Source organism: Dromiciops gliroides, chromosome 1 (genome assembly GCF_019393635.1).
Source record: "Dromiciops gliroides isolate mDroGli1 chromosome 1, mDroGli1.pri, whole genome shotgun sequence".
Taxonomy (NCBI): Eukaryota; Metazoa; Chordata; class Mammalia; order Microbiotheria; family Microbiotheriidae; genus Dromiciops; species Dromiciops gliroides.
The window spans coordinates 496,779,858-496,844,757 of record NC_057861.1 but is presented as its reverse complement, the minus strand read 5'-3'; the positions used below and the strand labels follow the sequence as shown (position 1 = coordinate 496,844,757).

At 37.8% G+C, this 64,900-nt stretch overlaps 1 protein-coding gene across 2 annotated transcripts; it reads right to left on the bottom strand.

The window, feature by feature from the left end:
* Positions 1-7,188: 7,188 nt before the first annotated feature.
* SLC35D2 (solute carrier family 35 member D2) lies at positions 7,189-63,531 on the bottom strand. Of its 2 annotated transcripts, XM_043975310.1 has the most exons (12): positions 62,944-63,531; positions 51,349-51,382; positions 47,146-47,232; positions 44,772-44,839; positions 37,869-37,940; positions 36,953-37,021; positions 29,101-29,203; positions 22,530-22,622; positions 15,607-15,674; positions 11,714-11,792; positions 9,320-9,402; positions 7,189-8,780 (listed from the first exon to the last, which is right to left on the bottom strand). In XM_043975310.1, the coding sequence occupies exons 1-12, from the start codon at positions 63,084-63,086 to the stop codon at positions 8,663-8,665; spliced, it is 1,017 nt and encodes a 338-aa protein (XP_043831245.1). In that variant the 5' UTR covers positions 63,087-63,531; the 3' UTR covers positions 7,189-8,662. The 2 variants fall into 2 exon arrangements, with proteins under 2 accessions (XP_043831245.1, XP_043831246.1); XM_043975311.1 differs by lacking the exons at positions 44,772-44,839; positions 47,146-47,232; positions 51,349-51,382.
* Positions 63,532-64,900: the final 1,369 nt, after the last annotated feature.

The following is a 64,900-nucleotide window of genomic DNA, read 5'->3' as shown; positions in this document are numbered from 1 at the left end:
TAGGTGGTGCCGTGGATAGAGCACTGGCCCTGGAGTCAGGAGTACCTGAGTTCAAATCCGGCCTCAGACACTTGACACTTACTAGCTATGTGACCCTGGGCAAGTCACTTAACCTCAAATTGCGTCACCAAAAAAAAAAGGGGAAGGAACAAAAATTGATCTAGTGCCTATGTGTCAGGCACTGTGCCAAATGCTTTACAGATATTATCTTATTTGATCTTCACAACAATTCTGAGAGGTGGGTGCTATTATGATTTCCACTTTATGATTGAGGAAACTGAGGCAGAGGTTAAGTGACTTGTTCAAGGTCATACAACTAGCAAGTTTTTAAAGCTAGACTATAACTGAGATCTTCCTGGTTCCAGGCCCAGTGCTTTATCCACTGTGTCACTTAGGAAACATGACTGGAAACTGATGAAGGTTATAGTCAATTGCATATTCAATAGTAGCCAACAACAGGACAGCTTCCAATAAAGCTAATGTGGTATGAGCCTGTCTTTGTAGAAACAAAGCATCCAGAGCAAGAAAAGTGAAGGTCCAGTGCACTGGTAAGCCAATAGGTGGAATATTGGGATTGTTTTTTATATATTTTAAGAGGGACATTATTAAGTTGGAGCATGTCTAACCTGCGTAAGAGAAAAAGCACTGGATATAGGATCACAAGAAACCTGGGTTCAAGTTCTGGTTTTGACACTTATATGTGTAACTATGGACAAATCACTTAACCTCTTCAGGCCTCAGTTTCCCCATCTGTAAAATTAGGATGGTATTAATAGGGACTATCCCTCATGGTTTTTGTAAAGGACAAATGAGATAATAGATGTATAATAGTCTTTGCAAGTCTTATTCAGTCCTTTCAGTTGTGTCTGACTCTTTGTGACCCCATTTGGTGTTTTCTTGGCAAACAAACTAGTGTGGTTTGCCATTTTCTTCTCCAGATCATTTTGTAGATGAGGGAACTAAGGCTTAAAGAGGTAAAGTGAATTGCCCAGGGTCACATAGCTATTAAGTTTCTGAGGTTGAATTTGAACTCAATCCTCCTGGTTCCAGGATAGGCACTCTATCCACAGTGCTACCTAGCTGCCCCATTCTTTGCGACTCCATTAGGAGTTTTCTTGGCAAAGATACTAGAATGATTTTCCATTTCCTTCTCCAGCTCATTTTATAGATGAGGAAACTGAAGCAAACAGAGGTTAAATAACTTACTCAGGGTCACACAGCTACTAAGCATCTGAGGTCAGATTTGAACAGGAAAATGAGTCTTCCTGACTTCAGACCTAGTACATTATCCACAGTGCCACCTAGCTGCCCTTGCAAATAGTAACACTATATATTAATATCCACTGTTATTAAGATTATTATAAACCGAGGAGGCTGATCAGAATGGTAAAAAGACTCAAAAACATGATCAATGGTGAACATATGTTGAAATAACTGGAAACAGTGTAGAGAAGGGAAGACTTGGTGAGGATAGGATATGTTTAAAAGTATCTGAAGGGATCTTATATAGAAAAGGGATTAGACTTATTAGATTGAGACCTATGCATGGAAACTACAGGAAGGCAAATTTTGACTTACTGTTCATTTATGTTTGGTGATCTAAAACTAGAATAAGCTCTCACATAAGGTAATGAGCTATTTGGCACTAGGAGTATTTTACAGAACCACAGAATGTCAAAATTGAAACAAACTTCAGAGGACAGTTAGCTTTACCTATATCTAAACTAGAATACCCTGTATGATATACCCAATAAGCAATCCAGCAGTCTCTGATTGAAGACTTTAAGAGAAAGGGAATCCATTCCCTATATCACTTGACATATTCTATTTGGGGAGATAGTTTTGATTGACAGATTAGATTTTCCTTGCATCAAGCCTGTTTGTCCCCTTTGAAACTTCTACCCAGTGCACCCAGTTCAAATCAGAGCTGTTGGCATAGTACAGGCACCTCATGATGCAATGTACAGCATTCACCCTAGACTCAAGAAGGCCTGAGTTTAAATCTGGTTCAGACACTTACTAGCTGCATGACCCTATGCAAGTCGTTTAACCTCTGTTTGCCTGTTTTCTTGATTCCAAAATAGCACTTGCCTCACATGGTTGTTTGTAAAACACATAGTAGGTGGAGCAGCTAGGTGGTGTAGTGGATAAAGCATAGTCCCTGTATTGAGGAGGACCTGAGTTCAAATTCAGCTTCAGACACTTGACACTTACTAGCTGTGTGACCCTGGGCAAGTGACTTAACCCTCATTGCCCCACCAAAAAAAAAAAACACATAGTAGGTATTATATAAATGCTTATTCCCTTACACCTCCCTTTTCCCGTGTGACAGCTTTTAAAGTATTTGAAGACAGTCGTCATGTTTCCCCCACTAGCCTCCTCTTTTCCAAATGAAACATCCCCAAAATACTGAGCAAAGTCAGAAGTGATAGGAACATATAACAAACTGAGAATCAGGTTATCCGGTTGTAATTTGTAGTTTTTGTTCAGTCACATCCTACATTTCATAACCCCATTGGGGTTTTCTTGGCAGAGATACTAGAGTGGTTTGCCATTTCCTTCTCCAATTCATTTTCCAGATGAGGAAACTGAGGCAAACAGGGATAAATGACTTGCCCAAGTCACACACCTAGTAATGCCTGAGGCTAGATTTAAAATCAGGTCTTCCTAATTACAAAGAAGTCCAGGATTAGGAAGTCAAGGAGATGGTGCTGAATCTTGGTAGAGGAGAGTTCACTAGAAAGGGACTATTTCTATGAACTTTTGGAGGCTCTTACTGTTTCTAATAAACATAATTTGTTTACTAGTTTGTTAGAGTCAGTTGCTGCAGGAAAAGTTTGGAGTCTGAGACAAGATAAGCTGTACTGGGAGCAATATCCTAAGCTATCCCCACCCTGTCTCCTTTTCCTCACTCCCCAGCCAATGCACGTTGTGTCTGTTTCTCCTTAAAAGGTATTAGAAATGTCTTCAAGATTTAAGTGGTTCAGAGAACTATGGCTCAAGGATATTGACTTAGTTTCCTGGTCACCCAGAAACAAAGAAGCCAAGATAGGGGGCAAGGTAGGACTCCTCCCCTTGGTATATAACCAAAGACCAGATGCATGAACAACACTAGGAAATGATGTTCAAATGAATCCATGCTTTCTCCTGGATAAATATCCCTTCCTTGTTCCGAATAGTCTTTTCTTGCTATGTACGGGCTAAGTAAATATCCTTTTAACTGTTAAATGGATTATGAATGTCTCATTTCATTCCAATTCCAGAGTAGCAGGGGACCAGTCTTAGACCCAGTCCATAAGATAAACCAAATTCTGATGTTCACCAAGGACATACTAAGTTTTAACCCAGTCTATGGGTATGCTAATAGTGAAGATTCTTTTTTTTTTTTTAAATGGGGCAGTGGGGTTAAGTGACTTGCCCAGGGTCACACAGCCAGTAAGTGTCAAGTGTCTGAGGCCGGATTTGAACTCAGGAACTCCTGAATCCAGGGCTGGTGTTTTATCCACTGTGCCACCTAGCCGCCCCCAATAGTGAAGATTCTAAGCCATGGGTTACATTGTTATTCAGTTGTGTTTGACTCTGACCCCATTTGGGGTTTTCTTGTCAAAGATACTGGAATGGTTTGCCATTTCCTTCTCCAACTCATTTTATAAATGAGGAAACTGAGGCAAATAGGGCTAAGTATCTTACATTTACTAAGTGTCTGAAACGATATTTGAACTCAGAAAGATGAATCTTCCTCACTCCAGGCCTGGTACTTTATCCACAGCGCCACCTAGCTTCCCATACTATATGATAAAAATGCCATGGATAGGATTTACATATAAGCAAAGAGATTGGACTAAATTATTTCTCAAGAGTCATAGACTCATAGTACTGCTGCTAAGTGACCTTGAAAATCCTAGATCTTGGGGCAGCTAGGTGGCGCAGTGGATAGAGCACCAGCCCTGGATTCAGGAGGACCTGAGTTCAAATCTGGCCTCAGAACACTTACTAGCTGTGTGACCCTGGGCAAATCACTTAACCCTCATTGCCCCACAAAGAAAAGGGAAAAAGAAAAAAAAAGTCATCCAATTCAACCCTCTCATTTGACAGATGAGGCCCAGAGGGACCCAAAGTCACACACAGGTAACAAGTGGCAGAGATCTGCTTTGAAGGGTTTAGTCAGCCTTCCGATTTAGATTGTGTCGCCTCAAAAATAGCCAATGCAGCTTGACAGTAAATCTGAACTCTCTCCCCCTAAAAATTTGATTAAGACAATCCATGGGGGCAGCTAGGTGGCGCAGAGGATAGAGCACTGGCCCTGGAATCAGGAGTTCCTGAGTTCAAATCCAGCCTCAGATACTTGACACTTACTAGCTGTGTGACCTTGGGCAAGTCACTTAACCCGAATTGCCTCACTAAAAAAAAAAAAATTAAAAAAAAAAAAAAGACAATCCATGTTCCCCAAAGGCAAAACAGTAACAAAAAGGACACCGATCTCACAGGGTTGTGATGAGAATCAAATAAGATCACATATGTAAAGCGTTATAGAGATATAAATGCCATGATGATTTATACGTATATTTAATTTATTATATAGATTGTATTTGCACATTTATGTAATATATAACATTATATATTAACTTAGATGTTATAACACATTTCTGTAATGCAAGGGTGATTAAGAAATGTTTGGTCAAAATTAATCTGCAGAATTAAAACAATTACATTTTTAATGCCTAATACATGGGGGAGGATGAAAGAAATTGAATAATCTAGGAAATATGTGATCAGAAAAGGCAGTGGGCCAATCAGTATGAGATATAAGGAAAGGCTAGATAACCTGAGTGCTGTGCTAACATCTATAGAGTGTTGTAATGCTTTTTGCAAGCCTTGAAGCACTAAATAAATGCTCATTTTTTGTTATGATGATGTTCAAAGATGATCAAAATTAAGTCCCTTAGTGTCTTGGGCAGCTATTATTGAACCTTCCTAGACTGCACATTATCTCTTTATAGATTTCAGTTCCCCTTTAAACTATTGTTGTTTGTCCTTCATTATCAAAGAGGACCATGACATTGGGGTGATGTCATGTTTTGCACTGAATTGGATTTAAGTGAGGGAGCGCTGTGCAAAGTGACCAGCCTCACTCTCTCCTCCAGAGCCATCTGGGTCCAGTGGCAAGATACATATCAGGATGACTGGAGATGGCCCTGGATATTCAAGGCAATTGAGGTTAAGCTACTTGCCCAGGGTCACACAGTTAATAAGTGTCTGAGATGAGATTTGAACTCAGATCCTCCCAACTTCAGGGTCAGTGCTCTATCCACTGGGACACCTACCTGCCCCTCCCCTTTAAACTAACCAGCAACGAACGCCTGAACATGAATTTAGCAATATAAAAACAGATGGTGGGCAAGAAGAGGAGTAGGGTGTCCCTACACACAGTAGCACAAAGTCTTCAGTGATACCTTGTTTGACTTTCCCTAAAATAACTACACATCTCCTCTTTTTGTTTTTGGTTTTTTAGTGAGGCAATTGGGGTTAAGTGACTTACCCAGGATCACACAGCTAGTAAGTGTTAAGTGTCTGAGGCCGGATTTGAACTAAGGTACTCCTGACTCCAGGGCCAGTGCTCTATCCACTGCACCATCTAGCTGCCCCCACATCTCCTCTTTTTGATAGTGATAGAAAAAGATTCAGATTTGGGACTGTCTGGCCACATCTACTTCTCCATATTCCCTGAACTTAGCACAATGCCTGTGACCATAATAGGTGCTTAATAGATGCTTGTTGACAAACTGACTGATCTGCAGCTACTCTAACAATCTGCTTTCTTTGAGCTAAGTTCTCAGGACTCCAAGACTCAGGATCTATGTGCAAATATACTTCGATACTCAGAAGGAAAAATAAAAGAGGAAGAAATCCACAAAGTTAATAGACTGCATCATTTTTATTGGTAGAATATAATAATATTCAGAAAATATATGCAAAATATTAAATAAGCTAAAATTCACCATCAAGTAGATCAGTAGTGGTTGCTAGTTTTTAGTTAGAAAAAGGACCATTTCACTTGCTATTCATTTGTCTTCTTCTTCTTCTTCTTCTTCTTCTTCTTCTTCTTCTTCTTCTTCTTCTTCTTCTTCTTTTTGCTGGGCAATGAGGGTTAAGTGACTTGCCCAGGCTTACACAGTTAGTAAGTGTCAAGTGTCTGAGGCCGGATTTGAACTCAGGTACTCCTGGGGCAGCTAGGTGGTACAGTGGATAAAGCACTGGTCCTGGATTCAGGAGTACTTGAGTTCAAATCCAGCCTCAGACACTTGACACTTACTAGCTGTGTGACCTTGGGCAAGTCACTTAACCCTCATTGCGGAGCCAAAAAAATAAAAGGGGGGGTGGGCAGCTAGGTGGCGCAGTGGATAAAGCACCAGGCCTAGATTCAGGAGTACCTGAGTTCAAATCCGGCCTCAGACACTTAGTAGCTGTGTGATCCTGGGTAAGTCACTTAACCCCCATTGCCCCGCAAAAAAAAAAAAAAAGAGTGAACTCAGGTACTCCTGAATCCAAGGCCAGTGCTTTATCCACTGCACCACCTAGCTGCCCCCTGTGTCTGATTCTTTTTGACCCCATTTTTGGGTTTTTTTCTTTGCAAAGATACTGGAGTGGCTTGCCATTTCCTTCTCTACCTTATTTTACAGATGAGGCAACTGAGGCAAACAGGGTTAAGTGACTTGCTAGTATCTGAAGCTAGATTTGAACTCATAAAGATGAGTCTTCTGACTCCAAGCTCAAGTGCTCTAGCCACTGCACCACCTATACCATTTAATCAAACTGAACCTCTAATACTTGCTTCTCCAAACCCTCAGATTTTCCTCTCCTCCTCTACAGCAATCTTCCCATCCTCTCTCAATGGTGAGTACAATACTCACAGACATTCATGATCCCGCCTTCACCAGATATGCTGGAATTTCAAGGACCAGACATCATTCTGCTGAGATGCTCTGAAACTTGGTACGTTGCCTCCACCAACTGGACAAGTCAATGGTACTAAATAGAACTTTGACTAAGCAGGAGACAGCTATGATGCTCTTGGGGTGACCTCTGCTGGCCAATATGTAGAAGTAAAGAAAAATAACCCTGTTCCTGCCAAATAATAAACCACTAGAGAAATTAAAAAACAAAACAAAAAAACATCCATTAGGATCATTGAAGCAGACAAGGAATTTTAATTTATAAAGTCATCATGTTATAAGAGCTTTGGAATACAAAAATCATCCTGAATATTTTAAGAAACTTAATTAAAAATACTTTTATAAGATCAGAGAAATCTCAGAAGGTTAGCTTTACTGAGACACCTAAAAGTCCACTTAGTCCAAGGGTTTTTAACCTATTTTGTGTCATGGACACTATTGACAATCTAGTGAAGCCTAAGGGCCACTTTTCAGAGCAATATTTTTAAGTCCATAAAATAAAACACATAGGATTACAAAGGAAAACCATTATATTGAAATCTAATTATCAAAAAATTAAGAACAAACAAACAAGTTCCTGGAACCCAGGAACCAGGTCAAGAACCACTAATCTGTTCAAACTTATTTTCTCCTTTTCCTCTCTCTTCTCTCTCTTCCTCTCTTCTTTCTCTCTGAAACTGAAGCCCAGAGAGGTTAAGTGATTTTTTCAAAGATCACATAGTTAGTCAAAGACTATCACTCAGGTCTCCTAATTGGCAAATGTTTCAATAGGCTGCTATTCATTTGAATACTTATAGCATAGTCAGGAAAATCCAAAAGGATGAATATATTTGATAAAAAATCAAAATAATCTTATTTTTTAATTACTCTGGGAGGACCTTGGAGGAGATGAGTGGAGAGATAATGAGCTACTAAATCTGACAGTTCAGGTCTTGAGTATATTTTTCCACTGAGTCATTTTCTAATTAAAAAAAAAATCTTGGATAATGAGACAAAGTAGGATTACACATTCGGAGTATTTCCCACTGTAAATGGCTGTCTATGCCCTCTTTTTGTTTCTCTGCAATAGTATCATGATATGCAGCATTAAAATCTTTCCTTTCTTTCTATTTTAAAGAAAAGAAAAGGAACAATCCTGCCAGGTAGGTTCACACATACACAAAAACAAAGCAAAATTTATTGGACTCTAACAGGTAATTCATTTGCTAACTTTGGTGATCACTCTGAAAATATTTCTATTAAAACAGATTTCTTCTCATGGGCATCTTTCTCATGAATTCTTGGAATGAAAGACAAGTTGTCTGGTACAAAACCCTTACTGTCACAGCAGTCTCTTTTAATCTGCTTTTGGGTGAAATACAACCCCCTATATAAACAGATAGTGATGACAATGAAGTTTTACCAAAGATCAAAAGTTTTAGAATGAAGAAAACCTTTTAGGCAAAAAAAAAGAGAAAAAAAAGAAACACAACAGAGGCTCAGAAAACTAAAAATTTTCTTTGAGAAATACTCTCCCTTTGAAACCAAAACAATTTTGCTTTAAGTTCACTATTATTTTGGGAAAAAATCAACTATCATGCAGTTTTTCACACAATGGCAACTGAGGTAGATTTCCTTTTCATTCAATAAATGTTCTGTCCATGTGCTTAATATATAAAGGTTTATTTCCCACTTGTGTGAACTTCTATCCACTGCTCTCTGGCAATCTATCAGTCAACAGCAGATTCTAGTTTTGCATCAGAAGGTATATTTTCTTCACCCACTTGCTGTTTAGGATGCTCTGGGCCTTGTAATGTTAAAAATGTATACATCACTCCTCCTCCCATACTAGAAAGAAGAGGGAAAAGGATCAATAAGTATCTGAACAAATGTATTTTGCTTTGGTTCCCCACAGACATAATGTTATACTTGGTAGTAAGGTCCTATAGCACCAACATATAATCTAATACCATAAAATAATATAACTACTAGTTACATTATTATTGGTTAAATTATTGGTTATTGGTTAAATGGCAATTTGTGGGCTAGCCTAAGAACTAATCCAATTATAATGAGAGGGAAGAAGAAATTGTTCAAATTTCCTAACAACCATCTTTTATGAATCTTTATCTGTACATATGTTCTATATCTACCAGCAGAATGTAAACTCACTAAGGGCAAGAATTGTCTTACTTTTGTATTTATGTTCTCAGTGCCTAGCACAGTGCCTATAATATAATAAGTATAATTTGGCAAATGCCTTTTCATTCAATCATTTAGTCATACCCTATTCATGAGTGTCATATTTCTACATATCCCCGCTTGTTATTTCTCCTGCTCTACTCATATACTTTTACCAATATAAGTCCACTTAAAATTATACTCACCAAATATTTAGTCCAATAAAGTTTAACACAGAGAAAATATAATCTCCACCAAATAACATTCCAATGTAAGCAATGGATATATTCTGAAAGCAAGACAGAGGATTAATGTACATTAATAATGGAAACATGCACTTGCTAGGAAATAATGAATTTAATTAAAGGAAAATTCATTTATGGTGAATCCTGAAATTGAAATTACTTTGGTTATTTTATTCCTATCACTTATGGTTAATTACATTAAAACATGTATTAAACATGCAAGGCACTGGACTAGACAGGGGGCGATAAAAGACAAAACAGAAAATAATCCCTTCTCCCAAGGAGTATACATTATACTGGTGGAACCAAGGAGGGAAAAAAACTAAGCACTTTATTGCCAACTGGAAGAAAAATAAGTTGATAATGCTGAAAAATATTATTGAGGTTGGAGTAGAGAGGACTAAAGGATATCACAAATGATGATGTTCAATCTTCTCAGTGAAGTAAAAGGCTAGATCATCTTTTGAAAGTACAGAATACACGTGCACATGAATATGTGCATATGTATGTATGTGTATATATATGTATATGTACACACACACACACATATATATCAGCTCTTGTGGTGGCAAACAATTAGAAATTCAAGGAGTACTCATCAATTGGGGAATGGCTAAACAAGTTACAATGTGTATGTGATAAAATACTATTATGCTAAAAGAAATGATAAATAATAAATGATGATCCTGGGAAGACTTGTATGAGCTGATAAAGAGTGAAATAAGCAGAACCAGAAACCAATACTTCACACCTTATATCAAGATAAGCTCAAATGGATATGTGACCTACATATAAAAGGTCATATAAATATTTTTTTCATAAATAAATTTAAGAAACATGGAAAAGGGGGGGCAGTGGTGGCCCTGGATTCAGGAGGACCTGAGTTCAAATCTGACCTCAGACACTTGACACTTACTAGCTGTGTGATCCTGGGCAAGTCACTTAACTATCCTTGCCTCACACAAAAAAAGAAAAAAGAAAAAGAAAAGAAAAAAGAAAGAAAGAAACATGGGAAAATTACCTATTAGATCTTTGGATAGAGGAAAAGGTTATGATCAAAGAAGGGATGAGGGATCACAGAAGATGAAATCGATAGTTTTGATTATTAAAAGTTTAAAGTGACTTGCCCAGGGTCACACAGCTAGTAAGTGTCAAGGGTCTGAGGCTGGATTTGAACTCAGGTCCTCCTAAACTCAGGGCCGGTGCTCTATCCACTGCACCACCTAGCTGCCCCAAGGTCTCATTTCTAAAGTAAATAAGGAACTGATTCAAATTTATAAGAACAAGATGCATTTCTCGATGAATAAATAGTCTATGAATATGAACAAGCAGTCCTCAAAGAAAAAATATCCAGATTACCTATGGCCATATGAAAAAAATTCTCCATATCGCTACTAGAGAAATTCAAATTAATTATGAGATTCTATCTCATAAGAATTAGATTAGCAAAAATGCAACAACAACGACAACAACAACAACAACAAACATTTTTAAAACAAGGGAGGTTGGAGAATGCTACAGATGTGGAATGTTGTATACCCCTTTAAGTGAGGTCATTATATTTGGCTAGATCACTGTATCATTCTTTTTGCTTAATTGTTTTTCTTTGTTATAAGAGAGCTCTAACAGAGAGGGAATAATCTGGAATTGTTTGTAATATGAAAACAAAAACAATAAAACTTTTAAAATGCAGGTATTAAGGAGTTTTCCAAGAACCTCACAAAAAAAAATATAAAGTTCTTTAATCAGCTTGAGAGGTTTCTGGGGCCTTGACCTTTAGATAAAAGCAAATTATACCAGCCAGGAAACATCTAGTTAAAGTGTGAGAGAATCAGACCCTACTCCTTGGGAAACCTGCAGGATCTGTAGGCTCCACAAGAAGCACACACACAAAAAAAATAGTAATCTTAGATGGCTTCTTTTTATTTGTTTGCTTGATTTTTATTATAAGCACTAATGGTACAACTTGATTGATCTTCTCATTCAATCACTAGATTCCCTGTGAATAATAGTCTTCTAAAGCTGATTAAAGAACTTGTCCACATTTTGTTTTGGGAGTTATAGGAAAATTTCTCAACACTGTCTTTATCAACATATTTGTTAGTAATTCTTTCCCATCCCATCCACCATCTCATTTAATCCTTCTTGATCCAACCTAACCCAGTGGTCAAGAAAGTAAGACAATATCACCAAACTCCAATGGATAAAGCCAAGACTGTCTAAGCCCACTGCAACACTTTCTAGAAATAGTGCTTTTAATTTCAGTCACTACCTCAAAACGTCTAGGGTCATCACCAAATGGGCCAATCTATTTAATTCTTCATTCCAAGACTTTTCTTTAGTACCTTCACTTACCTTAACAGCACCCACCACTGTAGTTGTTAGGGCAGAATTGTAATAGCTACAGAGCACCGTGGAATACATCAACAGAAACCTGAAGCAAGAAAAAGTAAGTTCATGCCTTGTGATTAATGACAAGAATATATTCAGCAATGACTGACCTCCTTATCAGTGCTTTGGAGTAAAGAAGCACATGTCACAAAATGTTTAAGAACCATTTCTGAAAATAGCCCAAGTTAATTCTGAATTATTCAGGGATAAATAGCCTGTTGTGGATTATCCATATCTTTTCTTTTTTGGAAATTTTGCTTATCTTCCATTCCCACCACTGACTACTGACAGTAGAAAGGAATTTTTTTTTAAATAAAAGATAGAGATGAACCTAAAACTCACTTGGAGCAGATTGAGGGGGGAATGATTTTTTTCCCTAAAAAAGTGACTCCTTTTTGTTTATTGTGGATGCATTGAGAGTGGGGAAGACTAAGCTAAAAACTAATAGCTAAAATAAGAACTTTATATTATTAGTGGATTTATTTTGTCTATAACAGTCTTGTGCCCTATAACTACAGATAATACAGAATTAGTTACATTTTCATTATCCTGTAAAACATCGGACTACAGACTACAGGGTACTATCCCTTCTAGCTATGCTCCTGCATAAAACAAAGACATCAGCCTATACTCCAGACTGACAGTAATAGAACTAACAATTCCAGACCTCGTTGGCCCATAGTAGGAATGTACAAGACACTTGTTTGGAGCTAGGACAAAGAGAGATGGAAAGAATCCATTATCATCATGTATTGGAAAATGCTTAGTAGTCAGTCCTTCTAGCAAGAGAAATATTTTTAGAAAAATAGATCGAGGATAGGCAGTGTAAATATATATATGTGTGTGTGTATGTGTGTGTAATGCATGTATAATGCATATATATGTATAATGTATATATGTATTTAGTATTGTGTGTATATATGTGTGTGTGTGTGTGTATAAAATGTCCTATCAATATCAAAATCAGGACCTTCCTAACATTCTTAGAAGGGATAAATATATTCCTATTATGAATAAATTATTTAGGTAGTAAGTGATTGGGCTAGGATTTCAGACCAGGTCTTTCTTTCTTTTTTTTTTTTAGTGAGGCAATTGGGATTAAGTGACTTGCCCAGGGTCACACAGCTAGTGAGTGTTAAGTGTCTGAGGCCGGATTTGAACTCAGGTACTCCTGACACCAGGGCCGGTACTCTATCCACTGCACCACCTAGCTGCCCCAGACCAGGTCTTTCAATTCCAAAACCAGTGCTCTTTCCATAAAACAAAAATAAGAAAGAACATAGTATACATTGACAAAAGTATCATAGTGTAATCTATGCCCACACATTGCCCTTTTATCTATTTTAATTAGTATTATTTCTCCCCCTGAGCCTGAAGTGATGATGCTGACGATGATACAGAGATAAAGATACTACTGGCACTGCAGGTGTGATGATTGCTCTTCCCTCTGAGTATCAGAGAGGGAACACATCAAGGTTGGGCAGGAAGCCAGATGACAAGATAGATGGGATATGATCTAAACACTTGCATCAGAATTTAGCTGCCTTTTACTTCCTTCCACTGTCCTCATATTTCTCTGACTTGCTAATCACCATGTAGGCTAGAGAGAAGGGGCAGTCACTATTGTGGTCTGAGAATCCTGGGTTTTCATTAGGTGACAGGGACAGTAGGAGACCTGCAATTTGGAGCTGATCTAGGTCAATACTGAATTCTTACACTGGCACCTACTCTGACTCCCACCGGGCTAGTGAACAGGAGGGAAAGATTGTTTCTCTTACTATTCTTCCCCTGGTTTTCCCTGGTATAGTTCCTTATCTAGAATTGGGGTTCCAGATACCCCCTACCCTTCCCATGGTCCTTGGGCATGTGTGGTACATAAATTTCCAAGGCCACTCCAGAAAAACCGGGAGGGGAAAGAAGGAAGTTTAGGGAGACTGGTGGCTTTGTTAAGGTGCATGTAACTTTTTTCTTTCCATGTTTTCTATGTTCAATAAACTATTTGACCATAAATATGTTGAATATCTGAGTCCCATGAATGGGGGAAAGGGAATAGTGAGAAAGAAGAAAGTAGGGTAAAGGACTCTAGAGCTGTGGATATCATATTTTAGGTAATAATGCTTTTCATCTCTAGACATCTCTGAACCTGGCTAGTGCCACCACTTGCAGCAAAGGCTCTGTGATGATGAGAGAAACCATCTAGATATGTATAAACAAAGGATTCTTTGATGGCCAAATGAATATATTGCTGCTTTTATAAAGATTATCTCATGTATACATCAGAGAGAAAGTGGAGGAGCTAGTAAACTGGTGGCTCAGGGAGAGGACTACCTTGTAGGCAACTCACCTTCTCTCACTAGATAATTAAAACAGTGACACACTATCATCCTGTAGACTTAAGAAAGGTAGCATGAGACAATTTGAACTGCTTAGACCACAGATTGCCACAAATACCACAGTTATTGCATACAGCATACAAAAGAGGAAGGAGAGAAAGGAGAATTTTACTAAACTAAGAAAAAACAAAAGAAGAATTAAAAGGAAGAAAGAATAAATCATTAATAAATTAAAACTAGGGGAAGTGGTGACAAATGAGACATGAGGTTTGAGGGTAGGAGGAAGAGAGTCTGTGAAAATAAGGTTTGTCAAAGTATGTTAAGCAAAAATGACTGGAAGTACATAAGTACATAAGTCTTTAAAGAGAAAGAAGAACCAAGAAATCCCAATTTAAAAAAGAGACATTTGGAGGAGAATAAAAACATAACTCTCATAACTTGAACTGTGAATGATTAATCAATCCAATAAAACGAGAGTGTTAATGATTAAATGAGAAAATCATGTGTATGTAGGATCATGAGCTGAAAGGAGCATCAGAGATCAGCATTAAGATCTCTTCTAAAAGTTTCTAGTATATGTTCCCTTGGAAGAGTGTGCTGACTGAATCTCCATTAACTGTTCAAAGAGCAGCAATATCTAATTCACATTAGAATGTAAGCCCTTTGACAACAGACTATTTTTGCTTTTTATTTGTATCATCAACACTTAGAACAGAGCTCCACACATAGTAAATGCTTAATAAATACTTGTTGGTTAATTGACTAACTGAAAGAGCACTGAACAAGGAGTCTGGAAACCTTATCTCTGTCATTAACAATCTGTATGACATCGGGTTCATTATTTCTCTCTGTGGGCCTCAGTTTCCTCATCTCTATTATGAGGAGTTTGGGCTAGATAATCTCTAAGATGCCCTCCAATTCAAAATTCTATAGTTTTAAATAAAGGAGCAGATGATTAAGTGATTTATCCAAGGTTATATTGAAAGCCCTTAGCTTTCCTTTTTTTTTGGCAAGGCAATGAGGGTTAAGTGACATGCCCAGAGTCACGCAGCTAGTAAGTGTTAAGTGTCTGAGGCCAGATTTGAACTCAGGTCCTCCTGAATCCAGGACCTGTGCTTTATCCACTGTGCCACCTACCTGCCCCCAGCCATTAGCTTTCAACAGAAGTCAAGTATCATCTCTTATAATCCTGTGGCTCTCTCAGATCATATAGTGGCACATGTTGACACTCAACAGACAAATCAATACTAAAATTCCATTCTTTTTATCTCTCTTACAACCACAATCACACCTAAATTCATTTTTTCTACACACCTATGTTTCTACTTTCTACTAAGTTTCTAATTTCTACTAAATGTTTGCTCTTAAGACTATTCATAAAAGATAGGAATTATCTGCTGCATTTGTTTATTTCTCACACCTATCCCACTCTGACAATGGATTTTCCTGAATGGTCTTGTATTATCATTTGATTATGGTGAAGAACTACAATAATACCATGTGAAGTCCTCTTTGGCTTCTTACCCCAGAAAACAGGAAAGAAGAAACTGAATGATAAATAAAATGTTCCTCCACTGGCTGAACTCAGTAGCCTATTGTTTAGAAAGAGACAGAAGTGATGATTAGATGAATAAAATACCATATAATCACATGGATTATATTAAAAAGTGTCAGCTACCATAAGAAATTTATACAATGTAATTATAAAATAGCCATTCTAAAATACAAGGATCTATATATTCAGAATTTTGGATACACAATAAAACCATAATAATTTTTACTCCTCCACTGATTGAGAAATTGTAAGCAATGAGTAAAATGACTTGACAGAAACTGAAAGGAAAACTGGAAAGTAGTCTGTCAGAAATTAGATTCACAAACATTTTACATTCCATAGCACAAAAAGCTCCACAGGACCTACACATAAAAGGTCCCTTCTCTGCAGCCACACACTCTACTGGGCTAGTGCTCTGCCTTGCTCTTGGGACTGCAACCCAGACCTTTTATGGGAAATGCAACAGAATCCTGTACCCCATGCCAGCAAAAGGTCCTTCTGACCAGTTGTTCCACCATTTACCATCTGTGGGCTAAGAGCTCCAGAAGCTGCAGCTGCCAATTCAGTTACCCCCACAGCCTGCTGCTGGCTTACTGGGGCATGGCCTGATTTAGGCTACACTCCACTCTCCCCCCAGTGAGACCGACCTTTCCTGCTGACCTTCTAAGTTGTCTTGAACTGGAAAATTGTTTCACCCTATCCTTTTGGTGGTTCTGATGCTCCAGAATTCATTTTGAGGTGTTATTTTAAAATTGTTTGGAGGCAAATTTGGGAGATTTAAGGTGAATCACTACCTTGGGTTTTTTTTTTTTGCGGGGCAATGGGGGTTAAGTGACTTGCCCAGGGTCACACAGCTAGTAAGTGTCAAGTGTCTGAGGCCGGATTTGAACTCAGGTACTCCTGAATCCAGGGCTGGTGCTTATCCACTGCGCCACCTAGCCGCCCCAGTTATTTTTTAAAGTATATTGTGTGTACATTCCTGCCCTGCACCTAACTTCTTGTTAAACATTTACAAGCACACTCCAGTTATCAATTATGTCAACCAACTTCTTTTTGTTGTTGTTTATTTTTTTGTTTGTTTTGTTTTTTGGTGAGGTAATTGAGGTTAAGTGACTTGCTCAGGGTCACACAGCTAGTAAGTGTTAAGTGTCTGAGTGAGGTCAGATTTGAACTCAGGTCCTCCTGAATCCAGGGCCAGTGCTCTATCCATTGTGCCACCTAGCTGACCCCAGCCAACTTCTTTAAAAGAGTTGTATATACTTTCTTTTCAAATCCCTTCTTGAATCCTCTGCAATCTGCCATCTGAATTTATTACTCAACTGAAACTGATCTCTCCAAAGACCCCCTAATTGTCCAATCTGAAGACCTTCTATTAATTGAAGTATTTATTTTTTATCATAAAAGCATTTTATTATTTTCCAGTTATATGTAAAGATAGTTTTCAACATTTGTTTTTATTACATTTTGAATTCCAAATTTTTCTCTCTCCCTCCCTTCTATCCCCCCTCCCCAAGATAGAAAGCAATCTGATATAGGTTATATATGTACAATCACATTAAGTATATTTCTGCATTAGTCATATTGTGAAAGAAGAATCAGAACACAAGGGAAAAGCCTCAAAAAAGAAAAAAACAACAACAAAGTAGAAACAGTATGGTTCAATCTTCATTCAGATTCCACAGTTCTTTTTTTCTGGATGTAGAGAGCATTTTCCATCATGAGTCCTTTGGAATTGTCTTGGATCATTGTATTGCTGAAAATTACTAAGTCTATCACAGATGATCATCATACAATGTTGCTGTTACTTTGTACAATGTTCTCCTGGTTCTGCTAATTGAAGTATTTCTTGACCTCTCCCTGAATCATTTGACTGTTAACCACTCTCTTCTCTTGGATTTTTTCCTTTCTCTGGGTTTTCTCAATACTATTCTCAACACTTCTAACCCAGCTCAGCTCCTGACTGTCACTTTCCACCTCTATTCCAGCTGCCCTCCCATGCTGGAGGATGCCTCTACCCCTGTGGTGTCTTTCTCTAATTGGTGAGTTTCTCCTTGGAATTTCCATTTGAGAATGTGCCCAATGGTGACTTCTGACCTGGCTCTGGCTGTTGGACTTTTCCACCTTGCTCCCCACAATGGCGTCTTCATCCCTTTTACTCTTTCAGCTCTCTTTTCTATTGTCTTTCTCTATTACAATATGAGCTCCTAGAGGGAAGAGAGTGTCTTTCTTTTTGTTTACCTTTCCAGTATTTAGCACAGTGCCTGGCAGATAGTAAACCCTTAGTAAAAGTTTTACCTAATCTGTTTTATGTCATCTCTGGTCACTATTCTCTTGGCTCTACTCCTAGCTGTCTGACAATTCCTTCTTAGTAGTCTGTGTTGTTGAATTAATCATCCATATCCTTTCCTCTAAGGTTTCCTGCTCCTTCTTCTTCCTTTCCACACATTCTCACTTTGTGATCTAATGAACTCCCATGTATTCAACTATAGCGTCTATACTTAGGATTCCCAGATCTCTCTATCCAGTCCAATCCCATCTCCTGGTATCTACTCCTGCATCAGTGCCTACTGGGTATTTCCACTTGGATGTTCTCAAGGTACCTCATATCAACATATCCCATAATAAACCTACTATCTTTCCTACAAAGCCCAACCTACTTCCAAACCTCTCTGCATCTGTTAAAGGCACCATCATTCTTCCAGTCACTCAGGTTCACAAATTTGGTTTTATCCTTGACTCCTCATTAGCCTTTATCCCACATCCTGTGGTCTACCTCCAGAATATCTCATGACTGTCTCCTTCTCTCTTCCTACACAACCACATACTAGTTCAGCTCCTCCTTATCTCTCATCTAGACTACTGAAATGGTGTCCTAATAAATCTCCATGCCTCAAATATTTCTCCTCTCCTCTCTATCCCCCACACAGCTGGCAAATTTATTTTCCTAAGATGAAGATCTGACAATTTAACTCCCCTATTCAGTAAGTTCCTATGGTTACCTATTGCTTCTGTGATCAAATATAAACTCATCTATTTAGCTTTTAAACTCCTTTTCAACCTGGCTACAATTTACATTTTCAATCTTGTTATTCATCATTCCCCTTCCCAGTCAAACTGGATATCTTGTTCTTCCTCAAAGACAACATTCAATCTCCCATCTTTGAATCTCTGTACTACCTCTCCCCAATACTGAAAATTCACTCTCCTCCTTTCTTAGAATTATATTCTTCAAAACTATAATAAAGTGACATCTTTTAAAAAAAGTTCTCTTAATTCCACCAGCTGTTAGTGTTCTCCCCATATACCTAAAGTTTTTTATTGTATTTATTATGAATATACATATTTCTCTACATGGTGTGTCCCCCCAATAGGATGTAAGCTCCTTGAAGGCACGGACTTTCATTTTTGTCTTTGTAATCCTATTGCTTAGCACAATTCCTGGAACGTAAGAAATACTTAACAAATGTTTCTTTATCAAAGGGTGCAGCAGTAGTGGTGGTAGGTCAGAAATTAGACAGGGTGAAAGAGCACAGTTGGATCTGGGGCAAGCAAGATATAGTGAAGACTCCCCAGTGAGCCAGGTAGCACAGTGGATAGAATGCTGGGATTGGAGTCTGGAAGACTTAAATTCAAATCTAGCCTCAGACATTTACTAAGTGTGTCACCCTGGACAAGTTATTTGACCTGTTTGCCTTAGTCTCCTCAACTTTTAAGTGAGGATAACAGGAAGTATCTTATAGGGGTGTTATGAGGACCAAATTAAATAATAGTGTAAAGCACTTAGCACATTCCTTGGCACATAGTAGCTATATAAATGCTTAATCCCTACCCTAATCCCTTCCAATCAGGACATCCTATCTCATGGTTCCTAAACTCCTACAGGGAGCCTCTGGAGGACCAATCAGACTGTAGCAGCAGTGGCAAAAAGTCAGAAAATAGTTAGTGCCTCTGGGTTTATCGGTTTTCAATCATTTCTGGATCTTGTGAACCTGTTCTGATCTGCTGATCAACTTTTCTAATTTAATTGTTTTGCAGTTATATTCATATAATTCCTCAGTTACCTCATCTGCAAAATAAAGGGGTTGAATTCACTGGCCTTTAATGTCCCTGCCAGATCTAAATCTATGATATTATAATAATTCCTAAACATGTCTTGGTAGGTGAATTTCCAGATATTTTATACATCCTATAGTTATTCTGAAGGGAATTTTTCCATTCTACATATTCCTACTCAAATTTGCTGGAAATATATGGAAAGACTGATGATTTTTGTGGGTTTATTTCATACATAGCTATTTAAAATAAATTATTAATTATGCAAATTATTTAGTTGCCTAAGGGTTTTAAAGTAAATCATCATAATTTCTACAAATAACAAAAACTTTGTTTCTTCTTTTCAACACTTATTCTCTCAATTTCCCTCTGTAAATCAAGCATTTTAAGGCATTTGATATATCAAGCACTGTGCTAAGAGTTGGGAATACAAAGAAAAGACAAAACCATGGGCCCTATAGTCAAGGAGCTCACATTCAGATGATGGAAACATATGCAAAGAATTGTAAATGGAAGAGAAGACATCGGAGAAGACACAGGAAAGGCCTCCTGTAGAAAATACCATTTGAGCTGTCCTGAAGGAAGCCAGAGAAACCAGAAGGCAAAGGTAAGGAAGAAGAACATTCTAGCATGGGGTGACAGCCAGTGAAAAGGCAGAGAATCTGGAAAGGGAATTTAACCTTCCCATAAGATCAGTGTCACTGGTTGATACAGAACAAAGAACCAATATATTTGAATAGAAGACTAGAAAGATATGAAGAAGCTGACATATGGAGAGCTGAAAATGTCCAACAGAGGACTCTATGTTTGATCTTGCAGATAACAGGGGGAGCCCCTGGAATTTATTGAGCAGGGAACTTAAATGTTCAGATATGCATTTTAGCAGCCGACTGGAGGATGCATTGAAGTAAGGTATGAATTGAGACAGGAAGATCAACCAGAAGGCTATTATTATCTTGTCTTATCGCAATAGCTACTATTTCTAGAATGATATCAATAGTATTGGTGACAACCTTTATCTTTGTTTTACTCTTGGTTTTATCTTCATTACAGATAATGCTACCTTTATTCCTAGGCTTTTTTAATCTAAATAATAATAATATTTAATTTTTATAAAGTACTTACTATGTGCCAAGCACTGGGCTTAGAACTTAAAGTTATTATCTCATTTGATCCTCATCATAACCCTGGGAGATAGGTTCTGTTATTATCCCCATTTTACGGTTAAGGAAACAGGCAAGCAGAGGTTAAATGACTTGCCCAGGAAAACAGCTAGTAAATATCTCAGACCAGATTTGAATTCAGGAACTTCCTGACTCTAGACCCAGTGCTCTATCCACTATACCACTGACTTTCAAAACCCTTCTTTGAATCTACTGATATAATTAGTAGCACTGGACTAAGCACTTAAAAAATACCTATTATCTCATTTGATCCATGCAACAACTCTGGGAGGTAGAAGCTATTATTATCCTTATTTTGCACTTGAGGAAACTGAAGCAAACAGAGGTTAAGTGACTTGCCTGAGGTTATACAGCTAGTATGTGTCTGAGGCCAGATTTAAACCCAGATCTTCCAGACTCCTATGGACCACACTGCCTAGCTGCCCCTATAAGTATGCTACTTAGGCCACCTGCACTCCCTACCTCACTGTTGGTGAGGCAATCAGGAAAGAACTAAAGAAATGAAATTCTTATTACACTGAATTAGTTAAAATTTAATATATGCTATGCCATTCTATTATTAGAGAGGCAGCTTAACACAGTGAAAAGAATATATATGCATATATATTTATACATGCATATATATATACATACACACTTATACATATGTATTCATGTTGTTCAGTCATTTCAGTCATATGACCCTATTTGGGGTTTTCTTGGCAAAGATACTGAAGTGGTAGGCTATTTCCTTCTCCAGCTCATTTTACAGATGAGGAAACTGAGGGAAACAGGATTAAATGACTTGACCAGGGTCACACAGCTAGTAAGTATTCTGAGGCTAGATTTGAAATCAGGTCTTTTTAATTATATGCTTATATAGCCTTGTGCTATAGATTGAAATCCCACTTCTAAGAGTTACCAATTAGGTGACCATAGACAATACACTTACCCTCAATTGCCTCTGTAAAACCAATATAATAATCATTTTAGTTACCTCAAAGGGCTTTTGTGGGTAAAGAATATTATAAATGTCAAAGTGCTATATAAAGATGAGTCATTGTTGTCATAATTATTATCATTGTCACTATCATTCGAAAAGGAGAGAAACTATTTGGTATAGCAGATAGCATGCTGGATTTGGAATCTGAAATACCTGGGCTCAAATATCATCTCTGGCATGTAACAGTTGTGTGACCATGGATAATCCACTTTACCTATCAGGTAATTTACCAGAACTAAAAGTTATAAAGAAGTTGTGTGACCATGGATAATCCACTTTACCTATCAGATAATTCACCAGAACTAAAAGTTATAAAGAAGTTGTGATCTGTGTTAGTGGAAGAGATTCTCACATATAAGAAATCATGAATCCTTGATAAATTAATGTATTCATAAAGGAATAAGAGAAGAGTTTGCTGTATGGCTAAGGACAGATGTTTCAAAGAAATAATTCAAATAGTAGTAAATACATTATCAATTAAACATTTAAATTATTTAGACATGTGTATCTTCTATTTGTACATCATACTAATAATGTCTGCTAGTTTAACATATTTAAATGAACATCATGAAGTTAAATATTCAAAAATGAAAGACTCTTTCAAGTTGCTCAGCTGAGCAACTCATTTGCTCAAAGTGAGGCTAGAACTTGTAATCAGTAACAGTCTGCTTACCTGTTGAAGGTCTCCTGTGGAAATACTAATAACGAATGTTGGAATGATCATAAAACAGGCATTGTAGAAAAGTACTCCATATTTTCCTAGTTCCTGTAAACAAAAAAAAACACCTGTTCAATTCTAGAAACATCCTACTACAAGACTCCTCAGACTTATAATTTATGTCATTTATTCAAAAGTATAATGCACGTTCTCTTCATAATAATTGCTTTTTTCTTCTATAATTTAAAGGGCTGACATTTCTATCATAATGACTTATTTTCAAGCATATTGTAATTTCTTTTTTTTTTGGGGGGGGGGGGTGAGGCAATTGGGGCCAAGTGGCTTGCCCAGGGTCACACAGCTAGCAAGTGTTAAGTGTCTGAGGCTGGACCTGAACTCAGGTACTCCTGACTCCAGGGCCGGTGCTCTATCCACTGTGCCAACTAGCTGCCCCCATATTGTAATTTCAAAATAAACATGCTCCAAAATCTCAAAATAAATTTTATTTTAAACATAATTTTCTAAAAAATCTACTTTGACATTCCACAGGGAAAAGATTGTTGGGATAATAAAGGAGACAAAAAAAGAGAACTCTTATTTAGTTAAGGGAAGGGAACGGTGTAGATGATTTAGAGGGATTTGGATTAGTAAAGAATGTCAGAGATTGAATTTGGGAGGTCTAACTTGGAAGAAAATGGGGAAATTTTAAAGAACAATCCCTACATTCAGACACTTGTCCAGATTCTATTTTGGTATTCTAAGAAAGGTTGAAAGAGAAAGAGCAGGAAGAAGGAGGATTAAAGACTAAGAACGTGAAAAGGAAGACTCAGGAAGGAGAAGAGGGTTGATAAGGCAAGGCAAATGAGAAGAGATTAGTGGAACATTTGGAGAGTTAGGCAAATTGAGAGTCCATTGGAGAATGGGGCCAGTTGATGCAAAGGAGATTAATGCAAAGCAAATAGGAGGGTGGGGCTGGCTGTGGAGTTGTTCCAAATAAATAAAGGAAATTGAAAGAATTTTCAAGCTATAAAGAGGTGATAACTGATTGCTTAATAACAACAACCAGGTGCTTAAGGTGTAAACATCCAGAAATACATATTTTTAATTAATTTCTTTTTTTGGTGAGGCAGTTGGGGTTAAGTGACTCCCCCAGGGTCACACAGCTAGTAGGTGTTAAGTGTCTGAGGTCGGATTTGAACTCAGGTACTCCTGACTCCAGGGCCGGTGCTCTATCCACTGCGCCACCTAGCTGCCCCAGAAATAGTTTTAAAGGCTGAAAAATCTCAATAAGTATGAAGAGTAGGGGATATTGGGTAATGACTTGCACTGAGTTTGTGATGTTTGTAATTCTGTCATAGCCCAGGGCATGTTATCTGTATTCTGCAGGTTGCTCTTCTTCCTGGGGCCGGGGAAAGAAAACAATGAAGGAATGCCTCTCCACAGTCAATGCTTAAGGTTGTTAGGGACAACTAAGTAATTTTTTTGTTGTGTTTTTGTTTTTGCTGGGCAATGAGGGTTAAGTGACTGGCCCAAGGTCACACAGCTAGTAAGTGTCAAGTATCTGAGACCACATTTGAACTCAGGTTCTCCTGAATTCAGGGCCGGTGCTTTATCCACTGCACCACCTAGCTGCCCCCGTGAAGCATTTTTAAAGGAAAGAGAAGCAAGGCTTTAGTGGGGGAGATGAGAATCTGAGGTAGAAGAGGAAATATGATTCTAGTTAGGAGTTCAGACAGTAAAAGACCTTGCATTTACACAGAGTAGAAAAGATAGGGAACTGACAGCTATACAGTGAGAACTCAAAAACAGATTTGGGGCAGCTAGGTGGCATACTGGATAAAGCATCAGTCCTGGATTTAGGAGGACCTGAGTTCAAATTCGGCTTCAGACATTTGACACTTACTAGCTGTGTGACCCTGGGCAAGTCACTTAACCCTCATTATCCTGCAAAAACAAACAAACCAAAAACAAAGGACAGATTTGGGGCTCTTCTTGAGGAAGAGGGGACAAGATATTCTGAGGAAAAAACAACTGCTGGTCTACAGAGGAAGTAAGACCAAGAGGTATAAGAGATTCTTAAGAATGAAATTCTGAAGACAAAAAGAAACAATTCCATTAAGGGAAAATGGAATTTTCTGAAAAGATCAATGTAGAAGCATTGGGAACTCACTAGTCAGTTTAAATTTTTTTTTAGGTTTTACATATATAATAACATTAAACATATTTCTGCATTAGCCAGATTATAAGGGAAGAATCAGAGCAAAAAGGAAAAACCTCTAAAAAGAAAAACAACAGCACCAAAAACAAAAGAAATAGTATGGTTCAATCAGCATCCATATTTCACAGTTCTTTTTTTTCTTCTGGATTTGGAGAGCCTTTTCCATCATGAGTCCTTTAGAACTATCTTGCACCGTTGTATTGCTAAGAATCAAGTCTATCACAGCTGATCTATACCCAATGTTGTTGATGCTATATACAATGTTCTCCTGGTTCTGCTCATCTCACTCATCATCAGTTCATGCAAGTCCTTCCAGGTTTCTCTGAACTCCTCCTGCTCATCATTTCTTATAGCACAATAGAATTACATTACATTCATATACCACAACTTGTTCAGCCATTCCCCAATTGATGGGCAGCCCCTCAGTTTCCAATTCCTTGCCACCACAAAAAGAGCAGCTATAAATATTTTTGTACATGTGGGTCCTTTTCCCTTTTTTATGATCTCTTTGGGGAAAAGACCCAGTAGTGGTATTGCTGGGTCAAAAGGTATGCACAGCTTTATAGCCCTTTGGGCATAATTCCAAATTGCTCTCCAGAATGGTTGGATCAGTTCACAGCTCCACCAACAATGCATTAGTGTTCCAATTTTTTCACAGCTTCTCCAACATTTACTATTTTCCTTTTTTGTCATATTAGCCAATCTGATAGGTGTCAGGTGGTACCTCAAGGTTGTTTTAATTTGCATTTCTCTAATCAATAGTGATTTAGAGCATTTTTTCATATGGGAATAGATAGCTTTGATTTCTTCATCAGAAAACTGCCTGTTCACATCTTTTGACCATTTCTCAATTGGGGAATGACTTGGATTCTTATAAATTTGATTTAGTTCCCTATATATTTTAGAAATGAGGCCTTTATCAGAAGTACTGGCCTTAAAAATTGTTTCTCAGCTTTCTGCCTCCCTTCTAATTTTGGATGCATTGCTTCTGTTTGTACAAAAACTTTTAAATTTAATGTAATCAAAACAATCCATTTTGCATTTCGTAATATTCTCTATCTCTTGTTTGGTCATAAACTGTTCTCCTTTCCAAAGATCGAAAGGTAAACTATTCCTTCCTCTCCTAATTTACCTATGGTATCACCTCTTATCATGTACTCATTTTGACCTTATTTTAGTATAATGTGTAAGATGTTGGTCTATGCCTAATTTCTGCCATACTATCTTCCAGTTTTCCCAGCAGTTTTTGTCAAATACTGAATTCCTATCCCAGGAGCTGGAGTCTTTGGGTTTATCAAACAGTACATTACTAATGTCATTTACTACTGTGTCTCCTGTGCCTAGCCTATTCCATTGATCCTCTGCTCTATTTCTTGGCCAGTACCAGATAGTTTTGATGACTGCCACTTTATAGTAGAGCTTCAGATTTGGTACAGCTAACTCAGCTTCCTGTGCATTTTTTTTCATTATTTCCCTTGATATTCTTGACTTTTTGTTTTTCCAGATGAATTTTGTTATTATTTTTTCTAGCTCTATAAAATAAATTTAGGTAGTCTGATTGGCATGGCACTGAATAAGTAAATTAATTTAGGTAGAATTGTCATTTTTATTATATTAGCTCAACCTATCCATGAGCAATTGATATCTTTCCAATTATTTAGATCTGATTTGATTTGTATGAAAAGTGTTTTGTAATTGTGTTCATAGAGTTCCTGGGTTTGTCTTGGCAAGTAGACTCCCAAGTATTTTATATTATCTACCATTACTTTAAATGGAATTTCTCTTTCTATCTCTTGCTGCTGGACTTTGTTGGGCATGTATAGAAATGCTGATGATTTATGTGGATTTATTTTATATCCTGCTACTTTGCTAAAGTTGTTCATTGTTTCAAGTAATTTTTGAGTTGATTCTCTAGGATTCTCTAAGTATGCCATCATATCATCTGCAAAGAGTGATAGTTTTGTTTCCTCCTTGCCTATTCTAATTTCTTTACTTCCTTTTTCTTCTCTGATTGCTAAAGCTAACATTTCTAGTACGATATTAAATAATAGAGGTGATAATGGACATCCCTGTTTGTCAGTTTAAATTTTTTAAAGAAATGTACAGAAGATGGAAGCAAGGCCAGGTGAATGGATATGATAATGTGGCACAGCAGTATAAAAATAGTATCAGGAGTATTAAAGCTCAATATGAGATGAGGTGCAACAAAAAAGTTGGTTTTTTTCTTTAAGTTATGTCTGTGAGGTATTTCCCCAAACTTTCACTCAAACTATCAGGTTGGATTCCCAGATGAGTGACAACTACCTCAGATTCTAGGGGTAACTGTATATTACTGTAGATTACAATTGTAGCTCTCCAGCTCCCACCAACATGCTGCCCATTAACAATCAGCCAGTAGTCTCATTTTGTCCTTATCAAAAGTAGTTACTCAAATGTCATAGCAATAACAGTTGGTTCAAAACATTCCACCTTCCCCCCCCCAAAAAAAATCCTGGGGATAAACACAAATATACAGAGTCTGTGGTGGTGAGACTGATTACAAATGAACTAAAACTGGTAGTAAGACAACTATTGCTGTTTGTCCTTCGGTCTCAAAGAGGACCATGGGTAGGTAGTAAGGCACATGTGTGGGGAAAACATGTGGCCAATGCAACTCACAACTCTGAAACTTCAGCTCTTTAATGTCTTTTCTATCTCTAGTTAGTCCCCACACATTTCACTGTGAAAAAGAGCATTGGTAACAGGCAGGCCACACTGCTGTTAGGACAGGATTGTTGTGAGGCTCAAATGAAATGATATTTGTAAAATACTTTAGCACAGTACTTGACACAATGGGAGGAGCTATATAAATGCTTATTCCCTTCCTCCTCTCTTTTCTACTTTCCTCACCCTTTGCTAAGCTTAGTAAACTATAGACCTAGTAAGCTTGACTTGAATTCCTGGGAAAATTATAGAACAATTTTTAAACTTTCTGGGCACAGTTTCAAATTGTTTTCTAGATACTGTGCTATAAGAAATAACAGGCAGGTTGTTTTTAGAAAAACATGGAAAAACTTGCACAAAGTAATGAAGAATAAAATGAGCAGAACTGGAGGCAGCTAGGTGAGGCAGTGGATAGAACACCGGCCCTGGAGTCAGGAGTACCTGAGTTCAAATCTGGCCTCAGACACTTAACACTTACTAGCTGTGTGACCCTGGGCAAGTTGCTTAACCCCAATTGCCTCACTAAAATTAAAAAAAAATTGAGCAGAACTAAGAGACCATTGCATACAGTAACACAATATTGTTTGAATATCTGTGAGCGACTAAATTATTCTGAGTATCACAAATACTTAAATCAACTTTGTAGTTTGTAGGCCCTTTGTAGGGCCTATGAAGGAAGATGGTATCCACCTCCAGAAAAAGAAATTGATAAATAGAAGTATGCATAGTATAGTTTTAAATAGATATATATAGATATATATATATTGATATAGATGTATTAGTATCAAATGATTGCCTTCTCTAGTTTTGGGTAGGGTGGGGAGGAAGGGAAGGAGACAGTTCAGAACTTAAAATGTAACAAAAAAAATTAATTAAATTACATTTAAAAAATAATTATTTGGGGACAGCTAGGTGGTGCAGTGGATAGAGTACCGGCCCTGGATTCAGGAGGACCTGAGTTCAAATCCGGCCTCAGACACTTGACGCTTACTAGCTGTATGACCCTGGACAAGTCACTTAACACCAATTACCTCACACACAAAAAAATTATTATTATTATTAGACTTCATAAAAACATTTTTTTAAATCCCAGACAATATGTTTCAATAAATCTTCAACAACAATAAAAAACAACAAACTGTTCTCTAGAGTGGATGGAACAACTATTTTCCCATAGTCCCTTCAACATTTGTCATTCTCCTTTGCTGTCATCTTTGCATGTGATCACACAGCTAATCTTAAATGAGATTCAAATCCAAGTCTCCTGACTTCAAGATCAATACTTTCTACTTGGTTGCAGTATCTCTCATTAATCACTATCTAGAAAGTTAGGACCTTCAAGGAACATACAACTTAGCAGGGGAGGTAAGCCATGTGCACAAATACAAAATAAAATATAAGTAAATGTGTGATATAAATATAATGCTGACTATAATTGGAAAAATGTAAATAAATATAAATAAAAAATAAATATATAACAGATATATAAGATATACTATAAAATATAAATTACTATAATTGGAAAACCTCTAGTACAAATAGTAATGGCATCATGATAATAAGTATAATATGGCAAGCCTTCAAATAATGCCTCCTTTATTCATATAATTTCAGCTACCAGGTTATGACACTTAAGATCTATGTGAACTAAGGTCAAGTTATTACCTTTGGATCCATTTTCTGTTTGGTGTAAACTCCATTTGCTGCTGTGAAGATATCATTAAGTAATACAAAAATGTAGCCTTCCAAATTAAAACTTAGATCAGAGCTGGTAGAGGAATAAAAGAAGATTTTAATTATTTTTTAAAACCTTAAACTATTGCTTCAAAGTCTCCTTTAAATTGTTTTATGTTTCTTCTAATGGCCAGCAATCAATGATTCCTATTTTTGTTTGTTATAGTGTACAGTATACTACTGCAGTATACTAACATCCTTTTTTTAATCTACAACTAGAAATTAAAGTCCAAAAATTGATTAAATAGAATAAAAAATGGTCAAAAAATAGATTAAAATTAAATTAATTGGGCAGCTAGGTGGCGTAGTAGATAAAGCACCAGCCCTGGATTCAGGAGGACCTGAGTTCAAATATGACCTCATACACTTGACACTTACTAGCTGTGTGACCCTGGGCAAGTCACTTAACCCTCAGTGCCCCACACAAAAAAATTTAATTAATTATCTTCACTTAAATTTTTACCTATAGTTTGGTGACTAAAACATTCTAAATGGGAGTGAATTGTCCAATTATATAAAAGCTCGGCATAATATCATTAGCATCACCTTTGGATTGCTAGTAATTAGAAAGTTTTGCTTCCTTCTCAACCCACTGTGGAAACTAGATAACAACTCAGGAAAGGAAATGGATTTGAACTCTCAAAATTTTGTAAATACTGGCAGCATTGGTCACCCCACCAATTGGTACTAAAGAAGACATATATTAAACATAGGATCAGCCTATAAAACCCTCCTACTCTTGGGGGTGGCTAGGTGGTGCAGTGGATAAAGCACCGGTCCTGGATTCAGGAGTACCTGAGTTCCAATCCGTCCTCAGACACTTGACACTTACCAGCTGTGTGACCCTGGGCAAGTAACTTAACCCCCATTGCCCCGCAAAAAACAAACAAACAAACAAACAAAAAACCCTCCTACTCTCAAAGGCATTAAGTGTGTACTTTTTTTTCCCCTTAAGGTAGTCTTTAATATCCAGTGTAGCCAGATTTCAGCTTTGTAAAAATGTACATTCTAATAAGAATGCATAATGTGGCTCATTCTGGCATGAAATCCACTAGCAATGATTGGCTAATGAATCAGAATCAACTAAAAATTAATAGAATTATATACAAATAAGATCTAACAAGATGACAAGAACTGCGTAGATATTTATGCAAAGTTAAAGCTAGAAGGTACTTTAAAGATTATGTATCTAATTTCCTCAGTTAGTATCTAAGAAAACTGAAGTCCAGAGAAATGTATTGATTTGCCCAAAGTCAAAAGTGCCAGAGAAAGACCTAGAACCCATGTCTCCTATATACTAGGTTAATTGTTGCTTCCACTACATCAGATCAGAGTTTGCCTTTACCATTTTGTTGTTCAGTCTTCAGTAGTGTCTGATTCTTTGTGACCCCATGGACCATACATGTCTTTGGGGTTTTCTCAGCAAAGATACTGAAGTCATTTGCTATTTCCTTCTCCAGTGGATTAAGGCATACAGGTTAAGTAAATTGCCCAAGGTCACACAACTGCTTAAATGTCTGAGGCCACATTTGAACTCAGGTCTTCCTGACTCCAGGCCCAATGCTCTACCCACTGAGCCATGTAGCTGCCTCAATGCTTTTACAATAGGCACTGCGAATAATTTCATCTTAAAGAAAAAAAAGGCAATATTTCTGGATATTTACAACAATTTGGATTTGGAGAAATAATTTAACATTTTCCGCTTGTAGGTTTCTTGTATATCACTGCAAATACTGATCTAAAATTGGAGAAACTTTCAATTTTCTGCAAGCCATTTTTCTTGTGGAAGGAGAATGAACATATTGTATTCAATAGAAGCAGCAACAACTATTTTTACTAGTGATAGCATAAAAAGGTCAGGGTTCTAGAAAAAAAAAGCAGTATGAAAATTCTAACATTCTTTTGGGTGCCTATCCCTCTATTCATCAAGACACTGCTGTTATCAAATGGCTAATAGAATGCCATGAGGCAGAGACAGAAATTTGTTCCTCTTCTTACCACCTCCCACTACCCTCCCCTCCCCCCCACATACATTCTTTTTCTTTCTTTTTTTTTTTAAGTGTTTCAGCTACTTTTCCCAAACCCAATTTGCCAGAAACTCCCCTGTAGAAAAGCTTAGGCATGATTTTTTTTCAAGTATACATCAATGCTATTTTTGGGGAGAAAAGTGGGGGAGATGGATTACTTTCATTGTACACAGTATCTGAATATGGATTCTGCTGTGATACAGTTCAATGTACTAAGTACTAAGATGCCAGGCCTGGATAAAAAGCTGGGATTTGCTTCAAAATGTGACCAAGCATGAGATTTATTGTTGTTGTTCAATCGTGTCTGATTCTTCATGACCCCATCTGGAGTTTTCTTGGCAAAGATAGTAGAATGGTTAGTCATTTCCTCCTCCAGATCATTTTATAGATAAGAAAACTGAGTTAAGTGACTTGCTCAGGATTACACAGTTACTGTCTAAGACCAGATTTGAACTCAAGATTAGTCTTCTTAACTCCAAGTCTGGCAGTCTACCCACTGGGCCCCATAGCCTCCCTAAGCATGAGATAAATACAGAATTAAAGAATGTGAGAATTAGAAGAGCCTGTACCTTATTTAATCCAACCCTCTCATTCTACCCATGGGGAAATCAAGACCCAGAGAAGGTATTTGATTTGTTCATGTCCACACAGCTAATTGCAGAACCAGGACTAGAACCCAGATAAGGAATTGGATTCTCCTATTAGTTTGGTACCCACTCTTTGAAAGCTGTATTCTGTTGGGAACGCTATTCACCCAAACTGGCAGTTAAGGTATTATTCAGTATTTTTTAAATGGGATGCATTTCTACTCAATCATCCCAAGAATCTGTGAACATACACAGCCTGAAAGAAGGAATGTCATACCTTATCATAAATACATAACCACTGTTATACTGTAGTTTCAAAAAAACTGGGAATAATCTGTGACAATGTAATTCAATTTAATTCAACAAACACTTATTAATTGCCTACTACTGAGAAACGTTATGGGGGGCAGCTAGGTGGCACAGTGGATAAAGCACTGGTCCTGGATTCAGGAGGACCTGAGTTCAAATCCAGCCTCAGACACTTGATGCTTACTACCTGTGTGACCCTGGGCAAGTCACTTAACCCTCATTGCCCTGGGGGGGGGGAGGAAAGAAGCATTATGGGGTAGCAAATGGACTAGACTTAGAATCAGAAGTAACTTGGATTCCAATACTTATTAAGTGTATGTCTTTGGGAAAGTCAAATAATGTCTCTGTGCTTCAGTTTCCTCATCTGTAAAAATGAGGACAAAAAGGGGGCAGTACCTATCTCACAGGGTTGCTGGAAAGAGTTAATGAGATACTGTATGTAAAAGGGTTTTGTTCACCTTAAAGTGCTATATAAAATGCCATATATTATTATTACTATGTGGAAGGCACTATGTTAGGTGCGAGAGATACAAAGAGAGGTATGAGACCAACCCTGCTCTTGAGGAGTTTATAATCTAAAAATTGTACATACATTTGGGCTCTTGCAGTTAACACACTAGAGAAGAATAACCCACTAGAAAAGAACTATGGAGTCTGAATGCAGATCCAAGTATTTTCACTTTATTTGTTATTATTATTTTTTTTCTTGTGGTTTTTCACTGGATTCAGGAGGACCTGAGTTCAAATCCAACCTCAGATACCTGACACTTACTAGCTGTGTGACCCTGGGCAAGTCACTTTACCCTCATTGTCCTGCCCCCCCCCCAAAAAAGTGAAGGTAGCCAAACTCCTCAGAAGGGAAAACTCAAGTTGAAGATAAAGATCACAAATAAATAATAAGCCTCTTGCTAGGTTTCCACTCAAGTTCTCCTCCAGAGCCTCAGTGGACCAGAGGTGACCATGGAATCCTTGAAGGCTAATGCCAGCAGAGGATAAGTTCTACCAGATCCTACCAAGCTAGAAAGACTTCAAGTGCTGGTCTGGAAGTAGAAAATATCTATCAATCAACAAGCAGGCTAGCTAAGCCTACTGGAAAATGGGGATCATAGCACCTATCTCCCAAGGTCGTTGTGAGGCTCAAATGAGATCTTAATTATAAAAAGCTTGGCATAGTGCCTGGTACATAATGGGTGCATAACAAATTCTTGTTCCATCCTATTCCTCTCTTCCCTTCTTCCCTGAGTTTGGAAAGGCTCATCATCAGAAATCACTGGGAGAAGAATGTTTTGGACACAGTAGTGTACAAAGAGCTTGAACTAAGCTATCATGGATGTCATGGAAGGAGTGCCCAGGCTGATGACTTCATGCACCACTGAAAAGTTTGAATCACTATTTATTAAATATTCTCCTTGATGCCTAAAAGAATCCATTTGGCTAGTTATAACCAAACTTTGTGCTCAAGCTTTTGTTGTTGTTGTTGTTAGTAAGAGTCAAGATGGGGGCAGCTAGGTGGCGCAGTGGATAGAGCACTGGCCCTGGAGTCAGGAGTACCTGAGTTCAAATCCGGCCTCAGACACTTAACACTTACTAGCTGTGTGACCCTGGGCAAGTCACTTAACCCCAATTGCCTCACTAAAAAAAAAAAAAAGTTAAAAAAAAAAAAGAGTCAAGATGCCTTACAAAAGAGAATGTGAACATAATATCTTGGCTTACTAAAGGAAATGGAAACCAAGAGTTTGAATATCTGACTTCATTGTATAAGACTCATAGTCTTCCTCATCTTCATTTCTTAAAATCTCTAATTTCCTTCAAAACTCAGGCCATAAGCTACCTCTTACATGAGGCTTTTCCTGAGCCTCTTAGCTGCTAGTGTCCCCACTACTTCATATTTCTGTTGCATATTTTTGCGTATAATTTTATATGTAGAGGTTGTTTCCCCTTATTATAAAGTAAATTCTATGGCAGGGACAGTTTCTTTTTTTCCATTGTACTTCCAGTGCCTAGTACATTTCCTAGTACACAGGAACTAGATCTATGATTTCATTGGTATATGGAACTCTGGGATGAAGAAATATGTGTTAGTGATTAAATTTGATACCTCAGAAACTTAAATTTTAAAGAGCCCCCTGGGGTACTGAAAGATGACATTATTTGCCCAGGGTCACATAGCCAGCATTTGATTTTTTGGGTTTTGGGGGGGTTTTTTTGGCAGCGGGGCAATGGGGGTTAAATGACTTACCCAGGGTCACACAGCTAGTAAGTGTCAAGTGTCTGAGGCCGGATTTGAACTCAGGTACTCCTGAATCCAGGGCCGGTGCTTTATCCACTGCGCCACCTAGCTGCCCCTCATAGCCAGCATTTGTGAGAGGTAGAACTTGAACCCAGCTGTCCTAGCTCCAAAGATCGTTTTCTAATCATCAAACCAGACAGACTCTTGCCTGGCACAATGTAATCAATAAATGTTGTTTGATTTAACTAGTTTAAATGAACAGGATCCTTTTTGTACCAATAATTATTATTTGAGTTTTCAGCATTAGACTTTCTCCTAAGCATACAGATATATTCCAATATTATTCAATCATATTATTTCACTTAGTGATCTTACCAGCTCCCATGAATTCAATTATGTATATGCTGATGATTCTCAAATCTACTTATCTTGCTCCAAATTCTGCTGACCTTCAGTCTCCTATCTCCAAATGCCTTTCAGACATCTCAAGTTGGATATTCTGTAGACATCTTAAATTCAACATGTCCAAACCTGAACTCATCTTTCCTTCATAACCCCACCACCACAGGACATTCCTATTACTGTTGAGTATACCACCATCCTCCTAGTCACACAGGTTCAAAACCTAGGTGTCATCCTCAACTCCTAACTTTCTCTCACCTCTCTTATTTAATCTTTTGCAAAGCCTGTTGATTTCACCTTTGCAACATCTCTCAAATCCACCCTCTTCTTTCCTCAGATATGCCATCACACTTACGCAAGCCCTCATCACCTCAGGTCTGGGCTATTACAATAGCTTGTTGATTGGTCTGCCTTTCTCAAGTCTCTCTCTACTTTATTTCATTCTGCATTCAGTAGCTAAAATGATTTTTCCAAAGTTCAGGTCCAACCATGTCAAACCCTGCCCCCATTTAATAAACTCCAGTGGCTCTTTATCACCTTCAGGATTAAATATAAAATTATCTCTTTTGCATTCAAAGTCCTTCATTATCTAAGCCTGATCTTCATCTTTCCAGTTCTTACACTTTACATCACTTCTCACATAATCTTTGATACAGTAACACTGGCTTCCTCAACTTTCCTCTAACAAAATATTCCATCTCTCAGAGCTCTGGGTATTTTCACTGGTGGTCCCCCATGCCTGTAATGTTCTCCCTCCTCATCTCTGCCTACTGCCTCCCCTGGCTTCCTTCAAGTCCCATCAAAAATCTCACATTCTACAGGAAGCCTTTCCCAATCTCTCTCCATTCTAGTGCTTTTCCCTCTGTTGATTATTTCCTATTTATCCTGTATACAGGTTGTTTGTACAAGTTATTTGTGTGTTGTCTCTCCCGTTAGTTTGTAAACTCCTAAAGGGCAGGGCTATCTTTTGCCTTTCTTTGCATCCCTAGGGTTTAGCACAGTGCCTGACATGTAATAGACTCTTCATAAATGCTTATTGACTAACAAGCTATAGGAATATAAGATTCCATTGCTCAAGAAATAGTATGGAGTGAAAAATATTTATAAGCCCTGAGCGCTTTTTAAATCTTTCAGAATTCTAAAAAGAAAACCCAAGAACCTTTCAAGTAAAATTGTCAAGACATTCTCATATAGAAACCAGAAGTTTATTCTGTTTATAAATAAAAGGCATTATATCTTAGAACAGGCATTCTTGATCTTTTTGGTGTCATGAATCACATCAGAAGGTTGGTGAAACCTATGGATCCCTTCTCAAAATGTTTTTAAATGCATAAATAAAATATAGGATTTCAGAGGAACCAAGTATAATGAAATACAGTTAACAATAAAAAAACAAGTTCATGGACCCCAAATTAATAATCTTGGGCCTATAATATCCCTCAGATAACATTTACTCAACTACAGCACAAATCTGATATACTTAACTGATTATTTATCTGGACAAATACACTACATATAAAAATATTTTTGGTAATTAGGAAAAATGAAGCTTCAATGGACTTCAAAGGATCACAGATTTAAAACTATAAGCAACTCTAGATGTCATTTAACCTAACCCCCTCAATTTTCAGGTGAGGAAACTGAAGCCTAGGTGATTAAATGACTTGATCAAGGTCACCAAGATAGTCAGAATTTGAAGCCAAGTCCTCTAGAATCAAATCTACTTTTTTTCTTCTATTTTACCATTATGTACTCCTATCTCTTTCTCAATTCTTCTGTAGCTTTTGTAGATGCCTGTTTAGCTGAAGCATTTCTATTGCAAATTGTCCTCTTGTAGGTAACCATGAAATGTTCTATTTTTCCATGCCCAGGAAGGCATTACTCATTTATAGAAGCTAGCTTGACCTAAATGATGCTTGCAACAGTCTGCTTTTTTTCTCTTGCTTCAGCAACCACAGGGTGCCCCAATTTTAGTATTAAGGAAAATATTGACCTCAGATTTCTGTTTCCCTTTTTTAGATGAGTATAATAGTATTTATGTTACAGAAAAATACATGGCAGCTGATTCTCAAACTAGTCAGAAGGTCTAAAACATCTGAGTAATCTTATTTGTCAACCGTAAAAGTGCTCTTTATTCCACAACCTGACACACAACTGAATTTAAGATTGTCCCTCACTGTCAAAGGAAAGAAATGATACTACAGAATGAGAACAACTGAAAGTCTTACCCAGCGGCTATAAAAGCTCCAAGAATGATGGCAAAGACACTAACTATGATGTTCAGTGAGTACTGTTTTCTGTAAAATGAAAGAAAAAAAGAAATATGGATCACTTTTAGAAGACAGATGAAATGTCTAAGAAGAAAATGCCAAACATAGAAGGCTGGATGATTGATAATTCCCACTATACCAAACAAACCCACCTTCCATCATATGCTGCCTTCTGAATGGCAAGGAAAATTTCTGCTTATACTAGACAGATATTGTAATAGAGCTTAACACTAGTGGGTCTGGGTGGTATGTATCTAATACAAATGTCCAAAGGAAAATATTGCTGTTTCAGTTCTGCTGAACAGTAGAAATAAAAAGCTCACTGAACTCTGACCCAGTCAATGCAAGTTATTCTTCAAGTCTAGGTTTTAAGGTTTTGTAAATAAATTGATGTCTCTCTCAATTAACAAGTTGCATATTCAGAGGAACAGTATTGATTCCACTTGATAAAAAATAGTAACAATATCACCCAACCCTCTTTTGCATAGGGAGGAACTATGGGAGCAGAATATTTGACATTTACAGTTACCATATTGGTTGGCTGTGCTGAATGGCTTTGTTTACTTTTTTGGTTTGTTGTTACAGTGGATGGTTGGCTAGATAGTAGAGAGGGAGGGGTAAATTCAGAAACAAAGGTGATGGAAAATCTAAAGATATCAAGAAAATAAGGTTTTTTTAAAAATTATACCATTTTTTTAAAAATTATACCATGTATATATGGATGTATATATATGTGTATATCCACATATACATATATAATACATTATATTTTTATACCCAGATAGATAGATAGATAGATAGATAGATAGATAGATAGATAGATGTGCTAGGAAAGAGGGTGAAAGAAAATGGAAAGAAATAATACAAAAATCACCTGAGTATGATAACTTCCAGGAACAGTGTAAGTGGAATGGTAAACTTCCTGAGAACTGTAAACATGGGCAAGCTGTGAGAAAAAGATCCAAGCACACCATTAGATACATTTGTTTTGCATTTGTTTTACATCTAATTTCACCAATCATATTAAATCAATATAGGAACTGCAAGGAATTAGTGATTTTAATTTTTAATTCTACCCTTAATATTTATGAACTTTGTGTCAAGTTCTCATCCTAATTTGGGACTCAGCACAATATTTGAACAGAGATTCTTTTTTTAAAAGAGTATTTTATTTTTTCCCAACTACATGCCAAGACAATTTTTAGCATTCTTTCTTTCTTTTTTGGTGAGGCAGTTGACTTGCCCAGGGTCACAAAGCTAGTAAGTGTTAAGTATCTGAGGCCAGATTTGAACTCAGGTCCTCTCTGTCCACTGCACCACCGAGCTGCCCCTTTAGCATTCATTTTTACAAAATTTGGAATTCCAAATTTTTGTCTCTCCTTCCCTCCTCTCTCCTCTCTTCCTAAAATGGTAAGCAATTTGATAAAGATTATACATGTGCTATCACATAATACATATTTCCATGTTAGTCACAGTTGTGAAAGAAAAAAAACAAATCAAAAAGGAAAAAAACATGAAAATTAATAAAGTAAGTGAAAAAAATATGCTTTGATCTGCATTCAGAGTCCATCAGTTCTTTATCTGGTTGTGGATAGCATTCTCCTTTGTGAGTCCTTTGTACTTATCTTGGATCATTAGGTTACTGAGAAGAGCTGAGTCATTCATAGTTAATCATTATACAATGTTGCTGATACTGTGTACAGTGTTTTCCTGCTTTTGCTCATTTTACTTTGTATCAGTTCATACAAGTGTTCCAGGTTTTTCTGAAATCTGCCTTTTCATCGTTTCTTATTGCACTGTAGTATGCTATTACATTCATATGCCACAGCTTGTTCAGCCATTCCCCAACTGCTGGGCATTCCCTCAACTTCCAATATTTTGCCATCATGAACAGAGTTGCTATAAATATTTTTACACATGTAGGTCCATTTTCCTTTTTTATGATCTCTTTGAGATACAGACCTAGTAGTGGTATTGCTGGATCAAAGAGTATGCACAGCTCAGTTGCCCTTTGGGCATAGTTCCAAATTGTTCTCCAGAATGGTTGAATACATTGAACAGAGATTCTCACATGGCAATTCAATGTATTGGAAACTAAGTCCTCAGGACCTCAGGATAGAGGTTAAATTTCTCTAACAATGACAGGAAAAGTTGATGACCAGATCAGAATAGGCCAAAGTAACAAAGGAAAGCCCTACCAGTTTTTCTTGAACAGGAGTGAATCTATATTATAATAGCACTGGAATTAGGATTCTGTTTACATGGTCCTTAGATCCTTAAGTTGTTCATGAAAATTAGCTCTATTCAATTTCAGTTTGGCAAACATTTATTAAGTACTTACAATATGCAAATATTATTACAATTTTATTTTATGAAAGCAAAGGGACTTCTAGTTATCAGATAGGTGAAAAAATAATTTTTAAACATTCTCTTTTAAAAGTCAATATTTTAGGGGGCAGCTAGGTGGCACAGTGGATAAAGCACCGGCCCTGGATTCAGGAGGCCCTGAGTTCAAATCCAGCCTCAGACACTTGACACTAGCTATGTGACCCTGGGCAAGTCACTTAACCCTCATTGTCCTGCAAAAAAGAAAAAGCAATAACTAAGAATGCAAAAAAAATTAAGCCTCTAAAAACAAATGCTTGACTCTTTTTTATGAAGAACTATGAATTCCTTCAAAATATTTTCCATATTTCAATAAAATAAATTTTTTTCAAATATTCTCATTCTTGCAGATTTAAATTAAAATTTGTTAGCAAAGCACCAAGACTCTGTGATATTGCTAAAGACATAACAATACCATCACTGGGCACATAGACTGAGGTTTGACTCCAGAGACAGACAAGTCTCAATTATCTGTGCTGTCTATGTCATGAGGAAGCAGGGTCATGGACAATCCAGAATGATTTTTATTTGGTTTTAGAATGTATTAGGTCATACTGTTTTCCTACAACCGCTTTACCTTTTAATTATGTTGTGTTTAACATACTGTATTTTCCTAGGTAAAGTTGGGATTGTATGAACTACAGACAAGGAGAAGAGAAAAGGAAGAGGGGAGGAGAAAGCTAGGCACTGCACTAAGAGCTTTGCAAAAATTATTTGATTTGATCTTCATAATAACCCTACAAAGTAGATGCTGTTATTATCCCCATTTACAGTTGAGGAAACTGAAGCAAACAGAGGTTAAGAGGCTTGCTCAGGATTCCACAACTAGTAGGTGTCTGAGTCCAGATTTGAACTCAGGTCTTCCTCACTCCAGCCCAGTACTCTATCCACTGCAACAACTAGAAATAAGTTGGGTGACTAGGAAAGCAGTTTTGGACTCAAAATTACCATGTGCACAAAGTGGACAACTCATACCTTTTCCACTCATCAATTGTTTCTTAGTAAAGAACCATGCTAAACTGCATTTCTTAAGGACAACCTATTCATTAACTAATTTTTGTTTCTGTCCAAAGAAGATATAGCCTTTGAATGCTCAGGATTTTGCTTTCTAGTGACCTGCTTTAAGACTCTTGACAAAGTATTGGCCTTACTTTTTTTTTTTTTTTTTGGTGAGGCAATTGGGGTTAAGTGACTTGCCTAGGGTCACACAGCTAGTAAATGTTAAGTGTCTGAGGTCGGATCCAAACTCAGGTACTCCTGAATCCAGGGCCGGTGCTCCATCCACTGCACCATCTAGCTGCCCCGGCCTTACTTTTTAAAAGTCCTTTGGAGAACTCACACAAATATATAACACCAAGAACTCTTTTACAATGGATATAGTATAAACAAATAATTAAGAACAAAAGGTATGAAAAAGTTCTCAAAAGAATTGTAAACAATTAACAACTTTATGAAACCTGGCTCCAAATCACTAGTAAGAGAAATAGCAAATGAAAACAACTTTGAAGTCTCCGAGAAAAAATGTCAAAGTTGACAACAAATTGGAAATGATTGTTTTAAGACAGTCTATGGGAAAACAGGTGCAGTAGCACATTTTCAGTGGAGCTGTACATTGGTTCAACTCTTCTGGCAAGTAAACCAGAATGATGCAATCATAACGATGAGACTTGCCATATACTTTGACACATAGTTTTTACTACTAGGCCTATGCCTAAAGGAAATCAATGAAAGTAAGTCCTCCATGTACTAAAAAATTTACATCAGCATGTTTTGTTGCAACAGAAACCAGAAACAAAGTGCATATCCAACAATTGGGGTAATGGCTAAACAAATCTTGATACATCAATGTAATGTCTGTCATTTCTTTTTCTTTTTTATTATAAAAGTATTTTATTATTTTCCATTTACATGTAGAGATAATTTTCAACATTTGTTTTTATAAGATTTCTAGTTTCAAATATTTCTCCCTAAAAAAAACCAAAAAACAAAAAACAAGTATTTCTCCCTTCATCCCCTCCCTCCCTCCTCCCCAAGAGAGCAACTAATCTGATATAGATTATATATGTACAATAAAACTAAACATATTTCTGCATTAGTCATATTATAAGAGAAGAATCAGAGCAAAAAGGGAAAAACCTCAAAAAAGAAAAACAACAGCACCGAAAACAAAAGAAATAGTATGGTTCAATCTGCATCCATGTTCCACGGTATTGTTTTCTGGATTGGGAGAATCTTTTCCATCATGAGTCCTTTAGAACTATCTTGCACCGTTGTATTGCTAAGAATCAAGTCTATCACAGCTGATCTATACCCAATGTTGTTGATGCTATATACAATGTTCTCCTGGTTCTGCTCATCTCACTCATCATGAGTTCATGCAAGTCCTTCCAGGTTTCTCTGAACTCCTCCTGCTCATCATTTCTTACAGCACAATAGAATTCCATTACATTCATATACCACAACTTGTTCAGCCATTCCCCAATTGATGGGCATCACCTCAATTTCCAATTCCTTGCCACCACAAAAAGAGCAGCTACAAATATGTTTGTACATGTGGGTCCTTTTCCCTTTTTTATGATCTCTTAATAGTGGTATTGCTGGGTCAAAAGGTATGCACAGCTTTATAGCCCTTTGGGCATAATTCCAAATTGCTCTCCAGAATAGTTGGATCAGTTCACAGCTCCACCAACAATGCATTAGTGTTCCAATTTTTTCACAGCTTCTCCAACATTTATTATTTTCCTTTTTTGTCATATTAGCCAATCTGATAGGTGTCATGTGGTACCTCAGAGTTGTTTTAATTTGCATTTCTCTAATCAATAGTGATTTAAAGCATTTTTTCATATGAGAATAGATAGCTTTGATTTCTTCATCAGAAAACGGCCTGTTCATATCCTTTGACCAATTCTCAATTGGCGAATGACTTGGATTCTTATAAATTTGATTTAATTCTCAATATATTTTAAAAATGATGCCTTTATCAGAAGTGCTGGCTATAAAAATTGTTTCTCAGCTTTCTGCCTCCCTTCTAATTTTGGATGCATTGCTTCTGTTTGTACAAAAACTTTTAAATTTAATGTAATCAAAACCATCCATTTTGCATTTCATAATATTCTTTGTCTCTTGTTTGGTCATAAACTGTTCTCCTTTCCAAAGATCTGAAAGGTAAACTATTCCTTCCTCTCCTGATTTACCTATGGTATCACCTCTTATGTCTAAATCATGTACCCATTTTGACCTTATTTTAGTATAATGTGTAAGATGTTGGTCTATGCCTAATTTCTGCCATACTATCTTCCAGTTTTCCCAGCAGTTTTTTTTTGGGGGGGGCAGGGCAATTGGGGTTAAGTGACTTGCCCAGGGTCACACAGCTAGTAAGTGTCAGAGGCTGGATTTGAACTCAGGTCCTCCTAAATCCAGGGACAGTGCTTTATCCACTGCGCCTAGTTTTTGTCAAATACTAAGTTCCTATCCCAGAAGCTGGAGTCTTTGGATTTATCAAACAGTACATTGCTGAAGTCGTTTACTACTGTGTCTCCCGTGCCTAGCCTATTCCATTGATCCTCCACTCTATTTCTTACTCAGTACCAAATAGATTTGATGACTGCCACTTTATGCCTGTCATTTCTTAACAAAAAACACAAAGAATTTTGAGAAGCCTGTAAATGCATATATAAAGGGAATTATATATACATATATAGAGTGAAATAAGTAGAACCAGGAAAATAATAGACACGATGATGACAAAAGTGGAAATGGAAAGAACAGTAACGACAACAAAACAAAAAACCCATAACAATGATCAAACCTGGTTCAAAAGAAAAGATGAAAAAAATGCACCTCTCTCTTCTTTGCAGAGGTGGGGGGACTACAGGTATAGAATACTATATACTGACTTGGCAGGTATGTTGCCTAGTTTTTGATTAACTGTTTTTTCTTTTTCTTTTTTAATCTTATGAAGGATGGCTCCTTAGGAAGGAGAAAGGGAAAGGATATATACAGAAATAAAGATAATATTAAAACATCAGAGATGGAGACAAAATTACGAAGTAGCAAGAAAAAGTACATCTGATCTCTCCCTACGACTGCAAAGATCTAGAAAACATACTAAACTAAGTCCTGATTAGGAAATCCAAGGGGAAAAAAATCATAGAAAATAATTTATATAACCAAAGGGAAATAGACTTAAGAGGTCTAGAAATATAGCAGTGAGATCTAGCCAGAAATGGCCACATGGTCTATTACAATGTACATCATGCAAGAAGTGGTTCCAAACCACTTGTGCAAGGGTCAGGAATTGGTGATGTTCCAAAAAGAGAAGTAGTTGTGGGCTCTAAGGTGTGCTTTGAGCAAGAATCAAATTCAGAAGCAAGCAGCAACCAAGTGGCTCTGACCTCAGGAATGGGGTCAGAGAGGAATAATCAGGGCAAGAATCTGGTACCACAAGGAAGCCTGAAGTTCTATCTAGCAAAGCTCTTCAGCAGGAGTCTACTCAAACTCTAATCTGAGTAAGCCCAAAGGCATGTTGCTCAGACCCAGGAACTTGCAGACAAGGAGACACTAATCAGACTTTGTCCTGGATCAGACCACTTTAGGAGCACTGAATGCTTTAATGTCCCCAGCCTAACTGATCTATAAGAGACTGGAATAACAACACTCAATACCCCCAAGAAAGCAGTGAAAGGATTAGCTCAGACATTCCCCTGGCCAGAAGTACACAGAGACAGGTCCTAATATAAAATGACAAAGTCAAGAAGTACACTGAAAAAATAAACAGATTTTTAAAAACCACCATTAAAAAGTTTTTATGGTGACAAGGACACTCAAGATATAAACCCAGAAGAAGACAATGACTTTTTTGTTTGTTTTTTCTGTGTCTTCATTCTCTATCTTCTATTTCATCTATACCTGATACTTTAGCATCTACAGATTTCAAACAGAGCTTAACTAAATAGCATTTTTTAAATTAAAGTTTAGATGTTAAAAAATTAATTCATGTAAATCAGGCTAAAATGAATCCATAATGTCTTAAAATATAGAATGTTAATTTCTCTATGTTCAACCTCAGAGGCAATATTAGAGAATGCATAAAATATCTACATTGGAGTCAGAAAGACCTGAGTTCAAGTCCTCTTACTGACAACTGTAGTTCTGTGACCACAGGCAAGCCCCTTATCATGCCCCAGACAGTTTCTAAGACTATAACTTATAGTTTCTTATCTTTTTCAGTACAGGATGTTAATATATCAGGGATTTTCTAAATCAGTGAAGTCATAAGTCTGAACCCCCTGCAAAATGCAACTAAAACAGAATTGTGTTTTGATTATTTTTCCTCCATACCTAAAAAGCAAACATGTTAAGCAATCTCAACTATATTTAATCTTAATTGTACCTTAGTTTACTTGTGCTTGACAATCCACTTATGTGATTTCCAACATAAAGGAGAGGCAAAGGAAACAGCTGCAATTTTTAAAAAAAATGAAAGTGTGGTAGTTATTATAGATCTAACTTTTTTAACATAAGTATGATTCTATGACACACATCACCAGTGGAAAAGATACTCTAAGTTGCTTTTCCAGGAATAATGATGGATTTATATCAATCCATCTTTCCCAAAGTTTGCTGTGCAATCAAGGATATGCATTTGCAAAATTGTTAGTTGGGCTAAAGTTGCAACCAGTGGGGAAGGAGGGAATCATTACAAATTGAATCCATGTCCTTGGTCACCTCAGCACCAAGCAAATGAGTCATCCAAACCTGAGTATTCATCTTTTCAAAGTATGCCCTGAAGTATAGCCTCAAAATACTCTTTTATGTTTTTGATTTTCCACATTTTTGAGATGGGGACAAAAGGATCCAGACACATTAAATGATGTAGCCAAAGTCAAATAGGGAACTAGCAGCACAGTTCTGAGACACAGGATTTCAGTCTCCTGAATCCACTGAGTTATTCAAAAAGATATTGCTGGGAAGCAACTAAAAATGAGATACATAATAAATCATGGGCAGTTTTTGAAGAAAAATACCTTAGTCTTTCATAATGTCATGAAAAAAACAATATTAGAAATGTTTTAAGAAGAGGCAACATAATGGTATAGTGGATAGAACATCAGATTCCAGACATGGATTCAAATCCTGCTTCTAACACCTATTAGCTGTTAGCAAAGCAATTCTTGTACCTAAAGGTATGTGAGTATGGGCAAGCCTCTTGAGCTTTCTGTGTCCTACTCTCTCTTTATCTGTAGAATGAGGATAATCATACCTCTAGGCCCTAACTCAGAGCATTGTTATAAGACTCAAATGAAATAATACATATAAAGCTCTTTGAAAATTTGGAAGTCCTGTGTCAGTGTCCTAAATGTCTTAAAGCAGCTTTAATAGATTAAAATTGTCCCCAAGACATTTGGAACACCCTGTATAATAGTCATCTTCTACTACTGTTACTGCAATTGCTGCTGCTGCTGCTGCTGCTCCTCCTCCTACTACTACTACTACTACGACTACAACTACTACTATGACTACTACTACAACTACTACTACTACACTGAGCTATAGGCAACAGAGTCAACACAACACAATTCATAAAACACTACCCTGCAATTTAGGGAAGGTGTTTTGTTCTAGAACAATAACCATAACCACTAGGACATGTCACTAAACTTAATTCTAAAAAATGAATGACTACAACAGAGAGTAATGATTTTGCATAAAAGATTTACCTTTAAGATTTGAGTCTTAAAGAAATTAGAACTAAGAATTCTACATAGTCAGCAGTCTAGTTATCATTGTACAAATCAATTAACCACAACCATCTGGATTCCAACTGCAAAAGAGTTCCAATCTCACCCCTAGGCATAATAACTAGAATAAGAAGTAGAGTATTGAGACTTAATATAAACAAGCTGAAAGAGATTTGGCTATGTTATAATGAACTCTGTCTTTTAAAAAAATTAAAAGAAAACAAAAAGAAAATCTACATTCTATGTGGCAGAAAAAAACAGAGAAGCGTATTTTTCATGTAAGAATGTACAGATTTGGTTGATAAAATGTAGATTAGAAATTTGAATCTGTCACATTAATAGGGACATGGTAATACAAAGTAGGCAATGCATATCAACAGAAATCAAAATCAGTCCACAATGGCAAATAAAAAAAATCTACTATTTCCTTTTAAATCCTTTGAATGGATTATTCATTTACATACTGAGTTCCAGATTCTCCATTCCACTTGCCTCAGTGATAGGGGTTTAAACTAAAACTGGTCTGGACCCCTAGAATCTACTTTCACCATCATATAACTTAAGGGGGGTCTGCTTTTGCTTGTATCTGACCTCAAAGATCTGGAGAATTTCCATGTGTGTAGGGTGGTCCCACTGGAAAAGACTAAGAACTGGTACTGAGAAACTGAGTAGCCTTTTCTCTATTTAGGAATATGGATAGGGGCAAGACCAATGGTTTCACTGATAAAGGAAATGCTAAGAGAAGGTAACTCTCTCTACCAATGCAGGCCTGCCACAACATTAGAACTTGAAGTCTTAGGGAGTTGCCTAGAATTCTGAGAGGGTGAGTCATTTGCCAGGGTCACAGTTAGTATGTGTCAGAGGCCGGATTTGAAGCCAGGTCTTTCCAGCTCTAAAGCCAGCTTTCTATCCACTATGCACTCCCTACCCCTTCCCCCCGTCCCACCTCCAGCCTCTCATTTGCTTTATATTCTCTAACATTTTCATATGCTTCCCATAATAATTATAAGTACTTTCATTACATACCTTCACAGGGATGCTTTTGTTAAAATCAGGAAACTGAATAATTTTATTTAGCTTAGAGACATATAATATCACTATGGTGGTTGCCATCTAAAAAGAGAGAAATAGCAGTAAAATGCATGGAAGAACTCTTAAGCATTAAAAAATCATTAAAAGTAAAGCAGATGGGGGGCAGCTAGGTGGGGCAGTGGATGGAGCACCGGCCCTGGAGTCAGGAGTACCTGAGTTCAAATCCGGCCTCAGACACTTAACACTTACTAGCTGTGTGACCCTGGGCAAGTCACTTAACCCCAATTGCCTCACTGAAAAAAAAAAAAAGTAAAGCAGATGTCATAGTAAACAAATATTTTGACAAATTCAGTTTTCTGAGACCCAGAAAAATAATTAATTAATTTTTGAGGGATTTCTTGTTCTTCTGGTCATTCCAGGAACCATTAGTTCTATAAGCAATTTGATATGACAAAAATATTTTTTAAAATGTATCCTTTATTTCAAGCACCTTGTTTTATACCGAATAGAAGGCAAGGCTTTTGTCCTTAAGAAGGATATACTAGCTATATATCCTTTATATATATATATATATATATATATATATATATATATTATATATATAGCTGTATATATCCTTTATTGTGCAGGGAGGTAATGCTAAAAAGGCTTACTCATAAAAAAATTTTAATTAAAACCAAATAAATAAATGAATACATAAAATAAAAAATGCTTACTCATCAATAAACAGAAAATTCAAACACTTTTTTTTAAGTGAGGCAACTGGGGTTAAGTGACTTGCCCAGGGTCACACAGCTAGTAAGTATTAAGTGTCTGAGGCCAGATTTGAACTCAGGTACTCCTGACTTCCTGACTCCAGGGCTGGTGCTCTATCCACTGCGCCACCTAGCTGCCCCCAAACACTTTTTAAAAATACAAAATATTTTCCTCCAAATATTATAGATATTTCTCCTACCATGCCCTAGTGCTAGCCCAAAGAGATTTGTTTCCAGGTCCAATCTGCACAAAGTTTAAAATTGCTATGACATATTGCTATGATAGAGGTCACCATCAATAATAACAGATGCTTATGTGGCACTTTAACATTTATCATCAAGTAATCTTGACACCCCCACCCCGGGTCCCCTCCCTTTTTTTTCAGAGTTGAGAGAGTATGAATGTAGAATACTGCATATAACGTCAGATTTATTTGATGCATTGGGTAGGTTTGATAAACTTCTGTGCCTTCCCTTTTTATTCTATGTAATATGGGGTCTTTCCTGGGGAGAGGAAGCAAGAAGACATATAGAGGGAAGTATGTGATGTAAAAACAGAAAAAATTAATAAATATATTTTTAAAAATCAATAAATGATTTTCTAATAATTAACTGCCTTGTGAGATAGGTCTTAGAACTGAAAGAGACCTTAGATATAACTATAATAAAGGATATTTTATATCATTCTAAGGTTTGTAATATGCTTTGCTTTATGGAAAAACTATTTCATTTTGATGTTCACAAGAACCTTGTGAGACAAGTGCTACAGATAATATCCATATTGTATAGATAAGAAAACAGTGAAAGAGATGAAGAGTCTTGCTTAGGGTCATAGCTAGTAAGCATCTGAAGTGGGATATTAAAGCGGGTCTGCCTGGCTCCAAACCCACCAACCTCTATATTTGTTGTGTCTCAAGATAGGCTATGAGATTCCCCATGAAAGGAAAAGGGGTGTGTGTGTGTGTGTGTGTGTGTGTGTGTGTGTGTGTGTGTGTGTGTAGAGGGAGAGAGAGAGAGATAGAGATATCTTTAACTGAATGAAAGAAAATAATTTATTAAGTACTATTATGTACCATGTGCTGTATCAATGGTATGGCTAGAAAATAGGAAGTGAAAACTCACCTTAAGGCAGCATTTTGTTCTATGGAATCAAATGGTTTAAAAAAAAAATAACGTACAAAGAAAAGCACAGTAGGATCATGTATTTATTGTAGAATGTTACTTGTGAAAGTTGGCCTGCTCCTATCAATACCTTCCAAGAGGATGCCCTTGAGATTTTATACACACACACACACACACACACACACACAATGGACTGAAGTATGAAGATTCAAAGTAGAGAGGCTAATGAGGTAACAATTTTAATAATCTCTCAAAGAGGTAAGGCAGACTTGAATCAGGGCAGTGATTATCTGAGTGGCACATATATTTGAGATGTTGTAGAATTTTAAAGTAAAGGATCTAGCAGCTAATTAGATATGTAGGGTGATTCTGATTGAGGACTTGAGGACAACCGTGAGGTTGCAAACCTGAGTTAAGTACAAGGATAGTAGTGGTAATAGGGGAAATTCAGAAGAATGGTGGGTTTCAGTGATATGTTTTCTACACTTAGCTTTTTGGTCCTTGAAACACAAACTCAGATTATTGTCAGGACTAAAAATAGATTTATAAGTTATATTTTAGAGGTAAATATTATAATTAATATAGGACTGGACTTGGAGTATGGAAGACGTGAGTCCAAATACTGCTTATGATACTAGTTGTGTGACCATGGGCAAGTCACAACTTCTCTGAGCCTCAGTTTCCTCATCTGTAAAATGAGAACAATGAGATAATCTGTCTCATTTGATATGAAGCCCAAAAGAGAGAACGTATGTTTAGCATGTGGTAATTTTTTTTTTTTAGTGAGGCAATTGGAGTTAAGTGACTTGCCCAGGGTCACACAGCTAATAAGTGTTAAGTGTCCGAGGCCAGATTTGAACTCAGGTACTCCTGGCTCCAGGGCCAGTGCTCTATCTACTGTGCCACCTAGCTGCCCCCATGTGGTAAATTTTAAAACATTATCTAAAGTTTTATCATTTTGCTTTGAAAGTGAATTTAGGGGGCAGCTGGTTGGCGCAGCGGATAGATCACCGGCCCTGGAGTCAGGAGGACCTGAGTTCAAATCTGGCCTCAGACACTTAACACTTACTAGCTGTGTGACCCTGGGCAAGTCACTTAACCCCAATTGCCTCACCAAATAGATAGATAGATAGATAGATAGATAGATAGATAGATAGATAGATAGATAGATAGATAGATAGATAGATAAGAAAGTGAATTGAAAGAAATTAAGAAAAACAGATGCTTTATTCATTTTTATCATCACTTTCATTGTTGTCTCCATTACTAAGACCCCAATTCTAGGATATAATCAAGTTTTGTCTAAGCCAGGTTTTCAGGGAAAAGTACAACCCAGTTTTCAGTACAATAAAATAAATTACAAGTGTTTTATCTGGGTAGAACCAATTTATGAACGTTTTTGAGTCAGCTAGTACAGAAAATGAGTCTTCTCACCCAGATTCAGTTAATATGCTATCCTGAGCTTTAAATTCAGGGAAAAGGAAAAACAGGGAAACTTACTGGGATAATAAAGGTTTTATCTGGGATTCAGCATAAGAAAGTTATTGAATATCTTTGTTTTTTACAACAAATTCTATTTTAAAGATTTTTTAATTAGATAATTGCATTTTAATTGTTCATATTAAATTCCTCATAGAGAGGCAGTCCAGTATAGCATAATGGAGAGAGAGATGGCCTCCAAGTCAGGAAGACCTAGTTTCAAGTTCTCCTGATATGTACTAGCCATGTCTCAGGCAATTTTCTAAGATCACTTATAAAGAAGACACTACTGTGCATTGACAGAAGTTCCCCACCAGAAGAAGCTAGCTCTCTCTATTTTTTTTTTTTTGGTGAAGGCAATTGGGGTTAAGGACTTGCCCAGGGTCACACAGTATCCAGTGTCTGAGGCCAGATTTGAACTCAGGTCCTCCTGACTCCAGGGCTGGTGCTCTACCCACTGTGCCACCTAGCTGCTCCAATCTCTCTATACTATTAAAATCACAGGGTCTACCCCCCCAAAAAAAAGTTCCTAGTAATATGGAAATGTTAGAATTTGAGAATATTAAATAATCTTGGTATTGAAGGCAATGTAGAAATTAGAATTCCAATTCATTCAGTAGAATTTTTTCAAGAGAATGGTTCCTCTGCATAACATTTATTCTGATTTTAATTGCAGAATTTTAGGGCTAGAAGGCACTTAAAAACCATCTATTCCAAATACATCACTTCAAAAACCACTAGAAAATCAGATTATTGGTTTTCCATTATTCTATAAATGAAAGTATTTAAAATTCTGTTGGCAATGCTACCAATAGATAAGAAGTTGGTTTGTTTCACTTACCTGCCCAATTCCAAGAACTAAGGGTGATGGGAAACTACAAAGAACACAAAACAATAAATACATTTAGCATATAATAAAAAGTTGGTGAAATGACAAAATATGCATAATGAAAATAACGTGAATGTAGCCTGAAACTTTTCAGTCAATGCAAATGCAAACACTAAATTTAGGGGTACCAGTTAATTTTTCAAACATAGAAGACTAATGCATTCAATTTATTAATGGTATTTATACAACTCTCAAATATTTGGCCAGATAATTTGATTATATATAAAATCATGTTTCCTTTTCTCAAAACTGTTCTTGCTCAAAAAAAAATTCAGATTTATAAGGGATCTCAAAGGCCAGTTAATTCAGTCCTTACAGGAACAAAAATCACTGGAAACCACTTTTGAAAAGTATGCTATGAAGGGGAATCCTTAGGGATGGGTTAGTGTAGATAACTGAAGACATCCCACCCAAATACAAAATTGCTATGATAATCAAAAGATTAAAATAATAATATTGTAATAATAATAATAGCTAGCATTTATATATGGAGGTAGGTGCTATTATTAGTCCTATTTTACAGAAGAGGAAACTGAAGGAGGTAGTAATCAAATGACTTACCCAGGCTCAAACAGCTAATGTCTGAGGCCAGATTTTAACTGAGGTCTTCCTGATTCCAGGTTCAGTGCTCTACCCACCACTCTACCTAGCTGCCTCATTAAATATACTACTACAAATGTGATTTGACCAGTTCAGACTATTCCTAATCCTAGATAGAATGCCTCTGTTAATTCAGGCTATAACCTCATTAGCACATTATTTACTCATATTGAGTTTTTGATTTCCCAAAACTCCTAGATCTTTTTTTTTTAAAATGTACTGCTGTCTAGTCATACTCCTTCCATCTTGTACTCGGATGAAGCTGATTGTTGTTTTTTTTAACACAAGGATAAAACATCTCTTTTATCCTTATTAATTTTTATTTTGTTCAATCTGGCCCAACACTCTTGCCTGTCAAAATCTTTTGAGGTCCTGATTCCATCATCCAATGTATTATTTACCACTCCCAACTTTGTATGATCTACAAATGTAATATATTCATGCCTTTAACCAAGAAACTAATACCCAAAGGCAACTGTAATCTCACTAATTTAAGTATTCCCTCCAAGGATCACAATGCCAGGCACATAATAAGAGCTAAATAATTGCTTTAACATTCATTCATTCAGTGATGTGGCCTTCAGGGTAGCCATACCTGCCCAATTTGTACAGCTCTTATCCATGTCCTCCCATAATTTTTTTTTTGGGGGGGGGGGACAATGAGGGTTAAGTGACTTGCCCAGGATCACACAGCTAGTAAGTATCAAGTGTCTCAGGTCAAATTTGAACTCAGGTCCTCCTGAATCCAGAGCTGGTGCTTTATCCATTGCTCCACCTAGCTGCCCCCCTCCCATAAATTTCTGACAGTGGGCCCACCTCACACATATAAGCTCTCCTTATACTCTCTCTTACATTTTACAAGCTGTCAGTTCACTGTCACTAATTCTTATTATCTTTGGAGGGTGGGGTTCCTGGTCATGCCTTTCCTTCACATCTTCTACATCATTCCTTCTTTGCAAATTCTTACTTGTGATGTGCTGTTAATTCTTTGGAAACTGTAGCATTCCATAATTAGACACACAACATGATCAAAACAACACTGGAATTTAAAAGATGAACCTTTGTTTCAAAGAAAAAGTTGGTATCATTCATTTCCCCCAAACAGTCTTTTCTATAGTCTTCCTCTTGTTCAATTAGGAGCTCAACTTATTGTCCATTTGCAATTTCTGTCCATGATATATGTGCTGATGGATATACTCTATAGGTTAGGTTGTCCACCTAATTGCATATCATAATTCTTTATCTCCTTTATCTCCTTGTTTTTAATCCTATGTGTATAGTTAGACCAAACTCTCTTTGGTGGTTATGGATCTCACTTAAGAAGATTCAAAATGCTCCAGGGTTTAATGTTATCAGGATAATATCATCTGCAAATACAAGCATCTGGAGGCTCTCACCATCTGTAAAATATTTTTCTTCTACTTGAACTCAATAAGTGTGGCAAATATCTTTTCATGAGCATACATCTCTCTGGATTATGCCTTATTTGATATTAATAATCAGAGGATTCAAATAAAATTGTCTTTCATTAGATCTTTCCAGGTATTTTATATGACATACATACATATATATATATATATATATTATGGGAGATCACTTGGTGGAGAACCTTAAAAAAGGCATTTTGCTCCACTTTTTAGTCAACAAACAATAAGCACAGTGGACATCTTATATTCTCTAAAGCTTTCATGAATGTGTAATGGTCACTTTGTAAAAGTCTACTTGTTGCCTTTCTATAATTTCACCTACAATGTCCTTAATTCATGTGTAGCTTATTCTCAGGTCTTTTGAGTTGGTTTGTTATTTTTGTTATTGTTGTTGTTGTTTACATAGAAGGGAAAATAAGCAAATGGGTCAATACTTACTGATATTCCCTCAGTTCCATTTTTTATAACAGAGCCTGAGATTTCTCTCCACATCTTTGGTATCCTTCTTTCTTTCATTATTTACAAATCAATCCCTTGGTGTTCTCAAAACTGTGCTGCCTCAAATTAGGACCACCTATGTATATTTGGTTTAAATTAGTTTCTTTTACTATCAATTTCTTATTCAGTGTTATTTCCACACCTGCAGGCAAACTATCTGTGGCTGTGATGTTCAAGTTCAAATGTAGCAACTCTACTTAATTTGACAGTGAAAAGCATTTGTTATAAAAATCTTTGTAGAGGCTTGACATTTTCATCTGATTATTCATCTCCTGTCAAGCTTTCTTTCAACTTGCTTTCCCCTTCACTGCTTCTCTTTCTTTCATGAGGCAATATTGTTCATAATCCTCCACCATTCTATGCAAAATTTTACAAACAAGTTTCATTTTTAAACTAGTGTTCCTTTTGGTGGTCTCTCCAGTTAGTAAAAACAATAAGCATTTTCTGATATCTTTTTTTTTTTGACAGGGCAATGGGGGTTAAGTGACTTGCCCAGGGTCACACAGCCAGTAAGTGTCAAGTGTCTGAGGCCGGATTTGAACTCAGGTACTCCTGAATCCAGGGCCAGTGCTTTATCCACTGCGCCACCTAGCCGCCCCCTCTGATATCTTTTGACCTCTACTTTGTCAATTGATTTATATCTGTTAAATTTCTCCATGAAATTTTTATGTAAAATGGTTCAAAGTCTAGAAGTCTTGTTGTTAATCACATTTTCTTGTGGATAGCATGAATTTTAAACCAAGAATTTGCAGCCACCCCATCTATTCTTTTTTGTTGCCTTTGCTTGCCTCTCCTGTTCATTTATGTTGCAAGAGGTTCTTGTGAGTGAATTAGATTTCAGAGCCCAGTCTCCACACAACTCTTAAGGAATTCTACTAGACCCTTCCCCCCAAAAAAATGGATTTCAGGGACATGGGAATCCTATAATAAATTAAGCAGGAATTACAAGAAATTACTAACCCTAAATTAGACAGTTGTCTAGGATAACCAACTAAGATCTAGCCCTTGACAGAGATAGTTAAAAGGGGAAAAACCCTTAATCTTAGCATAGGAATACTTTACCTGACTCAGGTATGGTACTTAGCTGGGCATGGTAGCCCCAGGTATGATCTTAAAGAGTGTCAACCAGTCTTTATTAGATAGAGAGAGGCTTTCTAGTAAATAGTGCTTTAGTAAACAGAAGTTGAGATGACCACCAGGTGGCCCTGAAGAGATGAGGCTTAGAGGTAATAACAGCAAGAAGCTCCACAACCATGCATCCAGCCGAGATGCCCAGAAGTGTCTACATGACCTACAGCAACCAGGGGGACTATACATCTAGCAGAAAATGGTGTGATGAAATCACCAAAGAACAAGCCCTGCAGTCTCAGAGCTGGTGTTGCTCTGGTCACATATGTTCCCTTCATATGCCTCCCCACCTCCGACAATGCATACTCCCTGTTCATAGCCAGTGTTTCTCATGTTCATTCATTCACTGTTCATTGAACAAGGACCTTATGTTTAGCATAGCAGCACTAATTTTTAATGTCATATAACACAGGACCAACCAGGACCCTGGGGTACTCTACCAAACAATTCCTTTCAAGACGATATAGAAGAAGGAGCAGCTAGGTGTTGCAGTGGATAAAGCACTGACCCTGGATTCAGGAGGACCTGAGTTCAAGTCCAGCCTCAGACACTTGACACTTACTAGCTGTGTGACCCTGGGCAGGTCACTTAACCCTCATTGCCCTGAAAAGAAAAAAGGATAGAGGAAGGATATTTCACAGAATCATTGAATTTAAGAGTTGGAAGGCACCTTAATAGCATCTATTCCCAGCTTCTTAAACTGAGGGTCTCAACCCCATATGAAGTCACATAACTCAATGTGGGGGTTGTGAAAAATTTGGCAACATTAAAAGGTTATGTTGGGGCAGCTAGGTGGCACAGTGGATAGAGCACTGGCCCTGGAGTCAGGAGGACCTGAGTTCAAATCCGGCCTCAGACACTTAACACTTACTAGCTGTGTGACCCTGGGCAAGTCACTTAACCCCAATTGCCTCACTAAAAAAAAAAAAAAAGGTTATGTTTACCTATTTTATATACCTATCTATATACCCAGGGTCACATAAACTCAGGAAAAAGGGGTTGGGAGTGGAAAAAATTTTAGAAGCCCTGATCCAGTCCAATGAAAAGGAATACCCTCTAGAGCACAAATGATCATCCAGCCTCTGCCTGAAGATCTAGAAGGAGGGGGAACCCACTACCACTTGAGGCAGCTCATTCCAGTTTTAGAAAGCTCTAATTATTAGAAAGATTAATTTTCTCCTTCCCCCTCCCAAGAAAGAACAAAAAATATCATGCACAATGGTGACAGTAATGAAGATAACATTGAAAGATATCAGAGTTCAGATTAAATACAATATCTAATGGTCCCATCTGTCTGGTATGAAAATTCATTTCCTTCCTTTCTGGTAAGAAATGACAAACTAAAAGAATATTTGGAGAATGCATGGGAAAATTTACATTTACTGATGCAAAGTGAAGTAAGCAGAATCAGGAAAACACTATATAAAAATGTAAATGGAGAGAGAACAGAAAAAAAACTAAAACTAAACTGAGCTGAGTATTGAAGTAATCCAGGGAAGCTAAGGGAGGAGATAAAAGGTCAACATATACCAAGCATAGGGGACAGCCAGTACAAAGACCTTTGGGACATAGTGTGTTTTGTGAGAGGAACAGCAAATAAGCTAAGTGATTGCATTGTGTGTAAAGGGGAGGGAGATAAGAGCAGAAAGGTAGGAAGGGGCTAGGTTGTAAAAGTCTTTCACAGACAATTTTACATTTGATCCTGGCAGTAACAGGACATCACTGAGGATTATTGAATAGTGGAGTGAGGTGTTCAGTCTTAGAGTTTGGGATATTTGGTAGTTAAGTGGAGTGTGGATAGGAGTGGATAGTGATTTGGGACTAGCAGAACACTCAGAAGGCTATTTCAATTGTCTGGGTAAGAGGAGATAAGTGACTTTATTAGGATGGTGGCTGTGTGAATGGAGTGAAGAACACATGTTAAAGGTGTTGTAAAGGTAGAAATGACAAGGTATAAATAGATCAAAATAGTTATGTAGGGTGAGTTTGAGTGACAAGTTGAGGATTGGCACTGAGGTGGTAAGCCTAGGTGACTAGGAAGATGGTGCTGTCCTCAACAGTAACAGAAAAGTTGGGAAAAGAAGAAGGTAGGGGGCAACCAGGTGGTACAGTGGATAGAGCACCGGCCCTGGATTCTGGAGGACCTGAGTTCAAATCTGGCCTCAGACACTTAACACTTACTAGCTGTGTGACCCTGGGCAAGTCACTTAACCCCAATTGCCTCACCAAAAAAAAAAAAAAAAGAAGAAGAGGGTATGTTGAATACCTAGGGCAGGTGCTTAATAAAGTCTTATTGAATGATTGGAGAGCTCCAGAATGTGTAGAGAAGTTTGAACATATTGAGGAAGTAACTTGAAGTGATGCTACGGTAAGATAACTTAAGGTAAGAGAGGACATCTGGCCTAGTTAAGAGAAGACTATGGGGAGATAGGATAGCTGTCTTCAAGTTTGGAAAGTACTTTCCTGCAGAAGAAAAAATTTAGGCATGTTTTTTTTTTTCTTGGCCCATGAGGGTAGAAGTAGGAACAGTGGAATATATTCCAGAGGCTTTTGTTTGTTTGTTTTGTTTTGGGTTTTTCACTTTGTATAGGGAAAAAACTTCCTACCAATTAGTCATCCAAAAATGGAATGGGCTTCCTTGAGTAGAAGTTTCCCCATTGAGATATTCAAGTAGATTATGAACAATCTCAATTAAATATATCTTAGCAGGGTTCTTGGTCTACTGTGGTCTGGATAAGATGGCCAGAGGTTCTTTCCAATTTTAAAATTTTATGATCTTGAGCTAACTCAAGTCTAGGTAAGAGATTATATTAACTGGCATAATTCATGGGGCACTTAGTTCTACGTTTCTTGTCCTTGTCTCACCCAGAGCTCCTTAGTAACACGGGACCTCTGAGATTGTTGCCATCTTTACCTAGAACTGTTCATAATTACAAATTAGTACATTGAAGTTTGGGCTCCATCTGTAGAGGTCGCTGTATTCTGTGTTCAACTATGTGTGTGTGTGTGTGTGTGTGTGTGTGTGTGTGTGTGTGTGTGTGTGTGTGTTTCCCGCCTTCCCAGAATGAAGGATTGGGTTATTAATAGTATCAAATATTCCAGAAAGATCTAGGAGGATGAGGGCTGAGAGAAATCCACTGGGTTTAGCAACAAAGGAATCACTAGTAAGCTTGATGGGAATGATTCTCAATAGCAGGTGGAATTCAGAGAAACCTATAATATAATCAGAATCACATCTTTTCAACTCCTTTTTGTCTATTTGAAAGGAAATGAACTAAACCTAATAAACCAGAAAAGCCACCCATAAACCTTCTACCCTAATCTATACCAATATGTCCGAAAAAGAGAACAAGGAGAGGATTGGGTTCCCATGATTCCTAACTGCTAAATAGTTTAGAAAGGTCATTCTGTCTTATAATAAATAGGCTTGTTGAGCACAATAGGAAACTGAAATCTCTCAAGCAGCTAAGATGAGGATCATATTTCTGTAAATAAGCTTTCCTTTATAATTTATTATAACCCAATTGCCCCATGAAATGAAAATGTGGTTCCAAAGAAACCTAACCCTCTCTGACAAGACAAGGTATAATTAAGGTGGCTTACCCATGTTACACAACTACGTGATACAACAATGTATCATATATTTTGATATATTACACAGAAATTATAATTTTATTTTCATTAGTTTATTTTCTTAAGTCACAGTACTAGTTTCTACAATTTCTTTTTTTTTTCTTTAGTGAGGCAATTGGGGTTAAGTGACTTGCCCAGGGTCACACAGCTAGTAAGTGTTAAGTGTCTGAGGCTGGATTTGAACTCAGGCACTCCTGACTCCAGGGCCGGTGCTCTATCCACTGTGCCACCTAGCTGCCCCTAGTTTCTACAATTTCAAGGAAAGTCCTATTCCTTTGTCTCATAGAATTCCTTCATACTTAGATATCTAAGGTTTAGATATCTAAACCTATGATTCTACGAACCACATGATTACCTTTTGCCTTCAGAACATAATTACTATTTGTTAACTTTGTAATACCTGCTGCAAGAAGTATAATATGTATGATAAGACATTGCCAATGTATTTGGGCAAAAGAGTAGAGACTACAGAAGAAGAGGTTCACAAAGGAACAAGTCTTCCTTTCTCAGCTTCGCATCCCTAAGCTTCCTTCAAAGCACAAACCAGGTGCTACCTTGTGCATGAGGTTTTTCTTGATCCCCTCCTACTTGATGCTCTAACTCTTTCTGAACCTAGAAATTTCATTCCATTTGGGGAAAACACAAAGGAAGCATACACAGAATAATACAAAGTGAGTCTCTCGAAGGCAGATCCTTTTTGGTTTTTAATTTGCATCTGTATGGTCTTCCAGAGTGATTGAACAAAATTACCAATACTCCTAAATGGACTTGTTATTATAGTTACTGGCACTTTTTTGTGTGTGAATTTGCTTTATGCTCCAGGCTTAAATGTGAACTAGCTTAAGTTTTTCCTGAAGGCATATCTTAAGTCTTTTATGCATGTCAGCATAGCACTATGTGACACATGCTACCTTTGGACCAAGGATCATAGAATCTAAAATCTAGAACTGTAAGGGACCATAAAAACTATATGTTTACTACAACCCCCTCACTTTACAAATAAGGAAACTGGTGGCTAGGTGGCTCAGTGGATAAAGCACTGGCCCTGGATTCAGGAGTACCTGAGTTCAAATCTGGCCTCAGACACTTGACACTTACTAGCTGTGTGACCCTGGGCAAGTCACTTAACCCTCACTGCCCTGCAAAAAAACAAAACAAAAAAAGGCAAATAAGGAAACTAAGGCCTAGAAGGCCTGAGATTTGCCTAAAGTCACAAACATAGGATCTGAGACTCTACTTATACCCAGAGGATTCCAGATTCAAAGCTCATACTATTTCCACTATGCAACACTTTAGTTTGTCCTATTGCCCCATGGGGGTGTTCCATTAAGATAGGAAGTTTTTCACCTTTTTTTTGTGCCACAGATCCCTTTGGCAGTTTGATGAAGCCTATTGGACCCCTTTTCTCAGAATAATCTTTTAAATGTATGACATCAAATGGCTAGGAAACCAATTATACTGAAATAAAAGATGTATTTTTTCCTACCCAAGTTCCCAGACACCTCTGGTTGACAATTCCAGTACAAATATTTCCAAGGCCGAAGTTTTCAAACTTTGCCCAGGGTGTTTGTGATAGAAGAACACAAGGCTACATAAAAATGCTGGCATCCTAAACCAAAAGGAAGACTGGTTTCCTTAATTTTGTCCCCCATAGAATCCAGTTTGTGGCAGAATTTCAAACTGCCCCTGACTCTTGGAGGCACTGTTGGCAATTACAGTTCATTGATTCTACTTGGCCTCTTCACTGACTAGAGAAAGGAAGAAAACCATTTGGTTTAATATGCTGATGCTAAGGTAACAATATCAGAACTAATCAGAAACCACAAAGGGGTAGGAAAATTGAAGAAAAAAACTGTTTGAAACTTTTTGACAATAGGATCAAGAATTGGCAAATTTGTTTAGGTCACACTGTTTAAAAAAAACAAACCAAAACCTTGTCATGAGCCAATATGATTATCTTTCTCAAGATTTCTACAAATATGTTGGTAACTTGAGAAAAGTAAATTGATACTGTTTTCCCCAGATTTAAGGAAAATCACGTTCTACTTTTTGAGTTCACATTTATGTGGAGGTAAGTACTTCAGCTATTATTTCCATTTTATAATCTCAGGGAGACTGGTACTGAGAAAACAGTCTCAGGTTAGGGGCAGCTAGGTGTCGAAGCAGATAAAGCACTGACCCTGGATTCAGGAGGACCTGAGTTCAAATTCGGCCTCACACACTTGATACTTACTAGCTGTGTGATCCTGGGCAAGTTACTTAACCCTCATTGCCCTGAAAAAAAAGTCTCAGGTTTAATGACTTGCTCATGGGCATATAGTTAGTGTGAAAGGAAGGGCTTGCACCCATATTTTTCTGACTGCAACTCTCCAACTCTATATACTACACTAATAGAATATGAATTATTATTCCACAAAAGTTACCCTAGAGGGTGAGGATTCAAAGTACAAAAGCATGTGTGATTGCAATCCTGTGAAATGCCCAATTAGCACATTTTAAATGTAAATGAAACTGGATGGATTTTCACCATACAATTTTTAAAGACACACCTACTACATAAAGGGACAACTACAAGTGATATTGATTGCATTCACTAAACATCCAGTAATTTTGCATAGTAGGAGAATTTTTCTTTTTTCTTTTAGTTGAAAACGGGCAGAGATTCTAGCCTGAGTAATTCTGTAAAGTGCCTAGTATAGTGCCAGGCATACAAAGGCACTGAACAAATACTTTAGAATGTCAGGGATTTGCCCTCACCTATTTTCAACAATAGGGAAGGGATCCAACATCCCTTTAAGCCAAAGAATGTGAGAAAAGGTTTCTATCAGTTTATTTTGTTCCCTAGTATAACACTTTCTTTGCCCCCACATCCGTTCTAAAATCTAAGAGAACTTTTTAAAGCCTACTAACAAAGTCGGTATCCAATCACTGGGAAATGGCTGGACAAATTGTGGTACATAAATGCAATTGAATATTATCGTGAGAGAAGGAAACAAGCATTTATTGTCTGGCAATGTACTAAGCAGGCCAAAACCGTGGCTGAGTCACTTAACTTCTCAACTTCCCCAAGCTATAATTCAAGGCTATAAATTGCAAAAGAAGCGCTGCTCTGTATGGGTAAGACGGAATTTTCTCACCTGTAAGAGGTTCCTCACAGGTAAATTATTCTACAATCGTTTATTTAGTGCCTACTGCATTCTAGGCAATGATTGTGACACCACCCTTCATTTCCCCAACGATATAAAGAATTTGTTGGAGCATAGGAAGACTTGTATAAACTGATACTGAATGAAAGTTAAGCTGAACCAGAACAACATACCCAATTGATTACAATAGTGCAAACGGAAACACTGAAAGGCAACCTTTAAGCTTATAGTTTTAGAACTGGGAAGGATCTCAAAGGTCATCCATTTTGTCTAACCACCTACCTCATTTTATGAATGAGGAAACTGAATCATAGAGAGGTTAAGTAACTTGCCCACGGTCAGACAAGTTGGTAGAGCTAAAATTTGAATTTGGGTCCTCTGACTCCAAAAGCGCACTCTCTCCAATTAATCACATTAAACCTGTTCCTGAAAAGGTCAATCTCGGTCGGAGAGAACTGCTGATGAAATACCCCTCCCTTCCTGGGATGGGGGGGCGGGGTACGCTACGGTTGGGAGATGTGGGATGTAGTGTACAGTCAGACTATCTATTTAGTAGCTGAGACTTTTCCCCCACTGGGAGTGGGATTAAGGGGGAGAGGAGGCTATGAGGAAATGACTGGTGTAAAAAACGCAATCAAACAAAAGGTAGTAATAAAATTTTTAAAAGGGGCTGTGGGGGCATCTAGCTAAGAGCCTGCCCAAAACTTCCACTGGGGGACCAGGGGAGGGGGCAGATAGACAATATCAACGCTAGTTGTGGGAAGGACACAGGTCTCCTTGGCCAGGGGCAAGTCAATTTCTTGTAAGGGAGAGACAGTGGAGATTCATAAAAGACTGCCTGCACCACTGCCCCCACCTGGCACACCTGCCAGCTTCCCTTGTGGTTACCATGACAACATCAGAGGAAGGGCGTGGGGAGTAAGAAGGTCGGAAGTTTAGTCTAAGGTTCTGGAGAGTCCCAAACAGATAGGGGAAGGATGGGGAAGCGTAGTAAGTAAGCCAGCGGGAAAGCAGCCTCCCCATCCCGATCCCTCGGGTCGCTCTGCAGCCCGGTGCCTGTGGACACGGGCTCACGCACGCACGCACGCTCCCCACCGCCTCCAGCCTCGCCTTACCTGTAAGTGGTCAGCACTGCCTTATTTACCAGAACGATGAAAAAAGAACAGGTCCCGTAGAAGAGGGCGGACAGTAGCTTGACCAGCTGCGAGTGAACGGTGGAGGTAGGCTCCCCTTCCTCCGCCTTGGAGGCGGGAGGCATCTTCCTTCATGGGCCCCGACGCTTGCCTGGCGGACTGAGAGGGGAGAGCGTAGAGCAGCCCTGCCAAAGCCTGCTCTGGGGTCTCGGCCACATGCCCGAGGCGGCAGCGGTTGGGCGAGGGAAACAGAGTCAGCCAGGAATCCCAGAGCGAGCGAGCGGGCGCAAGCCGAGCTCCAGTTCCGTCTCCGCCTTCTCTCTGTGAAGCGGGTGTTACGAGCAAAACAGGAAGAGAGAGAAAGAGTGGACTGGAGTTCCCCTCCCCTCCCTCTCTGCCCGCAGCAGCAGCACCAGATTCCTGCCTGCTCAATTGCCCCGCAGTAAGAAGGGTGGTCTTGCCTTACGCTCCCAGCTACCAGGTTGAATTGCCGTCCCCTCAAACTACCCTCTTTCTACCATCTTCCAATCCAGGATCTCCAGCCTCCCTCCAGAGTGGAGTGAGGTGGGGTGTCTTGGGGTGGGGCAGGTGCTATAAGGGAGCAACCTCCGAGGCCAGAGCCCCTCCTCCCTCTTCCCCTGGCGGGGCGGGGCTGAGTAGGGGTAGCGATGGAGTCAGTTTTTAGAAGCAAAAACCTAGAAACAAAGTGCGTGACCAGTCATTGGGGAGTGGCTGAACAAATTGTGGCACATGAATGTAATGAAATATTATGGTGGGTTGCAAGCCTGGGCACGTCACTTCATCTCAGTGCACCCATTCAAAGGATGAAACCTGTCCTTTTCCATATGTAAACTGTAAAGGGGGAGAAGGGGTAAGGTTCAGCTCTCACATCACAGTGAGCCCGAATTCATTATAGGAGGTTGCCCCCCAAGGAGGGAGGTTAGACGTCCTGGCGGCTTCTCTCTGGTTCTTTAGCACCTCCTACCCCCTGCCTGGCCGAGCGAAACTGAAGAAAATCTTTAAAACAAACTTTAGCTATGGCTCATGTCTAGGTTCTCCCAAAAAAGAGATTAACAGGGTTCCTTCTGGAAAAAGTACTCAGTTTTCAAAATAAGTATCAAGTAAAGGTGGTTTATTTCCTTCACCACAAAAGAAACCCCTAAAATACAAAAGATTCAAAATCACAGAACAAATAAATACTAAAGGAAAAAACAATAATCTATCACACCTATTATACTCTCCCAGAAAGGTAAAGGCAATTTTGTGGGACTCCTGAACAAATATACCATTTCACCCCAGATCTGTACTGTCTGAACAACCCACAAGGTCCAGATCTCCTGGTCAGTCAGGGTATAGCTTGGACTTTCTGAGTCTTGCAGGTTCAGGATGATCCTGCTAGTGTTGACCTCAAATCGTTGCAGGAAGCACCTCCCTATGGGCAGCTACACTTCCTTATGGGCAGCTGCCACTTAACTCAAGTAGACCAGATTTCCCAACTCACAAGGCAGTCATCTAGGATACAAAGGCTACTCTCAACATTGAAAATGGCAGACTAGTACTCAGGGAAGAAACAAAATCAGAATAAGATATCCAGACTCAGACTCAGCTAAGAAGGCACATATTCTTGGGGCAGCTAGATGGCGCAGGGCACTGGCCCTGGGGTCAGGAGTACCTGAGTTCAAATCCCACCTCAGACACTTAACACTTACTAGCTGTGTGACCCTGGGCAAGTCACTTAACCCCAATTGCTTCACTTAAAAAAAAAAAGAAGGAACATATTCTCATTTAGTGTTGTTGTTTATCCATTCTTAAAGAGGACCATGGCATTGGGGTGATGTCACGACTTGCAGTGAATTGGATTTAAGTGAGGCAGGGCTGTGCAAAGTCACCAGCCTCACTCTCTCCTCCAGAGCCATCTGGATCCAGGGACAAGATATCT

Excerpts from the sequence above, each read along its gene's own strand:
- SLC35D2 (XM_043975310.1), bottom strand. The coding sequence starts at position 63,086 with ATGCCTCCCGCCTCCAAGGCGGAGGAAGGGGAGCCTACCTCCACCGTT. Across the intron at positions 29,204-36,952 it reads GGAGCTTTTATAGCCGCTGG|CTCTGATCTAAGTTTTAATT; the intron begins GTAAGACTTTCA and ends TTCCTCTACCAG. Across the intron at positions 22,623-29,100 it reads AACAGAAAATGGATCCAAAG|GAACTAGGAAAATATGGAGT; the intron begins GTAATAACTTGA and ends TTTTGTTTACAG.